General features: G+C 33.6%; 2 protein-coding genes across 8 annotated transcripts; one reads left to right on the top strand and one right to left on the bottom strand.

The window, feature by feature from the left end:
* Positions 1–29923: 29923 nt before the first annotated feature.
* LOC106666784 (lysocardiolipin acyltransferase 1-like) lies at positions 29924–38579 on the top strand. 5 transcript variants are annotated; one of them, XM_014394243.2, is made up of 7 exons: positions 29924–30406; positions 33989–34172; positions 34225–34429; positions 34481–34593; positions 34660–34810; positions 34865–34982; positions 37903–38579. In XM_014394243.2, the coding sequence occupies exons 2-7, from the start codon at positions 34002–34004 to the stop codon at positions 38264–38266; spliced, it is 1122 nt and encodes a 373-aa protein (XP_014249729.1). In that variant the 5' UTR covers positions 29924–30406; positions 33989–34001; the 3' UTR covers positions 38267–38579. The 5 variants fall into 5 exon arrangements, with proteins under 5 accessions (XP_014249729.1, XP_014249746.1, XP_014249720.1 ...); XM_014394260.2 differs by having other exon boundaries at positions 29924–30222; XM_014394234.2 differs by lacking the exon at positions 29924–30406 and adding an exon at positions 30418–30498.
* Positions 38580–45231: 6652 nt separating this feature from the next.
* Positions 45232–57794, bottom strand: LOC106668449 (GMP synthase [glutamine-hydrolyzing]). 3 transcript variants are annotated; one of them, XM_014397241.2, is made up of 13 exons: positions 57483–57794; positions 48703–48885; positions 48543–48637; positions 48360–48477; positions 48127–48280; positions 47904–48047; positions 47669–47834; positions 47234–47601; positions 46995–47174; positions 46804–46929; positions 46513–46743; positions 45455–45643; positions 45232–45387 (listed from the first exon to the last, which is right to left on the bottom strand). In XM_014397241.2, the coding sequence occupies exons 2-13, from the start codon at positions 48873–48875 to the stop codon at positions 45286–45288; spliced, it is 2046 nt and encodes a 681-aa protein (XP_014252727.1). In that variant the 5' UTR covers positions 48876–48885; positions 57483–57794; the 3' UTR covers positions 45232–45285. The 3 variants fall into 3 exon arrangements, with proteins under 3 accessions (XP_014252727.1, XP_014252717.1, XP_014252745.1); XM_014397231.2 differs by lacking the exon at positions 57483–57794 and adding an exon at positions 56846–57338; XM_014397259.2 differs by lacking the exon at positions 57483–57794 and adding an exon at positions 56878–57091.
* Between the last annotated feature and the right edge of the window lie 3154 nt (positions 57795–60948).

A 60948-nucleotide genomic window follows, 5' to 3' on the forward strand; every position in this document is an offset into this window, starting at 1 on the left:
GTGAATTGGGAGTTTTAATCAGGTTTCGAAACATGGCGCGACGTCAGGGTTATAAGCAGGGAGAGGTAACGGTTAACGCAGGATTCGGGGTCTATTTCCTTTAAATTTCGTACACTATATGATGGGACAAGCTTATTTTGAAAAATTATTTTGTAGTTTCACCATTTTTATTGCATTCTATTGAATTGTGAATTTTAATCTGGTCTCAAATAGAAGGCGCGACGTCAGGGTTATAAGCAGGGAGAGGTCTATTATAAGGCCTTATAGGTTATAAGGCAGGATTCTGAGTCTATTGCCTTTAAATTTCGTACACTATAGGATGGGACAAGCTTATTTTAATAAAATATTTCGTAGTTTCACGAATTTTAGTTATTTAAAAAGTTTATTTTTTTATCATTCCTATTGAATTTTTAGTTAAATGTCTACCTATAACAAATTATGTCACCTTACGTTTCAATTGTTATATCTCTTTTTAAAAAATGTCATTTATTTAAAGAATGAGCACATTCTCTAATACATACGTGGCGCGATGTCAGGGGTAGGTAAGCCATTGTTGTAGGATTTGAACTGTCTATTTTCTTTAAACGTTGTATATTATACGCTGGGGGGAAGCTTATTTTGAAAAATCATTTTGTAGTTTCACCAAATCCCAATCATGAATGACCGTTTGCCTTCTTTCTAATTTTTTAAAGTAGACAGTATTTTTTTAACGTTTATTTTTCATCATTTGACTTATTCAACACCTTATCGTTCAATTTTCATATTTTTCTAGTTTTAAAAGTGCCAACATTTTAAACAATAAGCAAATTCTCGAATCGATACATGGCGCTACGTCAGGTTATAAGGAGGGAGAGGCACGCCATGGTCGCAGGATTTTAGCTGTCTATTTTTTTACCGCTGTATACTATAGTCGAGTTTGGTATCGGCCTTCAATGATAAATAATAAAGCTAGGAGATCAGAGATGAAGCGATGATTGTAAAAAAAAATTTCCGATGTCGAGCTTATATTATATGCTGAGAGAAACGTTTTCTGAAAAATTACTTTGTAGTTCCGCCAAACACATCATGACATCTCACGTTTTTTATTAGATTTTTATATCACTCCTTCTCGTTAAATTTGCATATCTTAAATATATGTGTCATCCTTTTAAACAATGAGCAAATTTTAGAATAGACAAATGGCGCGAAGTCAGGGTTATAAGCAGGGAGAGGGAAGCCATTGCTGCAGGATTTGCACTGTCTATTTTCTTCAAACTCTGTAAACTGTATATGCCGGGGGTAGCTTATTCTGAAAAATCAATCACCAAACCCATATTGCTTGTCGACTTTCTCACTTTCTTTAAGTAGATAGTATTTGTAACATTTATTTTTCATCATTCATATTGATTTTTTACTTAAATGTCTACCTGTAACAAACCATGCCACCATATCGTTCAATTTTTATACCTTTCTAGTTTTAAAGTGCTGACTTTTCAAACCATGTGCAATTTCTCGAATAGACACATGGCGCGACGTTAGGGTTATAAGCAGGGAGAGGCAAGCCGTTGTTGCAGAATTTGAGCTGTTTGTTTTCTTTCGACGCCGTATTCTGTATCAAAGTGCTCATTGTAAAAAAAAATTTCAATTTCACAAAACGAAAATCATGGCTAACAGCTTTCCGACCTCCCACTAGAGGTAGGCATACTACGATAGTATTTTGCTTTTTTTTCACAAAACATTTATTTTCATCCTTCGCATTAATTTTGTATCAAATCAGCGTCGTCAAGGTTATAAACATGGAGAGGCAAGCCGTGGTCGCCGGATCTGCGCTGTCTATTTTCTTTCAGCACCTAATACTGTACGAAAGTGGGACAAGCTCGTTATAAAAAATTATTTTATAGTTTTACAAAACGGAAATCATGGCTAACAGCTTTCCGACTCCCCACTTACTTAAAGCTCATAGTATTTATTTATTCTGTATAAAATTGTTAAGATGTAAAAAATTGGAAAAAAAATCGTGTTCACCTTTTGATTTGTGATTTTTTGAAATCTCTCCTTAAATTTTCCTCAATTAATTATTCTCTTTATGCACATCCGACAGTTCGAAACATGTAAAACTCCTAAGAACGTTATCTTTCCGACGTTAAAATGTGCGGCTGATAATGAAAAAGGATACGTTGAAGATAGGTGTGACAGGAAGATTGCATTATCTCTCTTTTGTATATTCTCTCTCTCACTCCCTCTCTCTCTCTCTTTCTCAGAGCGGCATATACATATAATGTAGATATGGAATGAATACTACCTGATAGCTGGAACGGCCAAGCTGGTCATGTTTTCGGACCGTATCGCCACGCTTTGATCTATCATGAGAAAATAAATACAAATGAATGAACTCGTATCGGTACGAATACGTGCTGACATGCATTTTTATTTCAAAGATGTTAGTAGAAATAAAAATTCAAAAAGTGTTAAGTAATTTCCATTTTCTACCATTTATTTCATGAATTCTTCGCTTTTATATTTTAGCATAGACATTATATTGTCTTCTGTTCAATACCTCAAAAAATGTATAATAACTTTATTATATTTGGTGCAGTCCACGTAAAAAAGACATTATACTTTAATTTCAATTTAATGTTTTTCTCATCTGTTTCTTTTTCAATGCTAGTACAATTTATACACGACATTTCTTCTTTAATTCGCGTCATATGTTCACTTCCACTTTCGTTTTAGTCTTCCCAAAACATCTGCTAGTCCGACATTCCATCTGTTAGACTTTATATCTCTTCTGGTATATCCATAAGTGGTACTGTCACTGTCGTGTCCTGTTTCAACTTGGCTGTTACCACCCAGCGACCCTCGGAACAGATGGAACGGTTCTTTCCCAAAATTGACTATAGATTTCGATTCCTACAAAAATCTGCTGGAAACTTTTTGTTTAAAATTGTCCACGGTTTCCTTAACGCAGAGCTTTCTATTTTAATGTTTTCCAGGAGTTCTCATGATATGTAAAACGATTTACTACATCTACACGAAAACACACACTTTGAGCCTTGAAGATGATCTAAATAAAGATCAAAACGTTAGCACAATAAAGTAAATGTTTTTCTAAAACATCTCACGATTTCCAAATAATCATTTTGACTTGAAATGTGGAAGAAACGATTCAAAAAATTTGACTGCGCCCATTTATGTTCAATCGAATTAAGATCTGGTGAGTAAACAGCAAAATTTCAACTTGATAGCCTGCATTTTCAATAGGTTGTACAAAATTATCCATAAAACTCTTCGAATTTTTGGGGATGAACAGGTTTATGTGTCAATACAAACATCTTATGCAATTTAATAGGCTAATGCATCTTTAAGTTAATCAACTAGTTATTGCTTAGAAACAAATGTTTTTTTAACAATTTAAGTTTCATCAAAAAGGTAAACAATTTAAGAATTTAGTCATAATTTTTTTTTCCAAGTAAATTAAAGTCCAATTTAAGCTTACACTTATACTTTGATAATATAACCTTTTTAACCATTCATTAATAAATATTAATTTACTTTCTTGAATGATTGGAATGTGGCCTGAGGGATGGAATGGATTATCTAGAGTAAAGCACTGTTGTCAGGTGGTAAGGAATTCGCACCACCCCTTAATGCATTACCCTTACCTTATCCCCTTCCTTATATATAAGTGTCCCAGGACAATTCTCTTCTCCTAGGAAACTACCGACAACATTTTATCTGAAATTAAGCTGTCCTTTGAGATTAAACCACTAAATATTTATTGACTAATTAAAGACCAGTGGAAGTCATGTGCGGGTAGCGTTTAAAAGAAATATCGTCTTGTTTACTGACTTATAAAAGGGGAAGTGACCAGCATCAATGACAATATTTACTCTCTTATTAAATTAGATTTTAATGTTAAACAACCAAACTTTGTTTATTTATTGTTTCATCGATATGCCAAGAAATAAATAGAACTTTTTTAAATATCATTCTTCTTAAATTGGTTTAAATAAGTACAATTTATCCAGAAGATATTTACTGCTTCCGGTAGTAAATTATGGTGCGTACACATTAACCTGAGCAATGTTGGGCCCTTCCTCCTCATCTACCTAACAAAAATAATTTAATCTTAATTATATACGGGAAATTTATTGCAACATGATAATGTACCTAAATTACCGTTAGGGTGGAAAAGCAAAGGGGGTGAGAATATGTAAGGGTTTTTTAAATGGGGGGGTTGGCGTTTGAAGTTCTTCAGAGAAAAAAAAATGTAAGCAAGAAAGCAATGGTTTTATATTACAATGATTTCGCATTGATGATATTAATGATCATGACCGTCCACTTGATATCATCATATTCTGTCTATTGAGCAGGTAGATTTTTTTCAAAGAATGATATTCCACGAGTAGAATTTATTAATCATAATAACCAATAATGTTAACTATGTAAAAAGATCCATAAAATAATCGCTCGTATTGAAGAAATTTGACTTTTACCAGTTTTTCTGTTTTTTCCCAATATTGAAGAAAGTAGTGGTGTGAATGATTATGTTATATAATAAATTTATTATTTATAAATTAGCAAGAAAACAATGATTTTATATTTCAATGGTTTCATATTGATGATATTCATGATCCGACCGTCCGCTTGATATCATCATATTCTGTCTGTTGAGTAGATAGATTTTTTTTAGAACAATAAAATCCAAACAACAGCTGATATGTATTAATTTATTAATCATAATAACTCTAATATAATATAACCTAACGAAAAAACTAATATTAATATAACCAATAATGTCAACTCTGTAAAAAGATCCATAAAATAATCACTGGTATTGAAGAAATTTGACTTTTACCAGTTTTTCTGTTTTTTCCCAATATGGAAGAAAGTTGTGGTGTGAATAATTATATTATATAATAAATTTATGTTAATGATATAAGTAAATTTATGGTTGTAACATCGTTTTTTCGCTGTTTCAAGCACGTAACGACAAGTCGTAAAATGTTTTCTTCCTGTTAGTACCATAAAGTGTTTTTACATACTTTATTAAGTAACTCTGGTTTTGCATGAATTATCCTTATTTTCCACATGTCAAACTTCTTTTTATGCCTTATTGATTATATATTTTGAAAAAAAATGAGAATGTAACGGTCCCTCAGCGCATCCTGAGGAATGTCCCACTTTTCCCCCGTTTGAACGGCGCACAGTGGAACAAAACGCCAAAAAGCGGAAAAAATTAAGTAATTAAATTAATTATTAAATTTAAAAATTATAAAGTAACAAGCATGCTATTCAAGTTAGGCTCACCAGATTTTGTGTGCTTGTTTTTTTAGCGCGCTGAATTCGATGATAGCGCTTTCTAATCGATTAGACTACAGCAAACTGTTCAAATGGTTGTCCAAAATCCAAAAATCGAAAACATGTCTTACATAATCATAAGGGGCGTCGGCGGCCGCAACGGTTTAGGCGTTGACACGGCGCTCATCACTGTAATGTAAAGGTCCCGGGTTCGAATCCAGTGGCCCTGCAATCGAACCCGACATGTTGCAGCCTTACAAATGGGCTTTTTTTCAAAAACACCCGCACCCTGAGAGTTTATATGACCTCTGTTGCTGCGAACCCTCGTTTAAATAAAAATATTATTTTTTTTAATGAAATATAATTTTGAGCGGTGGATAGTAATCATTTGTTGATTCTACAACTTATTTACTATAAGAAATGTATATTAAATTATTCAAATGCCCGCTTTAGAAAAATTGGTTTTTTCCGCCTTCGCCCCACGGGCCAAACCCAGTTTTTCGTCAAAAATTGTGAACCGTCGATTTTTATGTTTTGGGGTGGTTAGTCGATTGCAATTGGTCCCAGGGCCACGGGATGATCACCTAAATAGAAACGAGTAACGATTTTTCAAAAAAATCACGTTAGTCATCAGTTGGAACTTCGGGCTTTATCTTTCATTGATCTCACCAGAATCAAGGACCAGAATCGGTTGTCCAAAACCCACGACGAAATACAATTCAAGACACAGAAATTGGTAAAAAAGATCAATAATGCGGTATCAAGATAATATTTTATTCATGTACGTTTTAGTGGTCAATTGACCAAGTTGCATCTTTCAATTAATTATTCTTTCCATATAAGGTCTTGGTTCAGATAAAAAAGCCAGTGTCAAGCGCGGGATTCGAACCCACGACCTTCGGCTAAATACGCCGCTACTCGACCACTTGAGCTATAGTGACTTCGACTTGAAGTGTGCTAAGACCGGAGAGGCAGGAAGGGGCAGATGATTGTTGTCTTAATGTAAACTTTAACATGTCTACAGCGAGAGAAACCTTCCTCATTGCGGCAAAAAGTGCAGCTTGTTTTGTTAAAAGGACTACCGCTTTCCATTTCTGTCGACTAATTCTTACGTTGTACTGCTGTAACGTGTTCGATTTTTTTCATGTTATGACCGCTATATTGCATTGTTAGAAATCCAAGAGAAGGAAAAAAAAATTTAAATTTTTTTCTCACCTCGCGTTGACGTAACATTCCTGACAAGTTATCTCAAATCCTCTCACAATTACCAACCTCTTGACGTTGGACCACATTTTAGGGAGTTTTAGTTAGATTCCAGCCCAAATCTTTGGTGTACCAAGATTCTTTGGATAATATACTGTGAGAATCATTATTCAGATTTTCGAAATCGACACTTTCAAAAAGTCAAATTTTTTCCGCCCTAGCCACACTGTGCAGCACTATCTTATTGTCTGACGTTATCCAAGATGACCTCACCATATTCACATACATAAAATGCATCATAAAATGGAAAGCGGTATTGTTCTAGATCTATAGCTTATTTTAACTAATTCCTTTGTATTTATTCTTTATTTATTTATTTATTATACATTTATATATAATTTATAGTTTTCACTCTGGACTGTTCGCATATGGAGCTTTTGAGTTGTATTTAATAAAATATATAAAATTAAATAAACAACTATTATTTGGAAATCGTGAGGTGTGACTTCGGTTTTAGAAAAACATTTTCTTTATCATGCCAACGTTTCGATGTTTATTGAGATCATCTTCACTCTCAACACGACAAGAATGACACATTTAAACGGAAAACAAACACTTTGCGCCCTGAAGATGAACTCAATAAAGATCGAAACGTTTGCACGGTAAAGAAAATGTTTTTCTAAAACCTACTCTCACCAGACCGCACCTCACGATCTCCAAATAATCCTCAACGGTCACTAAACACCATAAATAAACAACATTACGCAGTACAAATAATAAAAAGTGTTTTAAAAGGAAAGTTGCTTTATTCTGCTCCTGATCTTTCCTAGCAAGGATTTTCATACAAAAAGGGTGCCCATTTTTAAAATATATTATTACGCCCAACTTTCAACGGATATTGTCTTCTACAGTGTAGACAGTTCACGCAAGAAATGGCGAGCAAATCCACACGGCGTAGAGTACCGATAAAAGGTACTCTCATGAATAAGAGATGAACCGACGAGACCGTACCTATGACTAATACATCAAAATAGATCGATCTTGAGCGTTCCCCATGCTTTCTCTTCTTTTACTTCACGATTTACCCCCCTAGTATTTTCTTTATTGTCTAAATCAATTGAATAAAACATAAGAAAATAGTCTAAATACACCGGTTAATTAATACAAATTTTCTTTGAAACTAATCCACAAAGAGAATTAATTAACCGTATTGAGTTACTACCGGATCAGTTTTCCTGCACGGTAATTACGAAGATATTAGAGATATGGTCTCACAACGGAATTCATTCACTTTCGGTAATGGGGAAGCTATTTCATTACGGAAATGATACTTAGTCCTAAGATATTTAAATGGATCAGGTGTTTATGAGCCCTTCCTACGGCTAAGTCCGTTACGAAACGTACGTTTGTAATTGTCTTAAGTAGGTTTAACTTGTCTAAAAATATCAGAGCTTATTTATTAAAAATTAATGAGGCTTGTACAATATCCAATCGCAATTGTTGAATTCGCTGTCAAAAAATGAAAAATGTGGAAAAGAAAAAATTGAATATGTGAATAATTCATTATAGTTCGTGATAAAAAGATCATTGGTTCGAATCCCGCTCGTGACGCTGACTTTTTTATCTCAACCAACACCTTATATAAAGATTAATTAATTGAAAAACGTTATTCGGTCAATCGGACTATGAAATGTAATGAATTTAATAAGTAAAATGAAGTATATATTCACTAAAGCTCTCCGTGGCCATTTCATTTGGCGCCGAGAATCAAATCGATTACACGACATTTGAAAAATGGCAAAAAGGAGCGAAAATTCGAAAGGTGAGATAGAGATGGGAAGCTGGTGTCCGAGAGGATCGAAGTCACGATATCTCATGTGGTAGAGCAGCGGCGTATTTAGCCGAGGGTCGTGGGTTCGAATCCCACTCGTAACGCCTTATATAAAGATTAATTATGTCAATAATGCTTATCTAGGTGTACCTTTCAATTTAAACCAAAATTTTAATAAACCACTAACCGTTTTACATACCTATGTCTAAGTTTTGAAATAAATATAGCAAATAAATAATTTAAATTACACAATTGTCAATTTTTACATATAAATACATAAATAGTTTTTAGTTACAAACTATTACCCCTCTACAAAAATTACAGTAAATAAATAAATAAAAAACATAGATGAGAATCTTGCCATTTAAAATAGTTAAGCCTTCACTATCCTAAGTCAAGCTTCTCTATCCTGGTTAAGCGCTTCCTACTATCTCATTATTATCTTTTACTGATAAACTGATCGCTGTTTCAGAGTGAAGTGCGGAAATGAATTCTCGAAAGTCAAACAGATACAGGCCGGTGTACCGCAAGGTAGTATCCTTGGTCCTATCATTTATATCATTTATACTGCAGACATACCAATACATCTTGACACTATTATCACCACCTACGCGAACGACTCCGCAATCTTATCCTCTAACCCGAATTCTGTCCAAGATATCTCCAACAACCAACAACACCTTGAGCGTATCGAAGACTGGTGTTAAGCATGGAGGTCAGGACTGAACGAAGAAAAATGCACTCAGTGTACTTTTACACTGATAAAGCATTCTGGCCCTCCATTGTGCATCAACAACAAAGACATACCATTCTCCACTCGACTCTAATACCTGTGACTATAGATGAAGATGTAGTATTCGGGGTGTAATATACTGCGCCCATTAAGAGCTGTTGTATCCCTGGTTCTCTGCCTAAATCACTTCGGTGAGTCCTATTTTCTCAAGAAACTTGATTAGTAGGCCCGGTTTCAATGTTGAAGTTCTTCTATGGTCACATTGTACATCCCAAAATACTTCCTCTTGCGTGCAAGTATAGCACCGCAGTTGGTTAGTAGATGTGTTGGTGTCTCCTCTGCCTCTTTGCAGAATCTGCATGTGCCGTCTTGGATTATTCCAATCTTCTTTAAATCTCCATTTAGCTTGCAGTGTCCTGTGAAGAATCCTATTAGGATTCGCAGTTCATTCCTGCTTCCTTTGACACTTTATGTAATTTCTTTTCTTCCGAAATTTGTTAAGAGATTCTTGGATTGCCTGTGACCAATGACTGAATTCCATTGTTCCTTCATTTTCTTTTTGTCCTTTTATCTGAGATACTCATTAATAGTGTGGGTTCCTATGCCATAGAAAGTTTCGGGTCTGTCAGCGGTGTATCAGCTCCTTCCATTGGAAGGGTGTCTGCTTTCTCGTTGCCTTCTACTCCCATGTATACTGGGACCTAGCAGAGGCTGACCTTGTTCTGCGTTCCTAATATTTGGTTTGGCAGTCCAGATCATCCTTGACCTAATGATATTTGAGCCGAATGCTTTCATGGTTGCTTGGCTATCCTACCTGATAGCTATGTTCTTGTTTCTGTACCCTTTATTCAGGTTGAGTTGAGTCGATTCCGTGACTCTCAGCTTGGAAGATATTGGTGTATTTTCCCATGGGTTCTGAATATTTGGATCCAGGACCGAACACTCCTGCCCCCGTACCTTCTTGTGTTCTAGATCCACTCGTATACAAAACGATGGTGCCATTCTTAAAGGAGGTGTTTCCCTCTCGTTCCCATTCTTTTTTGGTACCTAGATTTATTTGCAAGTTTTTATTAAATAATGTTCTTGTCGTCTCTTGGAGCCATGAGAATCGGAGGGCCTTTCACTATTTTGTTACTATCTCTCCATTTTAGTTTTATTCCTGTTGAAGGTTTCTCTTTGAGGACTATATCTCGACAGCAGACTGACGTGGAATCCCCACACAAGACTTAAAAAGCAACAACTTAATACAAGACGTCTACTGCGAAGTCTTACGTCAAAATCGACTTTGGCAACTAAGACAAAGCTAACACTGAACAAGACTGGCCAAGCCATCCAATATTCAGGGCATCTAGTCCTTCCAAACAAATGTCCTTAGACAAATTGTCAAAGTACCTTATTATGTCACTAACCGCACTAACCACAAAGACCTCAAAATTCCTTTTGTCAACAGCTGATCCGGTTCCGATCCCAAACCTTCCACACCCAAGGCTACTCATTCCCATCCTGACAACCCGCCACGACAATTCACTCTGTATGTTACAATAAAGGTAAGAGTACAACAAAATTCCAATTATTTCTAAAGCTACATCAAACAAGCAGAAAGAATAAATAAAAAACCTAATAACAAAGTTGGCTAAGTTGTAAGTGTTTGCTTTTATAAAGTTTTCACAAGCTTATAAAGCTTTGTTCCAACTTAGAAATGGCCTCTAACCCTGCGAAAACGTTCACGAAGGAATAAAAATTCCACCGGATTCGCGTTATACGAGTAGGATCAAAAAGGAAAAATATCAATAGTCTCAATATTTGACTTAGAAAAAAACACCCTACTAACTACTCCGTGGCATGCAAGTCGGTCAAGAATTGGCAATCCATGTCGTGTGACGCGCTGTAATTTTTCTCGGCATGATATCGTGTCTAAAATAATAGACTTGCTGATTTGTCAGCACGCCAGAGGCGGCTTATAACATAAATATTTAATATTTCAATTACTATAAACCCATAATTAAATTTTAATTTTCAAATAGGCTTGTGTGGGAGAATACAAGGTAGAATACAAACAACAAAATTTGCAAACATGATTGTTTGAATATTAACTTTTTCTTAGTTTGTAATTTCTTCTTTTTTCCCATTATCTACAGTAACACTAGGAATAATTAACCACTTTTCCGACTGCGGGAGTCGAATACGTTAAAACAAAGGGACTCGGTATACAGCTAGGTGCTATTGTTTTCTCAAAACAATCCCTCTTCCTTCTCTAAATCAAAAGCCCACGGGCTTTTCTTAACCGTCGAAACACTTCACGCTTCAGACCTTACACTAGAGTACGACAATGATATCTGTTATGTCATGCACAGGATGAAAATCGCCTATTTCTCTTTTTAAAAAAAACAATAAATGATGCTGCATCATATAGTTTAAACACTTACAATTACATTATAAAGTATTTTATGTTGAAATATGGGGAAACTGGAGGAAACACAAATAGAACTTTTTCTTTCCGGTTTCCTTGCACTAGAAAATTTATTGTTAAACTGTTTTTAAACAGAATAAAAAGACTTTATACATACTACTAAGACAGTTACAAGCAATTGTGTGATGAAAAAAATCTGCAGAATGAGAGGAGCAAAGATCTGGGGTGGTACACAAATGAATGCATACTTACTATTACTATGAGAAATATCCAGCGCATAACAGATCGTCGAATATAGGTTTATGCTCCTGCAAGCCACCCTCACAATGTTAAGCAATCCTAACTAAGAGAAGTTCAAAAAGATGTAATAACGGACAAGGAAGTCGCCATAATTTCTAGGTATGACTTTGTAAAGATGTGCCAAATTATTTTAATATTAAAAAGAGCAGTGTGATAGAAAGGACTTCTGTCTCTATTTGGTACATGAACGAAAGACCAAACAGGGTACTGGAGCTGGTATGTTTAACCTGCTTTCGAAAAATAATTGCAGGCTTCTTACACGAACATAACCTAGACTTCATAGTGCCAGTTCAACATTCACCGACCCGCAGACCAACCTCACCATCAACTTTAACTTAGATTTGCTACAAAACTAACAATAACCTAAACTTGTTGACCACACTCACGACTTATATACGGACTGAATGTCATAGTTGTTCAACATATGTTCACCGATCAGCAGACCAACATCAACATACACTTTAACCTAGATTTGCTATAAAAATAATAATAAGCTCAAATTGTACTGAGTTATTAAGAAAATAGTGGAAATCCATAACGTCAAAAAGACATCTGTAATGGATATCATTCATGACTGATTGTTGTTAACTTTGCAGCCTTCTCATACTAACCTAACCTAACCTAGACTTGATCACTACACTCACGGTTTATATACAGACTCACTTTCATAGCACCAGTTCAACATATATTCACCGATCCTCAGACATAACATCAACATCAATTTTGACCTAGATTTTTAGCAAATGAACCTAACCTAACCTAGACATGTTGACTACACTCACGGCTTATATACGACTCACTGTCATAGTGCCAATTCAACATATATTCACCGATCCTCAGACATAACATCAACATCAATTTTGACTTAGATTTTTAGCAAATGAACCTAACCTAACCTAGACATGTTGACTACACTCACGGCTTATATACGACTCACTGTCATAGTGCCAGTTCAATATATATTCACCGACCCTCAGACATAACATCAACATCAATTTTGACCTAGATTTTTAGCAAATGAACCTAACCTGACCTAGACATATTGACTACACTCACGGCTTATATACGACTCACTGTCATAGTGCCAATTCAACATATATCCACCGATCCTCAGACATGACATCAACATCAATTTTGACCTAGATTTGCTACAAAACTGATAATAAGCTCAAATTGTACTGAGTTATTGCGAAAATAGTGGAAATCCATAATGTCAAAAAGACATCCGTAATGGATATCATTCATGACTAATTTTTGTTAATTTTGCAACCTTCTCATACGAACCTAACCTAACCTAAACTTGTTGACTACACTCACGGTCTATATACTGACTCATTCTCATATTAACATATATTATACATATGTTCACCGACCTGCAGACATAACATCAGCATCACCATTAACCTAGATTTAAACAAAACTAATAATAAGCTAACATCAACTTTAACCTAGATGTATTAGTCAGGGTGAGTAATATACTGCGCTCATTAAGAGCTGTTTTATTTCACTATTACTTAGATTTGCTACTAAACTAATAATAAGTTCAAATTATAGTGAGGAATCAGCGGGAAATAGTAGAAATCCATGACGTCAAAAAGACATCTACAATGGATATCATTCATGACTAATTTTTGTTAACTTTGTAGCCCTCTCTTACGAATCTAAACTAACCTAGACTTGTTTACTACAGTGTCATACAGCCAATTCAACCGACTCGCAGGACAACATTAAACATCAATTTTAACCTAGATTTGCTGCAAAAGTCACAATAAGCTCAAGATAAAATTGTACTGACGACTCAGCGGGAAATAGCGGAAATCCAGGATATCACGAAAAAATCTGTACGATTTATGAACTAGCAAGTCATGGGTGATGTCGCAAAAATAAACTATAATCTTTATTTCTATCATATTATATATATATGTATATATTATATATAATATGACGACATTTTAAGAACTATTTCTCACTAAAGATAGCGTGAAAACTAATATCATTGAGTGAATTTTTACATTTCAAACATTGTATATTCATAATCAAAAATTGCTTTTCTGCTGTTCACCATTATTTAATCAAACAAAAATCATCTTACGAATTAAAGAATTACTGTTGCAATACGCTCAATTTGTACCGTTGTTGCAAAAGAACAAAGATAACACAAATAATAATATTAAACTTTTGTTAGCAAAAGTTTAATTGTAAATTGTCGGTTTCTACATTGCTCATTAAAGAAAAAAATCGATGCTTTCAGCCCCAGTGAATAGTTTATCTAGTTTATTATCAAAGGGCAATTCAATATTTCAAATAGTACACCACCTCAACTTCCCTTTAACAACGCAAGTTTGGTTTAGCAATTAATACAGTACTTGATGGCATAGCCAACTGGGAGAAAGTTTTAACCTATCTATAAAGCTCACGAAGTATCACTCCGTTGATTAGTTATAGGGTCTGTCAGAAAACAGATGTCGGAGATATCCACAATCGATATTTTAGACTAGCAATCATGAAACTTACGTATTTTTAATATAATTTAATTTTAATTTCTCATTATTATTCATATAACCATCCCTCATTAATTTGTACATTAATTATCATAATAAAAAATAAAATTAGTAGTTATTCATCACTTTTTATTAACTGAGCGGTCGAATAAGAAAAAACTACATCAAAACAAAATTGTACTGTTGTAAATATCTTTCAGCAAAAAAGCGTTTTAATTTTTAAATAATGATATATTGATATTTTACACACTAACAATCGAATTTTAAAAATCTTACAAAGCCACAATGAAATAATTACACTGACAATATATTAATAAACATACAAAAAAGTTAAGAAGAACTGTAAATCGATTACAAATTTTTAAACAGATGATTCCATCCGTTTTTAATTCATTGTGTGATGGGACATAAAGGTAATAAATTATTCAATTAATATACAAATTGTTCTATTGAAAATTAACCTGGGGATGAGATGGATCCATATAGAGCGGGGTGTGGAGTAATCCTCCCCTTTTTGTTATAAAATTTTCAGGAGCATCATAAAAGAGGTTTCATCATACAAGTCGTTATTATTAATTTTTTTTCTTTTTGAGGGTCGCAAACAGATTTTGTTGAATATTTAATATAAACATTGAGATCAAGGTAGGAAGTGCTTTGCCGCGACCGGAGATTATTTTCGATTGAGTCGCCTTCAATACAGTGAAAATCTCCCGAATTAAATGTAATAAAGTTGAGACATGTTATGATGTTGTGGCTTGTCATCGTGATAAGTACGTTGGCCGGATAGCGATCGGAGGGAACGCTGGATGACAGAAAGTGCGATAGGAAAGCCCATCCCTCACTGTCTTTTCACGGCGTCCAGTCCATTATAAATTAGGCCGACTAGCAATATTTATGTTAAAGGACATGAAAATGTTTATTTTAACAATCAAGAAAAATCTTGATAAATGGAAATATATGTGTGTTTCATTAACTTTCCTGGCCAGAGGAAAAGGTAAAGTAACTGAAAGGATCATTAAATTTTGTATGCAGAAGGGATTTTTTTCTCGCTAATAATAATAATAAAGTGGAAAGTTTGTAGGCCGACAAATAGCTGAGGTCATCACGGTCCTCTGGGTGTTTTCCTAATTTTTCTCTTCTTTCGCGCAAACTGCAGTCGCAATTTGATCGTCTCGACCTGGTTTCTGACTCTCTGCTTTTAACTGTGTACCACGACGATATCCTAAAAATGCTAGCCTCTGGTTTTTAACTCATGTTGTCAAGTTGTCAAATACAGAATAGAAACAAAACATACAGCATCACCGTAAACATAGATGTGTGATCACATTCACTTCTCCAGAGTACTCAATATTCCTCTGGGTGGGGTTTGACACACCCCATTCTTGCTAATAACCTGCTTTTACTCTCCAGACGTCACACACTCACCCCAGAGTATTCGATATCCTCGGAGCAGGGTTATAAGCAACCACTTCCTTTCACGCTAATAAATTACATTCATTCAAATAAATTAACACAAACACAGCACTCGATAGAAACATAGAAATCTCGACACATTCACTCACCCGGAGTACTCGATATGCCTAGAGGCGGGGTTGTACGCTAATAAAATAACTTAAACACAATGTAGACAAAACACACCCAAAATGTTTTCAACTTTATTTGTATATGATTATTTAGCACAACTATTCTGGCTGTAAAAACATTATATTTACCGGAAGACAATGACTTTTATTTTTGTACAACTAAAAAATAACAGCAGAAAAATTAATTATTAATATGCTTAATGAATTTTAAAGAAAATATATTCTTAAATATCACGCTAATAAATTACGTTCATTCCAATAAATTAACTCAAATACAACAGTCGATAGAAACATAGAAGTCTGATCACATTCACTCCCCTAAAGTACTCGATATTTGAACCCACTCCAGTCTAGCTAATAACTTACTTTTACTCTCCAAGCGTCCCACACTCATCAGAGTAAGCAACCCCTTCCTTTTACGCTAATAAATTACATTCATTCCAATAAATTAACAAAAACACAACACTCGAAAGAAACATAGAAGTCTGGTCACATTCACCCCCTCCCACAGAGTAAATGATATTTGAACCCACTCCACTCTCGCTAATAACTTACTTTTACTCTCCACACGTCACACACTAACCCCACAGTATCGATATTCCTCGGGGCGGGGTTATAATCAACCCCTTCCTTTCACGCTAATAAATTACATTCATTCCAATAAATTAACACAAACACAACACTCGATAGAAACATACAAGTCTGGTCACATTCACTCCCCCAGAGTATTCAATATTCCTCGGGGCGGGGTTTTTCTCACTATTTATCAATCAACATTTTTAATAATATCCCCTTACACACATTTCCTTGCAAACACACCTCCGCATCTTCTTAGGATAATAAAATGCTTCGTATGCCCGTTTTCGTCCGTCCGGGCCCGTGATCTACCCCTGCAAAAAGGGGATGATATCTCGGAGAAAAGGTTCCAGGAGGACGGGAGGAATTGATATACTCCGTTACAATATTCATATGTAATTTGGCTGAGTATGAAGAGAAATGTTTGCCGATAGCTCATCCCAATGCCTCCTTCCTTTTAGGGTCTTATCAGAAGGACAATGTTTTCTAAAGAAAATCTAACCCTCTTTGCTTCATCTTAATCAAAATACCCTTTCAAGATTTCTCATTTATTCTGAATAATACAGATTCTTTACACAACTTACATTATTCATACTGTTGTATTGACAATAAATATAAAAGATTAGATGTTGTTAGATTAAACAACTTGTTAAATCAAGTTTCTACTTTAGATCAATGTCGTACACGCAGTTCAACTTGTGTACACTTGATTCCAACGACTTTTAGATCATCTCTAACATAATTTTTTTATTTAGGAAGAATGACAAAAGTTCATTATATTTGACCATGTTATGTTGATGAAGGCGCTTATCTGACTGTACAATGACTCTGCTCGATGTCTCCCGACGTAATCATCAGAGAGTAACAAGGCCCAACTCATCTTACCCTTACTAATCTAATCAGGGCCTGGGATTCATCATTTCCAGCGGTTATCGCAGGAGACACCGGTAACCGTCTGACTATTAATAGTGGAGACGTCAAGTGCCGCAGGAGTTTTGAAGGGTTGGATGGTAATGAACGCACCACACTGTTCCATCTGGTCATGGTTCAACAATAAGCCTTAATTGCCGAGTTTCAATATTAATAAAGCGTCCAATGGATGTTGAAATAAATTGGTTTAGTAAAAAAGGAAAAGAATAATTTTGATAATGGACGGATTAGGAATTTCGCGTAGGATCCTCGAATATTATTCATATTTTATCTGTTATTTATTAAATATGTGTTATCGGAAGGTGTTTTATTAAGCTCATAAATATTTTTAACTTTTCATAAAATGTTATATGTTTTTGAACGGCTAAATTTTAACAAGAGTTAAAATTAATTAAATAGAAACAGAAAGCATAAAGAACAAGAAGTGAATAAACAAATAAGAAAAATACAGGTAGAAATAAAATACACGTAGTAAACATGTAGACACACGACAAACAAATACAAATATAAAACCACACAGAACAGATGAAAAGAAAAGATAGGGATATATATATATAGAGAGAGAAAGAAGTTGAAAAAAACAAGAAAAGAGATGTTCAAGAATGTGAGAATTAGAAGAAGTGTGCTGGGTAATAGAAAAACAAGAATGAAAAAAAGCTAGAGTGAGAGAAGGAGGGAGGTAAAGATAGAGAGAGGGAGAGGAAGAGAAAAAGAAATTGAAAATGAAAAAGAGAAAGGTTCAGGAGAAGGAGAAATAACAAGAGAGAAATGATGATGATGAACGCTTTATTTATCAATCACACAAGATTTGGTCTCAAGGACCATTCTTACATCTAATGTAAAATACAATGGTTATTAAGTTTACTGTACTTCTAATTTATTGAACATTAATTACTTCGAATAACCTGAATACCCTTTGTGGTAAATATGTTACATCTATTTGTTTTTCATTGAACTAAATATGTAGTTACTTCAAATTGTCTATTGAAATTTCATTGAAATTGAAATTGCCTAATTTAATGAGAAAGTGTGAGCGCAATAAAGGGTTCGAGAGTCGAAAGAATAAAGACCAAGTGCAGGAATGTTAGTAACAGAAAAAGTGTAATAAGAATTAGAAAAATTAGAAGATTGAAAGCAAAAAAGAGAGAGAAAGAACAAGTAAGAGAGAGTGAGAGAGACAAAGAGATATAGTATGAGCAAACAAGAAGGTTCGAGAGAGAGGAGAATAAAGACGAAAAAAGAGAGAGAGGAATAGAAGGAAAGGGAAAAAGAGAGGTGCAACAATGTGAGTAACAGAAAGAGTGTGATAAGAGTTAGAAAAAAGAGAGTAAGAAAGAAAAATAAGCAGATTAAAAGAGAAAGCGAGAAAGAAACAACAAGAGAGAGAGTGACAGAGACAAAGAGATATAGTATGAAGCGAAATAGAAGGTTTGAGAGAGGGAGAAATAGAAGAAATGTAAAAAGAGAGATGCAACAATGTAAGTTACAGAAAGAGTGTGATAGCAATTTAAAAAAAAGATTAAAATAAAAAATTTAAAAGAATGAAAGAGAAATAGAGATAAAGAGAGTAAGAGAGGAAGAGAAAATTGGAGTATGAAAAAAATATTAGAAGATTGAAAGATAAATAGTGAGAGAAAGAACAAGAGAGAGAGAGAGTGAGAGAGAGACAAAGAGATATAGTATGAACGATAAAACGGTTCGAGAGAGGGAAGAATAAAGACGACAAAAGAGAGAGAGAAATTAAGAAAAGGGAAAAAGAGAGGTGAAACAATGTGAGTAACAGAAAGAATGTGATAGCTATTTAAAAAAAAGAATTAAAAAATAAAAAATGATAGAGGAAAAGGGATAAAGAGAGGGAGAGGGAGAGAGAAAATGAGAGTGAGAGAAAGAGAGAGAGAGAGAGAGAAGGGGCAAATATAAATGGCAAGGGAAAGAGATTGATTGATGTTTTATTTATTCACTCAAAGTTATGTCTCTTGGATGTCTCTTGGAGAGAGAGAGAGAGAGAGAGAGAGAGAGAGAGAGAGAGAGAGAGAGAGAGAGAGACAGACAGACAGACAGACAGACAGACAGAGACAGAGACAGACCGACAGACAGAGGGAGAGAGAGAAAAATTGAAATACGAAAAAGAATAGTGTAAGAATGTGGGGTAGCCGCGGTCGTGGGTTCGATTCCCACCGTTGCCCCTGGCCCTTTTTTCCCAATAACCCCCCAAATTTGAACACACATATACGAATTTGTCACATGGCTAATATGCATAGTTCATAACGCCAAAAAAAAAAAAATANAAAAAAAAAAAAAAAAAAAAAAAAAAAAAAAAAAAAAAAAAAAAAAAAAAAAAAAAAAAAAAAAATGTGGGGTAACAAAAAGAGTGTGATGTCAATTTAAAAAAAAAGAGTAAGAAAGGAAAGCCAAAATAATGAAAGAAAGAGAGAGAGAGAGAGAAAATTAGTGAGAGTGTTTTGGGAGAGAGTGAGAATGATTGGGAGAGAATAGAGATGGAAAGAGTGTGAGAGAGAGAGTTTTGTGAGAGAGTGAGAATGATTGGGGGAGAATAGACATGGAAAGAGTGTGAGAAAGAGCGAGAGAGATAGATAGAGAGAGAGAGAGAGAGAGAATGTATGTGTGAGAGAGACTAACTCAAAGTATAATAGAAAAAGAGAAGTTTTAAAGTTTCTTCTTAAAAAGTACTGTTTAAAAATTTAAAGCATTTTTAGAACCCCACTAAGTTGACACTTTGTTATCAAAGAAAGGCAAGAATACAATTAATTGTGCCAACGTCCTTTGACGGAAAAAAATGTTTTCGTGAAATAATTTCTAGCCGAGAAACCTCCTCAGATTTTTATTTTACACTCTATTATCATGAATTATCCTGTCAAAACTGTGACTAAAATGTAGCAGTAAAGGAGAGGTAAATAGCGGGGTGGTAACAGAGATAGGATCGAGGTAATGGACGTTCCTTCACTTCCTTAAAGGTTCGCCCGACTTACACCACTTCTTTTTCTTCCAATGGGCACTCCCAGAGGCGATAGATCAACTCGGTTTCTTGACCTTTTATTACTACTTTTCAACCCCTTGGGAATATTTCCTCCATTGTTCGCCCTATTTACTTTCAAATATTGGATAATCTTTGTTCATAAATTGCCCATAGTAGTATAGAGAAAGAAAGAGAGAGAGACGAACATCGACAGAGACAAAAAACAAGCAAACTGCAAACCACTTGAGCTATCGTGGTGTGGTTAGAGCAGCGGTGTATTTAGCCGAAGGTCGTGGGTCCGAATCCCGCTCGTGACACTAACTTTTTCATCTCAACTGATACTTTAAATAGAGATTAATTAATTGAAAGATATTATTTGGTCAAGCGGACCACGATAACTAGTGAATTTAATAAGTTAAATAAATATATCTTCACTAAAGCTCTCCGTGGCCATTTCATTTGTCGCCGAGAATCAAATAGATTACACGACATTTGAAAAATGGCGAAAAGGAAGGAAAATTCAAAAGTTGAGGTTGAGATGGGAAGTTAGTGTCCGAGTGGATAGCTCAAGTGGTAGAGCAGCGGTCATGGGTTCAAATCCCGCTATTGACGCTGGCTTTTTTTATCTCGACCAATACCTTACATAAAGATTAATTAATTGAAAGATATTATTTGGTTAAGCGGACCACGATAACTAGTGAATTTTATACAATATTATATGGTAATTGTTGCAGAAATGTTATAATTTATTTATGAGCTGTAATAACCGTTTTTTGGGGTTCATAATAACCAGTTGGAAAATGTAAATGCCATAACAATCGCGTTCTTAATTCGTATTTCGAGAAAGCCCTCTTATCTAAGATGAAGATTTGAAAATGATATAAACTCTCCTTGTTTTCAGAAAACAAATCCAGCTCTAATGAAAAAAAAACTGCTTGTTATGAAAAGAAGAATACTCAATCTCTCCACTTATCTCCCAAGTTCCATTGTTACTGATTCTCCCCTTTTTCCCTGCCACTAAATTCCCACAGTAAACTCGGGTCGTGTTTGCCTTTCCAAAAGAGGGTGAGGAGTAAACAAGAGGCCACCCTGAGATAATGCCATCCAACTTTCCTGATATTCACTGACGTTGGATTTAGATCGGACGATAAATCGGAAGATGCGAATTGATTTTCCGTCGAAAAGCTAATGATTTACTCGCCCGGATCGCGGGTTCCTTGACTGAAATGTTTCAAAAACTACACTTTTTATTTGTAACGACTTGAACAATTAGGCAAGGAACAAAAATTTAAAATATTTTTAAAACAAAAGTTGATACAAAAATTCTTTAGTTTATCTATCAAGAGTACCGGTATAAAAGACATGAAACATCCTTTTTCTAAGAATATTCAAAGTTTTTTTCAGCCAAAAGTAATGTTATACCCGGTAACTTCTATATTTTCAACCCTTCCTGAATTTGAGCATGATTGATGGATGATGAAGACTTTTCACCAGATGACTTGGCAGAAGAAAAAAACCCGAATGGGGTTGAAACTCGCTTAATCATTTAATAAATACAAGTACATTTGTTAGTTCATAAAATTTTCCTAAACATTTCACGATAATTTAGTTTTGATCTTAACTTGTTGAGTAAAACCAGTGAAAATCAATTACGAATTCGTTCCTGTCCAACAATTTGCCTACTATCTCCCGTTTAGTGGGTCCGTATGCAAATTCGTCCTACAGTAAGTTTAAAAGGGAAGTTCAATCTCCAGCCGTGGTCGTCCTCGCTCCCGAATTCTCCGCCTAAACCCTCCAAGAAGTGGATACTCTAATAGTCAATTAGCATAGGGCATTATCCCGCTTGTTATCCCTTTGGTATAATGAGGCAAGGAAGAGCAATAAACTTGATATCTCGGCCTCTTTGTGGCCAATTACTATGCCAAACGGCTTGCTAACGGAATAAAACTTCATTGTCTTGGAGTTTAAAACAAAATTTAACCGGTTTTCTTTTTTACAAATTTAGACAATTGAAAATTTTAGTACTGTATTATTGTTGACAATGGAGTCAATGTCAACAATAATCTTAATAGAAAAACAAAACACAGGCTGATTAGGTTAACCAACAAGAAGTAGGAGAAACTGTGAAGAGCCCGTTACATTTGTATGCAGAATTCGTTTCCATCTCCTCTCACTCTCTCTCACTCTCTCTCTCTCTCCCACTATTCTTACAATCATTGTTTTGAACATACATTTAATAGTATAATTGGCTATTTTAAAATAATTTAATTTTACTAATAACACTTTTAATTGGTTCTCATCCTATATTACTAATCGAACAACGTGCATACAAACATTTAAAAATGAATTTTCATCTTAAGAAACTATTAACCAAGGCGTTCCATAAGGATTTTTTACATAAATAAATACATATTATCTCATAAAATTATATACCCCAAAAAAATTTGTGACGTGAAAAATTTAATAAAAACTATGTAAAACTTTTTTTATTTAATTCTATTTGTAAATAACAAAATGGTCTGCATAAATTGTATGCATAATGTACGACATATCTCACGTTAAGTGGAATAAAGGTCCTCAAGATCTAACTTTGTGAAGTTGAATAAAAGGTTTAATGAATCTCTCTCCCTCTCTCCCTCCCTCTCTCTCGCTTTCTCTCTCTCTCCCTCTCTACCTCCCACTCTCTCGCTCTCTCTCTTTCTCCCTCTCTCCCTCTCTCCCTCTCTCCCTCCCTCTCTCTCGCTTTCTCTCTCTCTCTCTATCTCCCTCTCCCTCTCTACCTCCCACTCTCTATCTCTCTCTCTCCCTCTCTGCCTCCCACTCTCTCTCTCTCTCTCTCTCTTTCTCTCTTTCTCTCTCTCTCCCTCTCTACCTCCCACTCTCTCACTCTCTCGCTCTCTCTCTTTCTCCCTCTCTCCCTCTCTCCCTCCCTCTCTCTCGCTTTCTCTCTCTCTCTCTATCTCTCTCTCCCTCTCTACCTCCCACTCTCTATCTCTCTCTCTCCCTCTCTGCCTCCCACTCTCTCGCTCTCTCTCTCTTTCTCCCTCTCTCCCCCTCTTTCTCGCTTTCTCTCTCTCTCTATCTCTCCCTCCCTCTCTACCTCCCACTCTCTATCTCTCTCTCTCCCTCTCTACCTCCCACTCTCTATCTCTCTTTCTCCCTCTCTACCTCCCACTCTCTCGCTCTCTCTCTTTCTCCCCCTCTCCCTCTCACCCTCCCTCTCTCTCTCTCTCTCTCTCTCTCTCTCTCTCTCTCTCTCTCTCTCTCTCTGTTTATCACTCTTTCTCTATCTATCCCACTTTCTGTATCATTTTTTTCTTTTTCTCTCCTCTGACTTCTACACATTTGACATTTTTCTAGTCCTATCCTCCTTCTTACTCATGTTTAACACACGCACAGCTGTTTTCAGTTTATCTTTGTTTGTTTGTTTGTTCTTCTACTTTTTCTTTCTCCGTTTCCATATTAGTTTTTCTCTGTTTATTCTGTTATTTCAAATCCGCAATAATTACACTAGCTCCTGTAACTCCTGCATGTGTACAAACAAAACGTATAGTACAGTTCATAATATATACTGATCAGAGCCGTTTGCATCATTGCCTAAGTTGAAGGATGTCTAAGATAAAAGGAAGAAGTTCAAAATTAATTTGCGCACTGGAAATTCTCAGCTGTTTCAAAAACTAAGGAGCGATTACGAATAGTTTCTCAGAATTTTAAACCACTATTTGGACGGGCTTTTGGTGTTTTATGATTGTTTGCCAATAAACTTAGCTGATGTTAGCTGTTAGCGTAAAACATTTCTGAAACACTGCGGATAAGTTTTTAGCCATGAAATTGCCAAAATTAAATTAAACCTATTTAGCAAAAACTTAAAAACGTGCAATATTAACACTTTAATTTAGCCGATGTTTCTTTTATTTAATTATTTATTTTAATAAAAGGGTACAGTACTAAGAACTTTGAAGTATGGTAATTATGTAGAAATAATCTGGTGGGAATTCAAGGCACCTGAGTTATACCACACCGGGTTGACTGAGCTGTATTAACGTACCATCTATTTTGACGGCCGTGTCAAAAGTTTTTACGACGTTTACATTTTTTGACTATTAAAAATTTTAAGGTCACATTGAGGGGAATAAAAATTTCAAATTTTAAGGTGAAAATTATTCGATACTTTTAAATAATATATTATGTTATTTTTAAAACTTCAAGGATGGAAGTCAAAGTAACCGAGTGCTATGCTCGAGAACCGATGTCAGGTGACAAAAACACAGAGTTATAAAAGCAAAATGGAGAAGAAATAAACAGAATAGGGAAGAAATTTTGAAGGACATATGTACAATGCAAAATACTTATAAATGTGGATGTAAATGATATCTTATGTACAGATAATAAGAAAGAGAGAGAGTGTGTGCGTACATGTGCAAAAGTGATTGAATCATATCACAGAGAGAAACATAAGTATACAATAAAAAGGGAGAGAGTAAATTTGAGTAATAAAAAGCGAAGTTGAAGATAAAAAAAAAAGAGAGAGAGAAAAAATGGTGATGACAAATGAAGAAAGCAGAGTCAGAATAATGAAAAAAAAACGAAAGAACAAGAAGATAGATAAATAGTTAGAGAAAGAGAGAGAGAGAGAGAGAGAGAGAGAGAGAGAGAGAGAGAGAGAGAGAGAGAGAGAGAGAGAGAGAGAGAGAGAGAGAGAGGCAGAAAGAGAAATAGAGAGATAAAGAGAGAAAATTTGAGTACTAAAAAAGAAAATTTAGAAAGATAAAAGAAAGAGAGAAAGAGACAGAAATAAAAAACGGTGATGACAAATGAAGAAAGCAATATCAGCAAAATGAAAAAAAAAAACGAAAGAACGAGACAGATATATAAATTGATAGATAGAGAGAAAGAGAGAGAGAGAGAGAGAGTGAGAAACAAAGAGATAGATAAAAGGAGAGAGAGAGAGAGAGAGAGAGAGAGAGAGTAAAACTAATAAAGTCATGGCAGAAAGAGTAACGGAAGTACAGTTACAATAAAAAAGAAAGAAGAAGAGAACAATGAAAGAAAGAAAGAGAGAGAGTGTGTATATATATACATTTTTTTTGTTTGTAAGAGTGAATAAGGATGGGAGTAATTTTGAGTAATAAAAAAAATTTGGAAGGATAAAAGAAATAAAGAAAGAAAGGTATATATAGGTAAAGAGAGAGAGAGTGAAAGAAAGAAATGTTTAATCATATAAAATATCACACTTAATTAACATGTTGGATTTTTGATTTGTAAAAAGACGTAGAAATTGAGAGAGAAATAAAGAAAAGATAGCATCAGAAAGCGATAAATAGCAAAAAAGGAGAAATAAATGTTACATACAGAGTCAGACACCTAGAGATGTTGAAGACAAAAAATATTAGCCGATTCGTTGTAATGGAAGGATGATGTTTTATGATTGTTTGGTTTCAAATTTCACTATGTTGTAAAATTATATTATTTGTATAGGTTTTATTTAAAAAAAAGTAATGGTTGGAATTTATTGATTTAATGCACTGTGGTTGGGTATAACAATTTTTGCCGCCTCACCGACGCCAGTCGTTCGAGGGCAGTTAAAATCCCCTAAACAGTAATTTAACATTTAACTTGCCACACGATTTACGTTCTAATATATATTCGAAGTGAAAACTATGTTCATTAGAAATCACAAAAGGGAGTTCTTAACTCGAAAAGCATTCGAGTTGTTAAACGCGGCCCGCTTAACCAATTTGTCTCCTAATCCCAAACAGCCGGCTTTAATTGTACCCCGTTATAAATATAGAGTTTCAGGGGACTGAATGGCGGATTAATTGTACATAATGTAATTACAAAGACCTCTTTGTATTCGAATAGGGGTTGTCTGGGGTTACCTTGGAGACGAGATGACTGAAGAGCTAACTTTGTATGCAGAAAGTTTGTATCTACCTTTGAGGGTCGATAAAGACTGTTATATCAGAGGATTGACACGTGTCAACCCCATCAGACAGTTTCAGTCTGGAAAAGATACGTTAAAACTTAACAAATCGTTTTATGGGAAAGATTTTGATGTTTGAACCTCTTCTTTCAATCTATTCAAAATCTGTTGAAAACTTTGAATTTATCATCCGGGGGTTGATCGAGAAAGAGAGACTTCTAATTAGATTGCGTTAATAATTTAAATTAAGACTTCCAAAGCTACGTAACTTAGGGATCATTTGGGGTACAGTTCGCTAAGGGGTTTAACAAACAAGAGGGTCAACTTCTCCAACCCTCTGAAATCCAGACCGAAGCTACAACAGGCCCACAAATTTCTTTCCAACGCTGACCCACGGTAAAAAGTTTTCCTCCTGTAGAGAAAACACATAAATAATATTCAGATAAATAACAACACTTGTACAACTTGTATTTGTAACGTAGTCTTACAAGAAAAGAACAGGTTTTTTGATATACTGCACCTTTACAACAAAGTATCACATCGATAAAAATGAAAAGAACTTTATCGGTACAGCGTTAGATATTATTTTTTTATCTTTTTAGAACTTAAAACCAACACACAGTTAATAAAAATGAAAAAGCTGTAATACTTAAATTGAGAAGTTGTTAAACCTGATGACATCATAGCCTAGATCGGTGGTTGGGTGGACGAGGACATTACCGCTGAAATTGGCCAGGATCCTCAGTACTGCCCCCAGGCTACCGTGTTTAGGCACTTCTGGAGCAATAAAACGACCCCCCCCCCCATTGCTGCCCAAGAAGAATTTTGTTCTATCCAGACTTACGAAGAGACAAGTTTTGGAGGAACTTCAGGCAGGTAAGGTTCTGGCAAGAATCTTGCAACGCCATGAACCAAAAAGAATCTCAGTTAATGTCTTATATATCTGGTATACAGATGCATCCAAAACCGGGTATGGTTCAGGAGTTGTACCTATGGAAATAAATCAAAGACTAGAATTCCTATAAGCCTTGAGCAATATGCATTTTTTTCAGCACTGGCTATCGAACACTGTCAAAAAGATCAAAAGGCAGGGTTACCAACAAAAGAATAGCCATCTATTCCCGTCAATGAAACTTTTAATAACCTGACAGTTTTTTATTTATTTTTAAGAAAGCAGAAGAAAAAAATAATAATTTTCTTTGAATAAACTTGCTACTTTAGACGGATGATTGGGCTTCGATTTGAACCAGTTGTAACAGAAGGCTGTGGAAAGTTACTGACATGGCGCGCCTTTACTATTTGAGTTTTGTGAGAAACGTAGTTCTACGTTGCTTTGCTGGTCGTCGGATTTGTCACGTTAGTAACAAAAACTTACTAAAGTAACATATAATCTGCTCAAAAATGAATATGGATATTGCCAATTTTGTAGTATTTACTTTCCCTGGCATTTTTATTACAAATTGTATTAAAATTTATTAGCAATTATTATGTTTTTACTGAAGGAAAATTTAATTAAGGGATTTTGGAAAATAACAAAATAAATCATTTTAATTCCATAATTTTGTTTGTAGGACACAATAATTTGTTTAAACAATTAATACCGTGTATAATTTCCTATATTAGCTAAAATCCTCTGTGCACCTGTTCGGCATACTGTTAATAAGGTTGCCACTAATTTCATAAGGAATTTCACTCCATAGATGTTGCAAGACTGCATTCAGTTGTTGCAGGTCAACTGGCTGCGGATAGTGATCGAAAAATCTTCTCTGCAACGCATCCCACATGTGCTCAATGGGATTGATGTCTGGAAAAAATGGGAGAAAGGGCAGATGGAAAATGCCCCGCTTTTCAAAACATTGATGAACACCTGTGCCTCTATGAGGTCTGGCATTGTCATCCAGAAATGGAAAATCCCTGCCAACGAGAGCCCTGGTTTGAGGGTTGTATTCATCGTTAATTTCTTGAACATAACGGTCTGCGGTGAGGTTCCCTTCAACAATATGTAGTCCAGTTCGTCCTCCAGGGTCCCAGCCCAGACCATTACACCGCCTTCTCCAAACTGCACTGAAGGTAGCAAAACCTTGGGCATGTACACCCCTTGTTCTCGGTAGACTCTTCGGCGCCTGTTATCGCCATACAGACAAAAACGCGACCCATCAGTAAACATAACAACATTGCAATTGGTGTTCTCTTCTAAGCTGTTCTCCTAAGTTCCTGGTGGCGGTGGTGACGAAGACTATCGCCTAGGGGAGTAAGCTAAAAGGAACATCACAGTGCTCAACTATCTTAAGAGAAGTGCAGTGTGTAGGATATTTTTACTTTTTTTAAATTTAATAGTGGCCTTCTCTTTTGTCAAGTTTTTTATTTTTTTCTAAGAGCATGTTTGTACTTTCATCCATCGTTCGGGTGCATGTATGCAATGGTGGCAATCACAGTGCTACTGTCATTGCTGGAATTGGGAAGTATTCATCGCCCTTTAAAGTAAAGCCTTACCAATCTTTGTATTTTTTTAAATTCCTTATTGTTATATTCATCCTAATTAAAAACTTTTTTGAACCTATGATAGGGATAAAAGAAACGACCACAAGGCCTACTGCACCTCGGCCTGAGTAGATCTATTGTGCTTCCCTGTTATTTATAACTCACTGGCCAGCTTCAGGTTATTAACCAGCCTCCACAGCTTTGCCAGCGGTTCCTGGGTGTAGGATCTTGCTTGTGGTTTTTCTTGTCCTAGTTGCAAGAACCTGCAACTACATAGACCTTCACAGAAACATAAAATATGTTCTGCGGTCTCCTCCTCTTCCTGGCAGTATCTGCACAGTGTTTCTTCTGTCTGTAGTCCTATCCGGTGCATATGCTTTCTTAAATGGCAGTGCCCTGTCTGGAGTCCAACCAGAATCCTGGTTCGGTTGCGGTTGCCTTCCAGTAATTTTTTGTATGTTTTGCGGATGGTCTTTTTATGAATCTCTTCGCTGTGGTATTGTTCAGGTTTTGGACTCATTAAGGATTGATTTTAAGATGTATCCTCTTTTGTGCCAGGCTGCTATGCCGCAGTAGGTTCTAGGTCCAGAGAGTCCATGTCCCTTTTTGGCCAACATGACAACCTTTTCGTTGCCTCTATGCCCCTAATGTCCAGAGACCCATGCCAGGGTCAGGTCATTAGTGTCGCTGACTTCCGTCAGTTCCGGCAGTTCCAAACACTCTTTGCCTTGAGGCTAAGGCCCTGACTGCTGCCTGGCTGTCAGAGAAAATGGCTATCTTCCGGGAATGTATTTCTAGCCTTTTTATTTCACTGACACATTATTCAATCGCGATGATTTCAGACTGGAAAACTGTAACATACTTACCTAGGTTTGAACCTGTGATTGTAAATATACGAAAAATCTACTGTCGTTTTTTCTTAACGTAAGAGATTGTCACAAAAAAATGGCGTCAGTCGAATACATACAATGAAAATTGTCATATCAATAAATAATACGTTTTGTGAAAGAGCACTCCATGTTTATTATTGTTCAAAAAGACTGAACAACAAAAGATTATTATTGTTGTTGAACAAAGATGTTTGCTTGTTATTAACAAAATATGAAATCTACAATGGAAATGTTGTATCAAAGTGAATATCCGTCTTATCACATGGAAATATCATTATCGACGCATAGCAAACCGCGAACAAAAATAGAACACACGAAGGACGATGGATGGTCGAATCGGTTTTTTAGGGTTGAAAGCTATTGAATAACTGTCTCTCCAAGGTTTTCCCTTCGTTAATCAGATAAAGGCGAAGCCCCGGCTAATGGTAAAGTATTTAATCGCGACTTCCAAGTTACGAGCGTGGACTTTATTGAAAACTGGATTGCAAGAGGAGCAGTGCATAAAACGACTGGACCTGCGGGGATGCTGGATCAATAAGGTGTCCCCTCCCAACCCCCCAGACGTTCACATGTCACTCCCGATACAAACATTCCCTGTGTAAAAGTACGATCTATCAATTCTTTCTTTTTAATATTACCCATTGAAAGACAGATTTTATATTAACGCGAATGCGACGATATGTGAATAAACGTTGAAGAATGTGCAACTCTTGTGATTAAACATTTTAATCTAGGATGTAAAAGCTCACTACTCATCAGTTTCTGACAGTAAGCCAATATTAAAACAAGTAAGTTCACTAGATGAATTGTATAAATTCACAGCATTAATAAAGTAAATGTGATACAAAAATAAACTCGTGTTTAGACAAGGAATAAACATGTAAGATTTGTTAATAGTAACTGTTGCTTCAAACTATCTAAATTTAAGCTCAAATTAACACCCTATAACACAATGGCATGCATTAATTATTGCAAAAAAACATATAACATCTCATGCATTGATATTTAATTTATTTAAATATCAAAATATAATGACAGTAAAAATTATTATTAACTTTCTCTCTACATTTATAAATTCACATTTTACCAATAATGCCATTATAAAATCACTTTAATTTTTTATGTGATATAATTAATATCAGACCTGAATATTATAATTTTTTATTAAAAATCATCAAAGAAAGCACTCATGACCAGAAATATCCGTACATTTGTGATATAAAACAGTTGTTTGATTTTGTTCACTGTACAATTAATTTTTAATTTTGTATTGAGAACAAATGTACATACTTGTTAAACATGTAAATTAATAGTAATAGTTTCGAATTTCTGATAAAGAGGATAGATTCTACGAAAGATCAGCAAAGTGATGTTTTAACCGGATTTTAGATTTTCACCTACTGGTTGAGGTCTGAGTTGCGAGTTGGAGTTTTGATGTATTTGACTATTTCAATTAGTCAAAAGAAACCTAGACTTCAAAGAAAACTAGACCCCAGATACCTATCACTTCAGAAATTGTACCCAATATGTACGAAACCTTTTTAAAACCAGTGAAATATCTAAAATACCAAAATACCTCAAAAAAGTAAATGTTTCAACCAGGTTTTAAATTTTCATAGACCAATCGAGGTGTGAGTTGTAAGTTAGAGTTGTGATGTATTCGAATATTTCAAGTAGATCTAATATATCTATCGCTACAGAAATTGTACCAAATATGTAAAAAAAAACTTGTTGAAACTAGTTCAACATCTAAATTACCAAAAAAGATCGTGTTAACTGGTTTTTAGATTTTCACCAACCGGTTGAGGTGTAAGTTGCAAATTAGTGTTTGATGTATTCAAATATTTCAAGTAGATCTAAGATATCTATCGCTACAGAAATTGTACCAAATATGTAAAAAAACTTGTTGAAACTAGTTAAACATGTAAATTACCAAAAAAGATCGTGTTAACTGGTTTTTAGATTTTCACCAACCGGTTGAGGTGTGAGTTGCAAGTTAGTGTTTGATGTATTTGAATATTTCAAATAGATCTAAGATATCTATCGCTACAGATATTGTACCAAATATGTAAAAAAAACTTGTTGAAACTAGTTAAACATCTAAATTACCAAAAAAGATTGTTTTAACCAGTTTTTATTTTTACCAATTGGTTGAGGTGTGAGTTGCAAAATAGAGTTATGATGTATTTGACTATTCCAACTAGATCTCAGATACCTAACACTTCAGAAATTGTACCCAATATGTAAAAAAAAACTTTTAGAAACTAGTGAAACATCTAAAATACTTCAAAAAAGTAAATGTTTCAACTGGTTTTTAAATTTTCACCAACCGGTTGAGGTGTGTGTTACAAGTTAGTTTTCATGTATTTCAACTAATATAAATATATCCTTAAGGTCTTTTGATCTCATATCTTATGTAAAAAAGAACTTTTGGAAACTCGTAAAACATCTAACATACTAAAAAAGTTCGTTTTAACCTGTTTTTTGATTTTCACCTACTGGTTGAGGTTTGTGTGTTCCAAGTTAGATTTTTCATGTATTCGGCTAATTCAACTAGATCTCAGACACCTATTCCTTCAGAAATTGTATCAAATATGTAAACAAACAAGCTAGTGGAACATCTAAAATACCAAAAAAGTTCTAAAAAGGGTTTACTTTCGACTTGGCTTAATCAATGAGTTTTAATATAGAATTTATTGTTATGATTACAATTAAAACAATCATTATGTTAATGGGCCTTTCTTTTGTTGCTCTCTCAACCATGACTTTTCGGCAAAACGGACAACTTCATTCACTTTGGCTTTAATTATAAAATAATAATAGTTTTGTTCAAAATCCAAAAGGTTGTGAGTTTTATATATTATTTATATTTGTTTCTCTTCATTTCCTATTAAAAAACTACAGAAAATATGTTCTTAAGGTCTTTCGATAATTACATTTTTTTTAAAGGTTTGCATACTTTTACGAACGTTGAAAGTTATATAATTGTCACTCATATCAACAATATTACAATTTATATCAAAATGCTGCATAAATATATTCAAATAATGAATAAAACAAATTTGACTTTAAGCCAAAAACATGTACTTTATTTAGGCATCGCTGAATTTATCTAAACAATTTATTTCATCTTAGTCAACTGTTGATTGAAGGTATAATTATTAAAATTGATGGTGGTCAGTGAACACATTTTGAACTGGCACTGAGTCACTTATTGGGTCTGTATACACTCACTGAAGGTGGCACAATGCCAAAATGTGTTTGATTGATGTGAGTGCAGCTGGATTCAGTGTGACCCAGATAAACCAGATAAATCCAACTTTTAGCAATAATAATCAAAAATTGAACTTCTTTAGTTAAGAAAATCACTTTATTGTTATATCCAATATAATTAATACCAGTATTGAATATTATAATTTTATTTTCAAATCATGGATAAGGCAAATCTGAAAGAAAACACTCAGTTCACAGTTGAGTGAAAAGTGATAGATGATGTGATATGTGATAGATTTTTTTTTAATTGTCAATTTATTTTTACCCCTTCATTCCAGAAAATATTTATGTTGGTCTGTGGACAGATGAGCCTGTAATTTTACCCTCACCAATCATTTTTGTTTTCCTATCCTTGCTGGGTAGGTCTGTTGAGCATACCAACATATTCAGTGTTGGGTCTGGATGATTTTTATAAAGTCCTCGAGCTTCATCTTCTCTAACAGACCGACTTAACGAGGATAGACAGGCCAAATTTATAATTTACATTTTAGACAAATGTTGATGACAACATAATTATTAAACCTTTTATGTTTAGAGATCATAATTGACCGTATTAATTATTTCAATTAATTATTCTTTTTATCTAAGGTCTTGGTTGAGATGAAAAAGCTAGTGTCAAGCGCAGGATTCGAACCCATAACCTTCGGCTTGAAAAATAGCAAAAAGAGGGAAAATTCAAAGGAGGGTTGAGATCAGGAATTGGTGTCCGAGTGGAATGAAGTCACAATAGCTCAAGTGGTTAGAGCATTATTCGGCCGAAGGTCGTGGGTTCGATCTCATTCGTGACACAAGCTATTTCATCCCAACCAAGACCTTAGATAAAAAGAACAATTAATTGAAATAATTATTAAAGTTGATAATTTTTATCTGCGAGTCAGTGAACATGTGTTGAACTAGCACTTGGTCACTTACTGGGTCTGTCTACACTCCTCACTGAAGGTGGCCAGACAATCAAACACAATTGAATGAAATGAAACCTGCGAGTGTAGATAGACCCAATGCCAGATATAATTATTATTTATATTTTGACAAAATTGATGCAGCAAATGTTTTCAGGCATTGTTTATTCTTTAAAGATCCACTTGAATTTATTATAGGAGACGGTGTAAAATGAAAGGTAGCAGGTGGAGAGGTATAGTCTACTGTTTTCTATGGTATTTCAGCATACTGAGCGGCTTTCTCATACTATGCTGTCCTCTGCTGCCATTAATGTTTTTCAATCAAAAAGCATACCGGCAAGCCATGGAGTTGATATTTGCAACATGGGAACTCTACCCTGTGGTATGTATGATTCAATTATATTTTTGTTTTGCCTATTTAAAAAACATTTCAGGCGTTGATGGAAATATTGTTTGGAACGGAATTCGTTATAAATGGGGATGCTATTCTTCCTTGGGATAGATCTGTACTGGTCATGAATCACAGGACAAGGTTAGATTGGAACTTTCTCTGGGCGGCTTTACACTACGGAACAGTGATTCCAGCTCACAGGCTCAAATTTGTTTTAAAATCGCCTATAAGACATGCTCCAGGCCCAGGTAAATTGTATTTATCTTATGTTTGTATATGTAAATAAATAATAATTCTAGGCTGGGTCATGCAAATGGCTGGTTTTTTCTTCATCCACCGAAAATGGGAAACAGACCAGAAATTATTATCGAGTATGATAGAGTACCTGCAAGAATTAGAACATACCTATCAGGTTAGTTGGAATCAGATAATTTTATTTATTTTGCATTCCAATCTTTGTTTTATTTAAACATTTCAGATTTTAATATTTCCCGAAGGGACAAATCTGACGGAAAACAGCACACAACGGAGTAACGAATATGCTGATAAATACCATTTGCCACACTATAAGCAAGTGTTACATCCTAAAACGACAGGATTTACATATCTTGTGCAAAAAATGAGTTCAGGTACATAAAGCTTCAAGAAACTAACAAAGAGAAGAATTAATTAATTTTTTTCAGTTAATCAGTTGGATGCTGTTTATGATTTGAGTGTTGCATACCCAGGAACTCTACCTGAGACAGAATTTGATGTCCTTAGAGGATATTTTCCAGAGCAAGTTCACTTTAATATCAGAAGGTTTGTGATATTTTTAATTGAAAAATAATAATTCCGTGAATTATAATTTTTTACTTCTCGACGCAATTGTAATCTTCTTAAAAACTAATAGATAATATGGGTACATACTTATGGATTTTTTAACTTAATGGGAAACTATATATGTAGCAACAACAGAACATATCTTATGTAGTGACAATGAAATGATATGATACCTAGGAATACCTTTCTACTATATACATAGATACAATACCCCTGAGAAGAATACTGCACTTCATTAAAAAAAATTAAAATCTTCCAACAAATACATTAACAGAGATCAGACACAACAGAAAAATGTTTATGATATACTAAAATGGGAAATGACTTTAAATGGGAAAATGTATATCTTGGAAGAATGCTTATTAAAAAAATATCTGGCTAAGCAAGGATTTTTGAAAAACAACTGCTGTAGTTGATTTAAATATATTTTTAAATAATAAATAATTATAAATTATTACATATTTGGCTGTGTCTATCAGTATTCTTTATTACAATTATCAAGTATGGGTAGGTAAAGAGTATGAAGATATTAAGTGAGAACTTTGGTCCTTTGAGCATTTTATTTCTTATATGCTGAAACAAGATGCAGAATTTTTTTTTTCTTAAAAAGCTATGCTCGTCTTCTTTCAAATATTTGATGTCAAAATCCTTTTAGCTATTTTTGAATTGTAGCTGTTTCTATCACATTTCCAATAATGACTTCTCAAAAATCGGAAAAATTCTAGGGACTCAAAAAATGGATAATTATAAATTCAAACAAAAATTTATATTCAGGGGTATCTAAAAGTGCTAAAACAACATTTCATATTAGTTTCACGAAGAAATGTATGACCTAGTTTACTTGAAAAATATTTGGCTTTTAGATTGTTTTAGTTTTTGATAAACATTGAGAGCTTTTACAATGTTTTATTGCAATCTACGTAAAAATAAAATGCTGTAAAATGATACATATTCACACAATTGATTTGAGTAAGTAGAACAGCAAAATAAAAATATTAAAAAACAAAACATTTCAAGTTTCAAAAAAAAAAATTGATGAAACCAGGGCCAAGACAATAAATGGCGGATAAGTGTCTGATATGTTGGAGTGTATAATCATAAAATAAAGGTTGATCCAAATCCCTGTCCCACCCATTGTAATATGCCTTCCTCCAGGATGTCCCTGAATCTCTTTTTCACTTTTGTAAAACATGCCTCCTCCATCCTGGATGTCCCAGCCTTCTGCGCTTTATTACAACCACTAAAACAGGCTCTTTATAAACCTCTTTCTTTTCTGCATTCATTATTTTCTATTTTATTTTTTCTATTTCTATTTATTGTTATTATTACTTTTTTTAAAGAGGATATTTCAACTACAAGGTTATATGAATGCTCGCAGTGCCGATACTTTTGAAAAAAAAAAGCCCATTCGTAAGTATGTCAAGTTTGAATGCAGGGCTAATGGATTTTTGAGCACCGTGTCAACGCCTAAACCGTTGCCACCACCGACACCCCCTTAATACTTTTTATCACACTTTAAAATACCCAAAATAAAAGATATGCCAAAAAAAACCAGTAATATTGTTGTTATTAATCATCCTAGTCTGCTTTCCTCACTGGATCGGTCTGTCATATGCATTTCTTCAGAGTTGGGCCTGGTGATTTTTGTGGAGCCATTGGGCCAACTATTCTAGCATACAAACCTATCAAAGATATGTAAACTAGGATGACCAGAACCAACCAAATTTTGTATCATCACAGAGAAATCTTACAATTTAAAAATAATACCTATTTTTTAAAGCAGAAACCATTTGTTTAATAGTAATTTACCATTTTAAATTACAAATTAAATAGATTTGATATTTTATAACCAATCATAAACTCTTTGAAATGTAAAATAACAGAAATTGCATTTTTACTCAATTGCAAGCTGTGATTCCTCTTCTTGTATTTAAGATATATTGAATTTTATCTAGCATGATGTGGTATTCATAAAGTCCTGAGGAATAATATTAAATCAATTAAATGCCAGCTATCCCCAGCAACAACTGGAAGCACTTTGAAATAATGTTTGCCAATCCTTGCAGTACGAGGCCTTACATTTTGGTATGTAAGATTAAAATATTCTCCAATAAGTGGTTCAAATGGAAAAACATCTACCCCCAGTATATCTCACAACTGTTAGAGTTAGTGCGAGCTTGTGTACAAATCACCATGGTTCTAAAACTTCTCAACAGAAAAAATTCCAAAATCTCCAGGACAATAGTTTCCTGAAAGCTATATACTCATCAGGAGGCATTTGAGCACATTCTCAGACAAATTAATGTGTTTTCTTGCATTTTTAGCATAAGTAAGACTCCCAGTTCATGTCAAACAGAACGATGAACAAACAAGAAAAAAATCAGGAAGGATCTTTTCATCAAAACAAATTCAAAAGAGATTAGTAATTTTAAGAGTTTTAAAATAATCCTATTGTAAAACTGCGGTTTATTTGGGATTATGTCTCCACTTCTTTAAAACAGTATTTTCTAAGTGGATTAAACAAAGCAGAGTAAATAATAAAAGATGTCCTCTTTTTATTCCTCTCAGTAGATTATCTTAATGTAAATTTTAAATAAACATTTATTATTATTAATAGTAAATATAAAATGTGTAATAATACAATTATATTAATGTATTTTCCTGAAAAATATTATAGCAATTCTTTCATACATGAGAGTGTTGTGGACAAAACTTGGAGCCACCGCACTAAAATATAAATTCATCCATTTATTTATATTGGCAAACATTGAATTTTAGCGTGGCAATTTATGTTGTTTTATGTGTCTAACTTCTTATGCTTTAAGACTACTGCTCTTATTATTGCTTTAATATTTTTAATAATATATATACTTTATACTTGTTTTACCTTTATTTTCAGGTATCCAATTGACCAACTGCCTGTAGACGATGAAGAACTAAAACACTGGTTAAGCAACATTTGGAAAGACAAAGAGGACACCCTGATACAATTTTACGAGTCTGGGAAATTCGATTCCTACCGTAAAATCAATTTGTGGCCGAGGCCTTTGAGCAATTCGCTCCATCTGTCCGTATTCTTTTGGTCGGCAATTATATTCGGCACGTTTTCCGCATTCCTTCTGTCGACTTGGTTTCAAATATATACTGTCGGCGTATGTTGTTTGTTCATATTATTGTCGTTTCTGGGCGAAGGTATGTACCACATTGAAATCGCCTGGTTCAAACTGAAGCATTTTCAATATGTTAGAAACAAAACCAAATAGGCGATTTTCAAAATTCATTTCAGATGACAATCATAAACGTAACTTAAAATTGGTCATTGAAAAGTTTGGACCAAAAGTTTAATTATTTTCTGTTCAAACGGTCTCATACTGAAAAAACAAACTAGTGCCAATTAAAACTAGTAGTAGCATAGTATAGTAAAAATGTGAAATGTTAGTGAGAATTAAAGTTGTTACCTGTGATTTTTATTAGGATGATTGTGTAGTTATGGATTAATTTCAATGCTCCAACCAATAGAACAACCCAAAATAGAAGTTCTTACAAAATAAATTATAAATAGCTAAAAAACGTTTCAAATTAATTAAAATAACAGAATTAACATTGAATAAAATTCTTGGTTCTTATAAAATATTATCTTCTTTCTTTATAGGGAAAAAATTTAATTATTTTACAGTAAATTACTCTTAAACTGGACGTCTTAAAACAAATAATAAGAAAAAATGTGTTAAATTTAATATTTATTTTTAAAAAACTTAATCATAAAGCAATTGTATAATGAAAATGTTTTTAATGGTTGGGGTTGATCCATGAGTACTGAAAATCGATGTTTTACCTGTTCTCAAAGTGTTAAAATACTCGATGTGATTTCATATGTGATGAGTTAAAAAAAAATCTTATAAATAATTATTTTTTTTAGTTATGACTTAGATAAATGTGTAACGTTTGATCTTAATTCTTCCGTAGGAGGGGTTGTTAATATTAAGTATGTTTATAGTTGATATATTTAAAAAAAAATGTTTAAACATACTTTTAATTAAACTTCATAACAACGAGAGAAATAAAAGTAAGTTTCTAAAAAAATATAAGAACAAATAAAGTAAATATAAACGTTTTAAGTGTATAAAGGCAACACCAAATAAATCATTTGCCACACAATGTTTAGCATTCAGTGTTAATCGTGAATTATTGCGATTAATCCCATTAAAAATATAATAGAAATTATTCCAATCCCCGGTGTACTAAATGAATTAATCGTTAGTTGTAAGGATTGTGAGTCCAAAGTGGGTAGTTTTTGTGAACTGTTAGTGTCTTTGTTGAAATTATATAGGGTGTGAAGAATTAAAAACAAACTTACATTTACTATTTAAGTAGTATTCATTTCAACTTAAAAAGGAAAACGAAAGAAGGAAAAAAACAGTTTCTTAATATCTTTTTACAAATATTTTTGTAACCGTATTTTTCAAATTGTAAGAAGCTCATTTTTTCTGCTTGCCTTCATACAATGTGCATTTGTGAGCATTTAAGAGAACGGAAAGGGATTATTAAAATATACTTCGTAAACATATCATCGAACAAACTATATTTTTGAGAAAAAAAAAAAACAGGAAGGAATCATGTAATAGGGAAACGGGTCCATTTATAAACATTTTGTAAAAAAAATTAGAAATGCAAGGTTTAAGTGACATATTTCTAGTTGAAAACTTTTTTATAATATTAGTGATTTAACATTAAAGCTCATACTATCATGAAGATTAGAAAAAAAGCTATCTTTATAATGCTGAAAAACTGAAGAAATGAAAAAAGGGGGAGTCGGCGGCCACAACAGTTAGATCGTTGACACAGCAACTGTAAAGATCCCAAGTTCAAATCTCAAAAATTCAAACCCAGGATACTTACAAATAGGATATTTTGGGGTTGATTTGACCTATACTGTTGCAAACCCATTTAAAAAATAATAATAAAATAAAAAAGAATTATATTAACTTTATTATTATAGTATAATATCATGCTATGTCAATAAAGTTAATAACTTAAATGTGTGGTGTTTAGTGACTGTTAGTTAATGATTATTTGGAAATCGTGAAATTTGATTTAATCTAAAATTGTTAGCATTGTATAAATTCTTTTTCTCTTTTTTCACATCCTACATGTAATTGTAAAGTTTAAACAATGTTTATAAATCCCAGGACCTGAAGATGATCTCAATAAAGATCGAAACGTTGGCACGATAAAGAAAATGTTTTTCTAAAACCTATGTCACACCAGACCGCATTTCACTATTTCCAAATGATCGTTAATAACTGATTGGAATTTGATAGTACAACTGATTATACAGAGTAAATCGGTTTTTGATGCACCTAGGAAAAAAGTTGTATTCCAATTTGGCTCAACTGTGCTTTCCTTGTTTTATTAGTTTTTTTTTTTTTTTTTTTTTTTTTTTTTTTTTTTTTTTTTTTTTTTTTTTTTTTTTTTTTTTGTTAATAAGCATTTAGACAGTGCAGTGTACAGCAGCATACAGGGCCCCATTGGAGCCAAGCCCTCACAAGCCACAGCCACTCCAAGCTCACCGATAGTTTCCTCCTCAGAAAAATTGTTAACCTTAGGTCCAATCTGTATAGGTGTCAATGTTGTCGTGAGCTCAACCCCTCCTCAATAAATCTCTAATAATGTATCAAATAATTAGTCATGAGAGATTCGTTCCATCCTTTGCTTGTTTAAAAGTAGGGGTGAATCAGTTTTTGATGCACCACAGGGAAAACCAATCTGCTGGTTGTATATACGGTTGTATATGAAAATAAATTAAGTAAAAAAATCTCAAACCAATCTCCCTCCCTTTGTTGAAACTGTGTAACACTGTTGTATTTAAATTTAAATTGTGTTTGTGTAATTTAGATGGTCTTTAAATTCAGAAAATTGTTCAATTTAGGCAAGTGTTCTTCAACTCCTGTTTTAATTTCTCTGCCACTTTGTCCTATATATTTGGTATTGTAATCATTACAATTACAGTTTGCAAACCCCACTTTTAGTTGTCAACTTTATCTTTAGGTTTTGAGAGGATGTTTCTAAGTGAAAACGCACCTCTAAAAGCTACTCTGAAACTTTCTCGTTTAAGAATTTTACCTACTTTGTCTGATAGTTCCTCAATGTAAGGCAAGCAACAAATACCTAATGATTCATTTTTTTGGGGTAGGTGAGTTATTTTTGCTTCATTTAATGTTAATTTTTTTAAAAATTATTTTTACTAGCGACCTATTGATAAATATTTCTTGATACCTATTATTTTTAGCCAAGGTTTTAATTGTTTGTATTTTTTAATAATTATCAGGTGTTAATGGGAGTTATGTTCTATGAGCCAAAGGAATCCAGCAGCTTTTTGGGTCCACTGATGAAAATAATCTACTGGATCATGGTTTCTATAGTTATGAGTTTTCTACGTCTATTTATGCCAACATCATTTATGCACACTTTTCCAATAACGTGTTCATTATAATAATGACTTAATAAATCAACAATCGAGTTAATGAAGCTTTTTTTCAAAATTTTATTTTTGGTATGATTTAAAAAGATAAATCAACAAAATATTGCTTTTTTGCATATTTTAATAAACATCATTATTGTGGTACTAGTGTTACAAAACCCTTAGACTTTACTTTCATAGAAATTGGCGTAAATTAATTTTTTGACTGATAATTTTGATGACCTGACAACCTGACTGACATTCCTTGTTCAAGGTCTAATATAATTTTTCTCAAAAGCTAGTGAATTCATTTTCATAGTTGATAATTCATTTTTTTTAAATTGTCAAGTGGTTTTATAGCTGTATCCAACATTAAAATTGGAGACTATTATTTCCAATTTAAAAAAAAAACATTAATTTCTGACAAACAATTTTGATATTTTGTGTATTTTCTTATAGAAATATTTTACATATTTTAATGGTAAATACGTCCTTAAAAAGCTACATTCAACTTCTTTCAAATGGTCTGTTTGACATCAAAATCCTTTTAGGCATTTTTTGAATTATAGTAGTGTTTCAATCAGATATTCCAGTAACGACTCGTCAAAAATCGGAAAAATTTTAGGAGCCAAAAAATAGATAAATTTAAATTCAATCAAAAATTTATATTTAGGGATATTTTATCTAGAAGTGCTAAAACAAAATTTTGGATTAGTTTCACAAAAAAAAAAATTATGTCCTAGTTTAATTGAAAAATGTTTGATTTTAGAAATTTTTTGTTTATTGATCAACTTTGATAGCTTTCACTATATTTTTATTGCAAATAAGAAATGCCGTAAGAAAAACGGCGAAATCAATTCACAAATGGCGGACACCTGTTCGATATTTTGGGGTGCAGAATCACTAAAAAAAGTTTGGTCCATATCCGTTTCCCCCCAATCTGGTCTTTTTTTTAACATTACTCTTCCATCCTGGTAGGTGTCCCAGTCTTCTGTATTTTATTACAGCCACTAAATCAGGTGTTTTATAAAGCTCCATCCATTTTGCATTCATTCTTGTTCTCCATTAATTTTATATTTTAACCAGGCTAAAGATTTTTTTTGTAATTTTTCCCCAGGCATTGATACACAATTTGTCCTTTTTTTAGTTATAATAACCTGCAGTCAATCTAGAACCAATCTTCTGCAAGATTTTATTCAGGTCTCTGTTAGCTGTTACTAAATAATTAAAATTTTCTTTTGGTGAAAAGCTATATTCTATCTCTAATATATTATTCTGGGTCTGCATGTCAGGCCAAGTCATACTCCATTTTTGCTTTATTAACTTGAAAACTTAACTGTCTGTTCCCTCATACAATTCCTGAAAAGCCTTAACCAATGCATGCACTTGGATCAGTCTATTGAAAATACTTTTTTCAGGATTAACTCTGATTTTCCATACTGCCATTTCTAGCGATATATTATAAAGAATTAAGAACATGGGAGTTCAAAATTCACTCCACTTCAGTGCTGTTTATTAAATTTTATTTTGTACAATGCAATTTTGGTCACTAACTTTATTTTCATTATTTAAAAAAATTCTGTGATCAATTTTGGACTGAACTAATATTTCCCTATGAGTATCAAAATCCAAACCTCTGTTTTAACGTAAGAAATTTCCAGGTGTCAAAACTTAAACAACTAACAATTTTTCCTTATGGTAGAAAACCCCCTATATAGTAATATATTAGAGTGATTGTTGGATTTCTCTGTTTGGCCTGCAGGCTTACAAACCAGTAATTTATTCAAAATCAATATGTCAATAAAAGACTGTTGTTTTTCAATTTTTTATTTATTTTTAAAATCCTTTTACACCTTCTGAATGTTATTGTTACTGGTATTGATTTAATAAGTGCTATCTAAGTGTTATTTAAAAAGCACAGTGTGCTGTGTTGGCTAAATAAGTTTTGTGAAGTAAATAACTTGAAAATGTTTATTTTTCTCCTCACATGTTTTACCCTATTCTTTGAAAAACCAGTTCTTAAAGGTAAAATATGGAGAGATTAAAATCTGACACCCAGAAAGAAAGCTCGACGGACTTGAAATTCACTGACCACCCAATAAATGGGGTGCTGCAAGAATGTGTATTAAGTGCAATATACTTTGCTCTAAATACACGCAATTTTTTGCATGTTCAGTCCCTGTTCATATGCATTATACGGACAATTGTCATTTTCATCTGATTTATTCGGTAACTTGTAGCCAGCTATTTATCCCATTTTTGCCTGGCTTTCTTCAAATTGTTTGTGCATTTCAATATCAAAAATAAAAACTTTAGGAAAATGAAAAAGCCCTCTTAAACTACAAGCTGTTGTATAAACCACGTCTATTTGTCTGAACTTTGACCACTCTTAACTTCAAAAAATTTATAATTATATTTTTATTCTATCTTTATGACAGTATGAGCTTAAATAAATATTAATTCACTTTATATATTATATGTAAAACTTCAAATTTTGTTAGTTTCCAATTGTAGATTCCAAAATATAGTTTGTTCTTTTGTGTTCATCTTTTCCTTCCAATGTTAGTTGTCTTTCAAATAAAACTGGGTACTAATTTTTAATAAAATCTAAATAAAACATTAACGAAAAATATTTTTTAATTTGAACAACTTTAAAAAGAAAATTGTTGATAATTGTAAGTCCAAGTGCCAAGTAATCAGTTTGTAGCTACTGTATCGTTACAGATGGAGTTTTTGATATTTTCACACAAAATGTATTTAGCGGTGTAAAAATGATTTTAAAGGTTGTTATTTAGTTTTTGGGTTACTTAATAAACTTATTAACTTTATAATGTTCGAATGTAGTTGAAATAAAAGTTTTCAATGCAGATGTTTTGTGTTTCTTCCTTTACCATGAATACGCAAGGATTGCCATAAGGTTAAGGCTCTCTTGAATCATGAGTTATTTTAATTATCTTTTTTTTTCCAAGAAGTATAATCTTTTGGTTGTTTTTGATAATTTTTTGCAGTGGTTGAAGTTCATCTGATTACCCAAGTTCATGTTAAAAAAGGGGAATAATTAAAGTTAAACATTAGTCAAGTTTTGTAATAATCAATTTTTAACTATCACAACATAATTCCAAAAATCAACAAAAATATGAGCTCAGACCATATCATAGTTTAGCTAGACAAAGATGACAAATTTGTTAAGTTTACAGTTGAAATGATTTTTTTCTCTTAAAACTATAACCTATAACAAAAGAAAAAAAGAATAGCTGACTTTTATAAATATAATAAAATATGTTTATAGTATATATAAATAATTTTTAAATAATTGTAATGAAAAACAAAACAAAAAACGGGCAGTTCTTTAGACTGAAAATCAGAAAAAAGTATCATTTGTGTTAAATAAAAAAAGTGCAACAAAATACAAGTTACAATGAAATTTGTAAAAAAAAAGGGGGGAATAATAATCAAAACAATAATTTATTAAATTTGTTATTTCAATAATTTGAAGAAAAAGAAATTGGCTGATTTTATTTATATTGTTTTAATAATATTTTAATTAATGAAAAATATATGTAATGAATTAATTCTGCCCACTATTTCTTCCCATAAATAATAAAATTCAAAATTCTGGGGGAAAAATGACTAAACATTACTATAATAATTCCGTAAAAAGAAAGTAGTAGATATCGCAGTGCTATTCCAAATAAAATGTTCATTGTTAATTTACAAAATATAATTTAAGAGTATGTACTGTAGCTCCAACAGCTTTATAAGAAATCGCTTATTTAAAAATTTAATCACAAATTATATACAACACATTGTGCTAATGATCAATCACTCCCATTCTGTCGTCCCAGGAGGCTTTGCCGTCAAGTCGTATAGAACCCGGGAAATGCCTGGAATCGCTGCTAACTCTGACATCATCTTTTGAACAATCTAGAACACCCAGACAGTAAATTTATAATGCACTTGCAAAAATTATATCGGCTTATTGTATACTTACATCAACAGGCAAATGAACCCCAGGGATGGCTGGGACCCCTGTCATAAAATCTCTTGTGATGAATGGACGTAAAACGATCGATCTCTGACAGGATGGTGCCCTTAGGGCAGCATCCCTGTCAAAGTGTAACGGCAGAAGGATAACTGGCATTTGTGATATTTTGCACATGTAATCACTATTGTACAATATCTATAAAAAAAAAAATAAAAATGTAATAATAATAAATAAATAAATTAAAAAAAATACATTTGGCCAAATTTTTATGTCAAATTTTTTGTTTGAAAATAATTTTTTCTCAATTACTGATGATGGATTTTCAGAATTTATTAATAACGTGTGTGTGTGTGTGTGTGAAGTTATTTATTAATAACGTGTGTGTGTGTGTGTGTGTAAATGTGGTGTTTAGTATTCGCTAATAATTCCTGTCTATAATAATCCTGAAAGCCTACCCAAGCCCGAATGACAAGCCATTACTCTTTTCTCCCAGTCATAGAAAAATGGATTTCTACCCCCCCCCCTGAGAAATTTTAGATAAAAAAAATAAAATGAATTTATACAATGCTAGAAAATTTTAAATTCAATCAAAGTATTTGTACTAACTGAAAGTGTTTGTTTTCTGTGTAGATGTGTCATTCTTGTGTGTCGTGTTGAGAGTGCCAGTGAGATATTGTGAATGACACATCTACACAAAAAACAAACACTTTGAGTGAGTAAAAATACTTTGATTGAATCTAAAATTTTCTAGCATTGTATAAATTCATTTTTTTAAATTTTCTAGCATTGTATAAATTCATTCTTTTTTTTGTGTAATTTTTTTTAATCTGAAATTTTTTAGCATTATATAAATTCATTTGTTTTTCACATCCTACACGTATTTGTAAAATTTAAACAATGTTTATAAATCCCAGGCTCTGAAGATGATGTCAATAAAGATCCAAGCGTTGGCACGATAAAGAAAATGTTATTCTAAAACCTACGTCATGCCAGACTGCATCTCACGATCTTCGAATAATTATAGAAAACCTGTTTATATTATAAATCAATAGTTTTCATATTACCTGAGTGGCTAAGTGGTCAGCTTGTCGAATTGTAGCGAGGACAAGTGTAGTAAGGTAAGTCGGTGTAATATCAATAACCGGGTCTTTGACCAGACCGCCTGCTATATAACACACTCTATTTACGTTATGACAGACCCTAGGGATGAGTTTGGACAAAGTGATTAAATCCTGCCAGTCGGGTTCTTTCTCACAAGAAATGCCGACAACATAGCTGTAACTCCTAGTATCACCCTGAAAAGTAAAAAAAAAAGTTTATTAAGTAATTATGAAATTTGATGGTGATATCTTTACCTGGACTCCGACGCTCCTGATCGGAAGTACGGTTGCGGCTAAATGTTGTTTTCGAGATACCTCCCTCAGCTGTATTCTTTCATCATCGCTTGTCGCATTCTCGACACGGTTCAGAAGAGCATGTTTCTAAAATATACGAGAAATAATTTTTTTTTAAACAAAAACAAACATTCGAGAAGTTTAATAATTACCTTTTGGACCATTTGGTCATAATCGACAATAATTTTGACGAGAACTTGTGTCTCAGAGAAATCCCTTTCTTGATATGGTTCTTCACCACATAAGACCCTAATTGCTAGACCTGGCCCAGGGAAAGGATGTCTCATGATAATATCACCAGGAAGGCCAAGTTCTTGACCAAGAATTCTCACCTGTTTTGATTTTTTTAAATTAATTAAATATTATTATTATTATTTATTAAAATATTTACCTCATCTTTATGAAAGTCTTTTAATGGCTCGACAACCCTTCCTCGTTCCCTTAAATTTCTTATTAAATGGGAGTCGTTATGGTGAGTCTTTATTGTCTGTGCTTTACCACTGACAAGGCTTGAAGCAGATTCGATTAAATCGGGTCTCAGAGTGCCTTGCGCCAAGTAAACATCATCAATGTTCAACTTGAACTCTGCGATAATATCGTTCGCCACTTCGACGAAAATGTCGCCGATGATCTTCCTCTTCTCTTCAGGACTTGAAGTCATGCAGAGCATTTTAGTTACAGAAGATCGCGAAGTCGGATCGTTTTTATCAGCCGGCAATGTAGTAGTGCCATGTAGGAACTGTTTTGAAGCATTTACAACTGAAATGGTATTCTAATTTAGAATAATATATACAAATACAATTTATAATAATTAATTATTGCAAACCTTTCAAATCAATTCCAAGTTTGCGAAGCGATTGTTCGACTTTGGCACTTTCTCCTTTTCTCATAAAACCATTATCAATATGTACAGCCAGAACCTGCTCTTTATCAAGTGCTTTATGCAACAGTGCTGCACAGACTGTTGAATCTACACCACCGCTGACAAGAAGCTAAAAAAAAATTTAAAAAATAAAAATTAACGTTATCTATTATTGAATAAATTTTACAATATCGCTTACCAAAACTTTACTTTTTCCTACAACCTCTTGAATATATTTAATACATTCAAGTTCTCGGCTCTGAAGTGTGTAATTGCCGGCCAAACCGGACACTTCAAATAAGAAAGAATGTAGCATCGATTTTCCATTTTGAGTCAAGTCAACCTGGGATTATATTTTTTTAAACAAAATCTATTAAGCAAAAGCCACTACAAAAAACAAATGTTTGTTTTTGTATTTTTACCTCGGGATGAAACTGCAGACCGAACAGCCTCAATTTGTCATTGGCGATTCCAGCGACGATACTGCCAGATTGTGCAACAATTTTAAAACTTTCTGCAACTTTATCAATACTATCACCATGAGTCAAAAGCACATTCTGACTTTTTTCTAAACCCCTGAAGAAAAAAATAAATAAATCAAATAAACGTAATACAGAAAGAAAGTTTTTTAGTAATTTATAAAATTAGTACTCACTTGAATAAAATACATTTGGTATCAATATCAATAGTAAACTGCCCATCTTCCCTTACATCCTTCCTAACTACTTGTCCCCCAAATTCCTTGTTCATCATTTGCATGCCATAACATATTCCTAAAAGATTAAAATTCATATTAAATAAATTAAAAACAAAACAAACCTTTAAATAAAATGCATACCTAAAACGGGTATCCCTATCCTAAATATATCCGCGTCATACCTAGGAGCATCTTCTGCATAAACAGAATTTGGTCCACCAGAAATAATTATCGCTCTGTGGAAAATAAAAAATATAAATTGAAAAAGTTCAAAGAAAAGAGACTCTTTTGTATAACTCACTTGTAGCCTTTTTCTTTTAGGTTGAACGCCGGGATATCCAGCGGCAATATCTCTGTTTCTACGCATAATTCCCGAACCGTTCTGTCGATTAATTTACCATATTGGGCGCCAGCATCAAGTATTGCTACTCTATCCCAAACACCGGATCCATTCACTCTATGCTTGTCTTCCATAACCAAATTCCTAAAGTGAGAAAAACAAAAATTGCATAAAAGATTTCAATTGTGAGGTATTTTTGTGATTTGATGGACCTACTATGAAGCTACTATAAGAAAAATCACCCATCATTCTAATATGATTATTCTCGCTTGTTTTGCCTGTTTTCAGGTGAAACCAGGATGATCACATGAAACTACATACGACTATGGTTCCAATAATAAAAACACCATATTTAAAAGTACACTATATCTTGTTTTACCCCATATCAACATAGCTGATTGTTTATTCTAAAGAAAAGAAACATTGTGCAAGTATGCTGACCACTGACTATGCCTCAAAAGACCAATGCCCAATTCTTATTATTTCAAAGAATAAAACATGCTGAATCATCACGTTTTTCTACCGATTTTGCCATCTAAAAGAATCCTGCTTCTTGGTGGCGGAAAAAGAGTGACACACAATTCTTGGCTAATATAGACATATATAACTAGAAAAACAATCACACAAAAGAAAGCACAGCTAATTATATGGGATCTTTTAATATGCAGAATGAAAGGTTCTTACTCATGCTTCAGCTGTTAGTATGGTACTACCATACCTCCAGACTTGGATAAAACAGAACTCTCCCTTGGACACAATATCCATTTGGATAGGAGACTTACCTGAGACAAACATAAAGAAAGAAGTAGTTGAAGGATATGCTAGATTACTGAAACTTTACTTATTGCTAAATAGAAAGAGCAAGGTGAACACAAAATTCTGCACATTGATATTCCAGGTGATAATACATACCCCAATTAAAATTGGGATTTATATGGGAGTGAGGTATGGAGAGCTGCAGCAAACACGAAAATAAATAGAGTCCGAGCAGTGCAAAACAAAATGCTTGGAATATATGCCCCAAGGAACGTGAGAAACTCTCAATTTTACTGACAACTAAACTTCCCCGCCATCAAAGAATTTATTACAACCAAATTTAAAAAGTTCCCTGCTAACCTAGTTCGGGTAAATGGCACCTTTCGCTTCAACCTGTGATAAAAGTTGAAAGTCAAGCTCAAACCCTGTTTGCTTCAAGATATGTGAGTGAGCGCAGGTAAATCATTCTAGACCATAAGTTAAAATTGGGAAGTTGATTTATAATTGTGAAAACTTTTCCCTATGATATCTTTATTTATTATTTTATATATAACTATATAATTGGTTGAACTTATTAATTTCTTCTTCTTCTAAAATTAAAAATAATAATAATAACTGGTAGACGGCCCTCAGAGAAGCAGCACCTGTTTTTAGGCCAAAACCCATACAGGAGCCCCCTTATGCATTTTATGCTTTAGCTCCATACATTGAGAGTGTAAGCATGCCACTGGATATAAGAATGGTTTTTGAGCACAGCAGTTGGTTTCTGGCCCTTTTACATTTTTTAGAGGACTTTTACTGTATACAGTGTGTTACAGGGTTAACTGTCAATACTGTCATGGTGGATTCTCTAAATAAAACGTTCAGTGTCACCAGAACAAGGTTTCTATCTTGACTCTTTCCTGCGATATTAAAATATTTATGATTTTAGACTAAAATCAGATCAATCTGTAAAAAAATGCAAATTTAATGGTTTCATTTTCTTTATTAATTATATATACTTTATAAGAAGAATGGATCTGATTTTTGTTATCAACTAATAATTGTTTTTATTCAAAATATGACAGTATGCTGTTCTTGGGTTGCTGCTTTCCTTAGGTTTAATATCACATTTTTTAACATTGCAAAGGATATTTCACTAAGAAAAGTTCTAAAAACATAAAAGTGAGTATGTCCTTGGAATACTTATAAAATAAGGCAATTTTCGTGAAATCCCACAAAAATTTTATGGAAAAGTCATTGCATGAGCCACAATTGCGTATTTCCAAAAATACATGTGTTTTGCCGTTGGTTATTCATTGAGCATTGCTACTGTGTATTCGGAAGTGAGAATTTTTCAACAAAAATGGTCTTGTGGAAAATTTAATGTAGTTTGCGAAATAACAGTCAGACTTATATTTTAATACCAGTCATCTTTTTCTTAAAATTCACGGTTTGTAGCAATTATTATCCAAAAGGTCGAAAAATCACAAGTTATCCGTGGTTGAAATATTTTATTTATTTTGTCTATCACATGTCTGTTTAGGGCTTATGGCCCATCATCAGCACCTAATCACGGAAAACCTCATGGTACAATTGCCATCCAAAGATACACAACAAGTATTTTACAAAAATAAATATACCTGGACTAAAATGGAAAATTACTTATGTTGTGTATCTTTGGATGGCAATTGTACCATGAGGTTTTCCATGTTTAGGTTCTGATGATGGGCTGTAAGCCCGAACGTCTATGTAATAGACAAAATAAATAAAATATTTCAACCACGGGTAACTTGGGATTTTTCAACATTTTGAATAATAACCAGTAAAGTTGAGAAATTACTATTTTATACAAGATACATTTTATATTAAAAAAACCAAAAAAAAAACCTGATTTTAGACAAAAATGTTAATATCTCAGGAAAGAGTCAAGATGGAAACCTTTTATGGTTAACCATGTATCATCATGTAAAGTTATATTCTATATGTTTGTGTCAGTACGTGTTTTGTTTGAATGTGTATATTTATTAGTGTGAGTGGTGAGGAGTGTTAGCAAACTGTAGTGTCACCAACGCCCCTCCAGCACTGTGTGTGTTTAAGGTCGATGACAGAATATTTATAAAAGTACCTCATTGACCCTAATTTAGGTTAGATTATTAATAGTGTATATAGATCGATAGAGGAATATCCATTACTCCATAGCCTAATCACAATGAGTACAATGTATGAATGTATTTATTTGTGCGACTGATCTATCCAATTTAAGTAGTAAGTATTAGGCCTAACCCCATTGGTAGGGAAACGACGATCTCCTGGGCATTTGGCTTAAGGGAGATATTAGCGACCCAGCCACCTAACAGGGTGGGTTAACTCCCTGATGTATAGAACCTAAGGTCAGCACAATGACAGTCCTTCGCAGTGAAAGTACGAATAATAATTTAAGTACATTATACAATTTTTCAAAGAGCACAACGAATAATGAAATAGATCCAACTGAACATTATATTCTATGCATCGGAGAGTTGACCATGTAGTTTGTTTTGCTAATAGGAACATAAAACAACTTTATATATCTTGTTCTTTTATCAGATATATTCAATTTAATTCTTTTTAAAAGTTCCGGACAACAAAGTAGGTTATTTAACAATCTAAAACTGTAAATCGCCAACTGTTATACGCTTTTGTAGACTACATATGTTCATCAACCTAAGGTCTTTATAAGAAACAGATTTAAAAAAATATTTAAAAAATGAACTCCCCATATCCGAGGAATCTGTTTTGCACACATTCTATTCTCTGAACATGTTTTACATAATAAGGTAACCAAATTGCTGAGTTATTTCCAGAATAGTCCTTATTAAAGTTAAGTAAAGCACTCATACAATGAAATTTCCTAAATTCCACTGTATATTTCTTTAAGAAGCCAAGCAATTTTATTATAACTAACTTTTATTAATCTATTATTATAATTAATATGTAAAACAAAAGAGAGGCTAGAATCAAAAATTATACCAAGGTCCTTAATATTATTTAAAGCCAATAATTCAGTATTAGATATTTTGTACTTAAAACTAATGAGATACGATTTTATAAGATAACGCTACATTACATTTATCGATATTTAGGGACATATCATTCATATCACACCAACTGACTAGATTTGAGAGCTCTTGCTGAAACATTCAGTCCTCTAAAGATTTTACTGGTTTAAAAATTTTAAGTCGTCTGCAAAGAGCGTAATAATAATAAAAGACAAAACCAAAACAAAATACCCTGTTAGTACTAATAAGCAGAGTGGCTTGTCATCCAGAAAATCAAAGAAAGTTGAAGCGAAGCCCAACTTATAGACCTATTCTCAGAGTGAATAACAGTTTTTCATATGTTAGTTCACAACATATTTAAATGTCATTAAATGCCGACTTTATCTCTGACGAAACGTATTCTTTTCATAATACCAAAAGCAAAATTAAATCTTTACCAATTACTGTCTATAAACATTTCTGAATACTTGGGGCAAACTTAATAAAGTTAAGTATATCAATCTTGTTATCAATGGTTGTTTACAGTGCAGGGCTTCCCAAACATTTTAGCCAGCGGACCACTTTCACAGAACAAAATCCAGGGTGGACCCCCCCCCTTCTCTCGCATTCAAGTATTTAAAATTACATGTTTATAGTATATGTAGTAAATTAAAGTTTTATAACTTAACCAGTGCCAATTAGGTGGTGGATGGGGTTTCCCAAACTGTGGTCCACAGCGAACATCGAGAAAAAGTAATAATTACAAAAATAAACAAAGAATGAATAAATAATATTAAAAAACTATTAACAAAGATTACTGAAAACAAAAGTTTTTATTTTGAAGCATAGATGTAAGTATCAGACTCGAAAGTAAATTTCAAGATGGAATCTGAAGTAAAAAGGACAAAGTTTGCAGTTAATTAAACTCAATTAAGTGTAATACATATCCTTTTGGTCATAATCGGCCATATTTTTTTTTTTTGCCTTATGATCTTTGCATATTAGCCATGACGAATTCTTATATATGTTGTTCAAATTGGGGGTTATCGGGAAAAAAGTGCCAGAGGCGACGGTGGGAATCGAACCCACGACCACGGCGTGAGTCTTTCATGCTAACCACTCGGCTACCGCCATAATCGGCCATATTAATTATCATTTTTTTTATCTAAGATTTTTAGTTGAGTTAAAAAATTAGTGTAGAAAAATATGTAAAAAGAGGGAAAATTCAAAATGTTGTAGGTTGAAATGAGGAGTTGGTGTCCAAGGGGATCTAAGTCACGATATTGAGCCGAAGGTTGTGGGTTTGAATCCTGCTCGTGACACTAATTTTTCGTCTCAACAAAAAACCTTAGATAAAAATAATAATTAATTAGTACATTACGTAGGTATGATTTTTATGTATTTAATTTTATTGTGGTGGATACCAGGAACTGGAGGAGTTCCCCGGAGCACTATAGCTCTATGCAGCGTATTGTACTCATTCCCCTTGCTGTGCTGGTATTCTTCCATCGAAGAAACTCATTTTTGATGGAGCTTGGGTCCAAATTCAGGGCCACAGATCTGATTGCGCCCCAAACCTTCTTTTTATAAGTGTCATGTCAGTTTTCATTTCAGCTACTGGTCCCCTTGAGTGACAGAAAAAAAAGTCCAGAGGCAAAGATGCGAATTGAACCCACGACCCGGAGATCTACTAGGAGAGAGTCTTAACCACTCGGCTACCATGGTCCCTGTATTTACAATTAGCCAGGGGCTGTCATTCTTTCTCTACTTCTAGTAGCATGATTATTTTAATTGGCAAAGTTAGCTGAAGACAGGCCAGTCTGTCCAGCACTACATTATGTAAACAAACATTAGATTGATATACTTAACATTAATTACAAAATCCTGAACACAAAAATCAAATGGACAGAATGGAATCAATAGGTAGGTAAAATTTAAATGAGCAAAAATCAATAAAAGATTTAGGAGTCACCTTTGTCACAATTCTATCTTTTACAGATCATATAGATGCAATTGTAAATAAGGCCGTAAAACTGTTAGGATTCTTAAAAAGAAACTCCAAGGGTTACAATATAAATTGTAAAAAAAACTATACTTTTCAATTATTTGCTCTTTTCTTGAGTTCAACTCCCCAGTTTGGTCTCCATGTTATCTCATATACATATGTATAACTATTATATATTTATTTATTTTTATTGTGGTGGATACCAGGAATTGGAGGAGTTCTCCCTGAGCACTACAACTCTATACAGCTTACTTTAATTCTACCTAGCTCCATTTTCGACAGCACGCAACACGTGTGTGAATTGAGCCACTTGGTGTGCTGGCATTTTACTTCGCATTGCTTTGAGTCGTTCAGTGTCGGTTTGTCTGTCATTATTGTATAACATGATTATAGAAAGGGACTGCAATGGCCGAATGTTTAGGGTCTCCCGATTCGTATTTGCCACTGTCAAAAAAATTAATTGGTATACTACTTTTAATACGGTGTACACCACGAAGTTAACGAGTTCCCCTGAGAACTACAGCTCTACACAGCTTCCTGGCTCCATTTTCAGGAGCTCGCAACACGTGTGTGAATTGAGCCACTTGGTGCCAGTGTCCTTCCATCAAAGAAACTCATTTTTGAAGGGGGTTAGGACCAAATTCAGGGTCAGAGATCCGATTGCGCCCCAAACCTTCTATTGATAGGTGTCGTGTCAGGTTTAATTTCGGCTACTGGTCACCTTTGCTTAGAGGTGGCCGCCTCTTTTATCCCCTAAGTGTCAGAAAAAACGTCCAGAACCAACGATGCGAATCAAACCCTATCTATCTACTACCTGATAGTCATAACCACTTGGCTACCATGGTCCCTGTATTTATAATTAGCCAAAGGCTTCTTTCTCTGCTTCTAGTAGCTTTATTTTAATTGGAAAAGTTAACTTAAGACAGGCCAGTCTGACTTTTTGTTTTGACTTCACAGTTTGAGATCATACGCAAAGGTTCTGTTGTCAAACAAAGTCAGACAAGATAGGCATTTTTTTATAGCTTTTGTTTTTCGTTTGTTTTTATTTTCTTAGCTTTTCACACTGGTACGATAGAACGCTTCGGACCTCTCCTTTTTCGACATCACAAAGAATGACGGTCACGTGTCCAGGCATCTACACATCTCTCACTTTACAGGGAGGTACAAATTTCTCCTGCATTGTTAGACCTACATGAAGATAATTTTGACGGTCTCTGTCTCAATGAGTTGCGATGGCTATTTAAGCTAAGAAGAGAGGTTTTGCACTTACTCGGCTGTTTGGATCAGAGGGGAATTGGGAATCTGTTCTTTGTGTAATTTGCGCTCTATTGAAACTATATTCCACTTCTTGGCGGAGTGCTCATCTCTGGGAGAGATTCGGTTATTGCATCTCGGATGTTTCATTCTCCCCAGAGTTGACCTGTTACGGTTTTTGAGTGGCTCAAATTCCTGGCCCTTAATTTGTTACGCTAGGCATGCATGAAACTACAGATATTTATTAAGAAGTTTAATTTTTGATTTGTATTGTATAACTTGTTTTTCTATTCTCTCTTTCACATTTTAACAGTTGTTATTTCTCCTTTTTTCAATTTATTGCCTAGGGTATACCTTTTATCTTACTTTATTGTGTATTTTTTCGTTTCTGATTGTTTAACCAATGACCTCTGGCAGACGGATCTAAGATCCATGTCCTTAAATGTTTTAAATCAGAATTTTCTTTTTTCCTTTCTAGTTCAAGTTCAATAAAGCGTTATTATTATTATTATTATAAGATAGGCATTTTACTTTGCATTGCTTTGAGTCGTTCAGTCTCGGTTAGTCTGTCGTTAATGTAGAACATGATCATAGAAGGGGACCGCAATGGCGGAGTGCTTAGGGTGTCCAGACTTGTATTGGTATACTATGTATGTATGGTTTTTATGCATTTATTTAGTTTTATTGTGGTGGATACCAGCAACTCAAAGAGTCCCCCCTGAGAACTACAGCTCTATACAGCTTCCTGGATACATTTTCAGGAGATCACAACACGCGTGTGAATTGAGCTTTGGTGCGCCAGTGTCCTTCCATAGAAAAAATCATTTTTGAAGGGTTCAGGATCAATGGGGCTACCATACTGTATGATTTGACGGTATATTTAAGTGTTTTAAGATATTAACAAATGTTTCTTTAAACCACTTGACCCAGAATTAAACATGGTTTGGAAAATTTTTGTCAACATGATTTTTTTTAGTGAGTAGGAATTAAAGGTTTATTTTTAGGGTTTTTTTTAATAATGCAAAGTAGACCTTTAATTTTATAAAAGTTAAATACTCTAAAATATCTGAATAATGATTAATGCAATTACCTCAGCAGGGAATCCATAGGAAAAAGACTTACCAAAATGTGGACCACGTTATATAACCAAAATTTGTTTTTTTGTTGTTTCTCTAAACTTTTCCCAGTTTTGGACTACGGAGAGATTTTTGTTTGAAAAGCTCGGAAATTTTGTCGTTTCTGTATGTAATAGGACGTAAAAACTGAGTCGAATTTAACTTATTATTCCGAATGTAGAGTCGATAACTGAGTCGTCGAAGAAAAAAAAAACAACGGATAACCTTTTGTCCGGTTAATCACAGTTTTTGCGAGAGATTTTGAAATTTATCGCGAGGAGGGAAAACGCGATAACTTTCGACGGAATAACAAAAAAAACCCCGACTTGAGGTAAAAACTGGCAGAGATGGGAAATTTAAATTAGACGTAACAAGGAGAGTTATACCTTAAAATTTGGTATGTTCAAATTAATCTTTTTAAATATAAAAAAGACTTAAAAGATTTCTATTAAATTTTGCTAAAGTGCTTATTCTGAAATGTATTGAATGAGAAATGATTGAAAATTGTTCTCGTTCGTTGATATAGGATTTTTCCCATTTTTTGGGAATACCTCCAATCCGTCAGATTAGTTTTTTAAAAGACGTGTTAAAGTTGAGATATGCAGTATTTACCTTCGTCCTGGAAAGGTTAGATCTAGGCTGGTAGGTGGTCGGTTTTTCTGTATTTATGTCGGGCTCGTCTGTGAGACGCGATTCCACTGGGCCTCTTTCTCGCAGGCTTTTTTTATTCTCACTTCTACAAAAAAATTCCAAACAAAAACAAACTAAATCGGGGAATTGGCTAAGTCAGACGTGCCGCAGTTAATCCCTTCATTACATTTGTACTGCCATGCTGACTCAATATACAACATAAGGATTCTACGTAGGACTTAACCTCCTGACCATCTTCCAGTTGACGAAGATTTCCCTTCAATTTAGAAGAGATTTCCTACTTTTCTGCTAAAAGCACCTTCTTTAAAATCAAATTCGTAAAAAACACGTTTAAACTACGATCAACAGAGACGTTTTCGAATAACAATAAACCACAAATTCCCCATCAATGAAACTTTTAATAACTCGACAGTTTTTGACTTCTTTTTAAGAAAACAGAAGAAAAAAAATTTTCTTTGAATAAACTTGCTACTTTAGACGGATGATTTGGCTTCGATTTGAACCATTTGGAACAGAAGGCTGTGGAAAGTTACTGAGATGGCGCGCCTTTACTATTTGAGTTTTGTGAGAAACAGTTCTACGTTGCTTTGCTGGCCGCCGGATTTGTCACGTTAGTCACAAAAACTTACTAAATTAACATATAATCTGCTCAGAAATGAATAGGGGTATTTACTTGAAAATTGTTCTCGTTCGTTGATATAGGATTTTTCCCATTTTTGTAGTATTTACTTTCCCTGGCATTTTTATTACAAATTGCATTAAAATTTATTAGCAATTATTATGTTTTTACTGAAGGAAAATTTAATTAAGGGATTTTGAAAAATAACAAAATAAATCATTTTAATTCCATAATTTTGTTTGTAGGACACAATAATTTGTTTAAACAATTAATACCGTTTATAATTTCCTATATTAGCTAAAATCCTCTATGCACCTGTTAGGCATACAATTTATAAGGTTGTCACTAATTTCATAAGGAATTTCACTTCATAGATGTTGCAAGACTGCATTCAGTTGTTGCAGGTCAACTGGCTGCGGATAGTGATCGAAAAACCTTCTCTGCAATGCATCCCACATATGCTTTATGGGATTGAGGTATGGTGATAATGGGGGAAGGGGCAGATGGGAAATTCCCGGATTTACCTAAACATTGATGAACAACTCTGCCTTTATGAGGTCTAGCATTGTCATCCGGAAATCAAAAATTCCTGCCAATAAAAGCCCTGGTTTGAGGGATGCATTTCTCGGTAATTTCTTGGACATGACAGACTGTGGTAGTTGCCTTCAACAATACGCAGTCCAGATCGTCCTCCAGTCCCAGGCCAGATTATTACACCTCCTCCTCCAAACTGCACTGAAGAGAGCACAAACTGGTGTAATGTATCCATCCACTTTCTCAGTACTCTTTGGCGCCTGCTATCACTATTCAGACAGAAACGCGACTCATCAGTAAACAGAGCAGCATTTGAATTAGTAGTCCTCTTCTAGACACTCACTCCATGATATTCTCCTTGAGTTGCTGGTGGTGGGCTGTTGCTGCAGGTCATCTCAAATAAGCATACAATGTACAGCCAACTTCCCACAAACAATTACAATTTTTGTGTTCTTGCACTTCATTTAGGATCTGGTGGACGACGAACTTTTCTATGGAAAGGGTTCTGATTTGCAGCAGTGACAATATTTCTGTCCCCTCTTAGCGTCTTAATGTGTTGAGATCCACTACCAGGCCTACTATTTGTACTTCCGATCTTTCAGAAATTGGGATAAAGCCCGGGAGACCACACTCTGAGAAATTCCAACTGCCTGGGTGACATCCATTTGGCGGTGTCCTCAGTGACTTCATCTTTCTTCATCACTCTCACAATGATATTGCTTGGTTCAAGATGATGTCTTTCCATGATTAAATAGAATACATTGTTTTTTATCCAAAATGAAAATGTTTATTATTCTTAAGTAAATCCATTTTTAAAAATGAGGTTTAACATTTGTTTGTTTTTTGGTATGTATTTTCTATTTTGTTTTATCCAACTAGCAAGAATATATTAGTTAATTTAATTAAAATTAATAGAATAAGAATAAATTACAAATATCCCTATTCATTTTTGAATAGTTCACAACAATGCCTTTTCTATTTGGCAGTAGAATAGATCAGACATTTGATTTTTGTGAAAAACTTAGATTTGTTTTGCTTCATCAAAAGCAAATGATGAATCATTAGTTGGTTATTTTCCGAACGCTTTATGTCAAGGGGTAGTGAAGTTTTTGTAATACAAATCTGTTTGCAACATTTCTGCAAAATCCTTACCAAGAGAAAAACTTTTATCTCGAAATGAAATTATGTTAGATAGTATACAAATTTATATCATAAAGGAAACATACAAATCGAGTAAAAGAATTTCATAGAATAATACCATTACTTGTACAATTGCTAAAAATAAAAATAAAAAACATTTAATCTAAAATGCTGAATAAAATTCCTACCGCAACCTAGCCAAAACACTAAATGAGATAAAAAATATTTATGTCATGCTTGCAAGAAGTTCTCAAAGGTCCAGTCACCCAAATTTAAAACTGTATTTTGTTTCTTTAGTTCTTGTACACGACCTTAGTTTCATTATGGAATTATCTTTAAGGCAAATTTTCATATTAGAGAAAACTCCCGAGAAATATCTACATATATTTTATATTGTTATTTTTTTAACCTTATCAAAAGAAACACCATCAAAAGTATGTTAATGCTTCTATTATTAATTTCGTGTCAAAAATTAAAATTTTACTTACTTGTAAGTCAACCAACATCAAAATGATCGATCTCACAAAACTCACAGGGTTTTAATCATTGAACAAACGTAATTAGGTGAATTACCCCGATTGTAAATAAATTATTTGATTATATTTACCTGCCGTTATTCTTTATCAATTTTAATAAATGTTTACGACCAATTTAAAAATTACCTAATAAGTTTTGGCCTTGAACAACAACTGAATTACACTCTTCCCATTTGTATAACAGCAAATAGAAATATTTTCTAATATTTCATTGTGCACATTTGATTTTTGCCTACTGAGAGAGAGAGATAGAGAGAGTAAGAGAGAGAGAGAGAGAGTAAGAGAGAGAGAGAGAGAGAGAGAGAGAGAGTGAGAGAGAGATTTATTTTAATGGTTGAGGTGCTGATGAACTTCTTTGATTGTTTTGCACCTTGTGACTTCATCTGTGGTTTGGTCATTTCTCTGAGGCTTGCACATTTGTGTTTCAAGTCTAAAGTGTGTGAGGTCTGATACTTTTTTATTTATTTATTTTTTTTATTCTTTATAATTTGTTAACTTACACAAAAGAAGCATTAAATTAATATGTATGTATTAAATATTATGTACATATATAAAACGATATACATTTCTCTAATTTGATACCTTTTTTGAGATTGAG

The sequence above is a fragment of the Cimex lectularius genome, unplaced genomic scaffold (assembly GCF_000648675.2).
Source record: "Cimex lectularius strain Harlan isolate CLEC.00 unplaced genomic scaffold, Clec_2.1 scaffold277, whole genome shotgun sequence".
In the NCBI taxonomy this organism is placed as follows: domain Eukaryota; kingdom Metazoa; phylum Arthropoda; class Insecta; order Hemiptera; family Cimicidae; genus Cimex; species Cimex lectularius.

Bases quoted from the DNA above. Each gene is read 5' to 3' on its own strand.
- LOC106666784 (XM_014394234.2), top strand. The intron at 34,173-34,224 runs GTATGTATGATT...AAAACATTTCAG, and splicing joins CATGGGAACTCTACCCTGTG to GCGTTGATGGAAATATTGTT. The intron at 34,983-37,902 runs GTTTGTGATATT...CTTTATTTTCAG, and splicing joins GTTCACTTTAATATCAGAAG to GTATCCAATTGACCAACTGC.
- LOC106668449 (XM_014397231.2), bottom strand. The intron at 48,638-48,702 runs GTGAGTTATACA...TATTTTCCACAG, and splicing joins CTAAAAGAAAAAGGCTACAA to AGCGATAATTATTTCTGGTG. The intron at 46,744-46,803 runs GTAAAGATATCA...TTTACTTTTCAG, and splicing joins TCAGGAGCGTCGGAGTCCAG to GGTGATACTAGGAGTTACAG.